Genomic DNA, 53,068 nt, shown 5'->3' on the forward strand with positions numbered 1-53,068 from the left:
GTCAGCTTGTTAATTTGTAATTACTTTTTCAAGTATATACATGAAAATGTGAATGTACAGAAAGACGACTCATCCTTTCCCCTGAGCTTTGAGTCTGTATGTATGAGGTCCCTCTACACAGAACCTGGAATACACAACACGTGACACCTAACCTTGTGATCTCATCTGATACTGCAGACCAACAGCAACAAAAGTATCACCTTCCCGATCCATTCCATCCACACCACTAACTAACAGCCCTTCCTCTCCTCAGTGACGCAAGGGATCGGAACTCCTCCCACCTCCTCGCCTCCTTATTTACAAGTCTTGGCGGCGGCGCACTCTCCTCGCAGATGTACAATGGGGCGTGGCTACGGCACGTGGGAGCGTGCGGCGATTTATTGTCGTCCGTCGTAAGATGCGCCGCCCTCTTCCGCGCTCCGCCCCATTACGGAGTCCATCTCCTGCTCTTGACTGGCAACGTCCCGTAGTCGAGCTGAGCGTGACGCGTCTGCTTGCGCCAATCCGTGGTGACGTATTAGCGAAGGGGGGCGGGGACAGAGAAGGGCTCGCGAGGCAGCTGTGGAGAGCGCGAGAGAGAGAGCGGCGCGTGCACCAGCTGTGTCCCGAGCGCCGAGCCAGCTGAAAGACCGGGGGAGGGGTGCAACGGAGGCCGGAGAGAGGCACGTGGGGCCGGCGGAGGAGGAGCGGAGACACCGCGGGAGAAGCCGAGACAGGCCGAGGCCCAGGCAGCAGCAGCCAGCAGGTGAGAGCAACGCGGCTAGGCCTCACCTCACTACACACGCCGCGCTCCGCCAATCAACGTGCGCTGCGTCACGTGACCCCCCTGCGCTGACAGCACCGCCGCCTGCGCCTCATGTCCTCAGCGTTATATCACTGGGCTGTGTGCCTCATTATCCATCTCTATGGGGCTGTGTCCTGCCTACTTACCATACTTCTCTATGGGGCTGTGTCCTGCCTACTTACCATACTTCTCTATAGTGCTGTGCCTCATTATCCATCTCTATGGGGCTGTGTCCTGCCTACTTACTTACCATACTTCTCTATAGTGCTGTGCCTCATTATAGATCTCTATGGGGCTGTGTCCTGCCTACTTACCATACTTCTCTATAGTGCTGTGCCTCATTATCCATCTCTATGGGGCTGTGTCCTGCCTACTTACTTACCATACTTCTCTATAGTGCTGTGCCTCATTATAGATCTCTATGGGGCTGTGTCCTGCCTACTTACCATACTTCTCTATAGTGCTGTGCCTCATTATCCATCTCTATGGGGCTGTGTCCTGCCTACTTACTTACCATACTTCTCTATAGTGCTGTGCCTCATTATAGATCTCTATGGGGCTGTGTCCTGCCTACTTACCATACTTCTCTATAGTGCTGTGCCTCATTATCCATCTCTATGGGGCTGTGTCCTGCCTACTTACCATACTTCTCTATAGTGCTGTGCCTCATTATCCATCTCTATGGGGCTGTGTCCTGCCTACTTACCATACTTCTCTATAGTGCTGTGCCTCATTATCCATCTCTATGGGGCTGTGTCCTGCCTACTTACTTACCATACTTCTCTATAGTGCTGTGCCTCATTATAGATCTCTATGGGGCTGTGTCTTGCCTACTTACCATACTTCTCTATAGTGCTGTGCCTCATGCCCTTAGTGTTGTGTGCCTCATACATCTCTATGGGGCTGTGTCCTACTTACTTACCATACTTCTCTATAGTGCTGTGCCTCATACATCTCTATAGGGCTGTGTTCTGCCTACTTACCATACTTCTCTATAGTGCTGTGCCTCATACATCTCTTTGGGGCTGTGTCCTGCCTACTTACCGTACTTCTCTATAGTGCTGTGCCTCATGTCCTCAGTGTTAGATCACTGGGCTGTGTACCTCATTATACATCTCTATATGGCTGTGTCCTACCTACTTACTATACCCCTGTATTACACTTCTCTATAGTGTTTCATGACTCAACTCTGACTCCTCAGTTTCTGAAACCACGAGTCCGACTCCAACTCCGGGTACCCAAAATTGCTCAGACTCCAACTCCTCGACTCCGACTCCTTAGTCTAATACTTAACAGGGCTCTGGATTTTGTACAAAAATCATGCGACTCCGACTCCTCAGTTTCTGAAACCACGGCTCCGACTCCTACTCCGGGTGCCCAAAATGTATCCGACTCCACAGCCCTGGTGCTGTGCCTCAGCATTATATCACTCTACGGTGCCTCATTATACTTCTCTATAGGGCGGTGTCCTACCTACTATATCCCTGTATTATAATTCTCTATAGTGCTGTGCCTCATGCCTCAGCATTATCACTCTACTGTGCCTCATTATACTTCTCTATAGGGCTGTGTCCTACCTACTATATCCCTGTATTATACTTTTCAACATTATATTACTGTACTATATGCCTCATACTTCTCTATAGGGCTGTGTCCTACCTACTTACTATACCCCTGCATTATACTGCTCAGCATTATATAACTGTACTATATGACTGTGTCCTACCTACTTACTATGTTCCTGTATTATACTTCACTATAGTGCCTCATGCCTCAGAATTATATCACAGTGCTATGCCTCATTATACTTCTCTATAGGGCTGTCTCCCACATACCTCATGCCTCAGAATTATATCACCCTACTATACCTCATTATATTTCTATATCTTCTATAGTGCTGTGTGCCTCTTACCTACTTTTCTCACACTTACCTGTTATATGCTCTACAGGGCTGTGTGCTTCTTGATTGCCTCACCATCATATCTCTAAAGTGAGTAAGTAAAGTCCCAAAGTGTAACACCTTTCCTGAGGTTTTTGCGTGCTAGGGCCTGGATGGCTTGCCAACACCACCATACCATATGCAGAAATTGTAGAGAGCCAGGTCAGCACACCAGTAAAGTTCCAAAAGCGTCAAGCTTACAAATTTATTGCATCAGCAGTCTACAAAGGTACAGCTGTAAGTCTGTGGACTGCTGATGCAATACATTTCTAAGTTTGACGCTTTTGAAACTTTTTACCGATGTGCTGACCTGGCTCTCTACAACTTTTACACATCTGTAAAGTGCTTTGGGCCTCACTACTATGCCCCATATCTCGCCATTATACCTCTCTACAGCGCTGTGTACCTCCTATCTACTTGCTGTACCTCATGCCTCACCATTATACCTCTCTACAGTGCCGTGTACCTTGTACCTGCTTACTATACCTCCTACCTCACATTCTACCTCTCTACAGTGCTGTGTACCTCCTACCTACTTACTATACCTCATGCCTCTACAGCAGGGGTCCCCAAACCTTTTGGGTCAAGGGCCAGGTCAACATACTTCAGACTGCTGGGGGGCCGGAGTATACATAAAATGATGTAGAAGTCTTTGCGGGCCAGACAGTGAAGCATACCCAGGTGACAACCTATAGTCCAATTTCAGCCCAAATAACTATGTAATTGGACAACAGTGTCACCTGAGGTATAATTTGATTGGAAATCAGCGAATTACTGCTTTCTGGCTTCATTCAATAGGCAGACCACTAATATTTAAAGATGTAGCTGACCGCATCTATAATACATTTTTGTGTGAGTGGCCGGTAAAAAAGCCTCAGGGGGCCACATTCGTCCCGCGGGCCTTAGTTTGAGGACCACTGCTCTAGTGTTGTATGCCTCCTATCTACTTACTGTATCTCATGCCTCACCATTATACCTCTCTACAGTGCTGTGTACCTCCTACCTACTGTACCTCATGCCTCACCATTATACCTCTACAGTGCTGTGTGCCTCCTACCTACTTACTGTACCTCATGCCTCACCAATATACCTCTACAGTGCTGTGTACCTCCTACCTACTTACTGTACCTCATGCCTCACCAATATACCTCTACAGTGCTGTGTACCTCCTATCTACTTACTGTACCTCATGCCTCACCAATATACCTCTCTACAGCACTGTGTGCCTCCTATCTACTTACTGTACCTCATGCCTCACCAATATACCTCTACAGTGCTGTGTGCCTCCTACCTACTTACTGTACCTCATGCCTCACCATTATACCTCTCTACAGTGCTGTGTACCTCCTACCTACTTACTGTATCTCATGCCTCACCATTATACCTCTACAGCGCGGTGTACCTCCTACCTACTTACTGTACCTCATGCCTTACCATTATACCTCTACAGTGCTGTGCCTCCTACCTACTTACTGTATCTCATGCCTCACCATTATACCTCTCTACAGTGCTGTGTACCTCCTACCTACTTGCTGTACCTCATGCCTCACCATTATACCTCTACAGCGCTGTGTACCTCCTACCTACTTACTGTATCTCATGCCTCACCATTATACCTCTACAGTGGCGTGTACCTCCTACTTACTGTACCTCATGCCTCACCAATATACCTCTACAGTGCTGTGTACCTCCTACCTACTGTACCGCATGTCTCACCAATATACCTCTACAGTGCTGTGTACCTCCTACCTACTGTACCGCATGTCTCACCATTATACCTCTACAGTGCTGTGTGCCTCCTATCTACTTACTGTACCTCATGCCTCACCAATATACCTCTACAGTGCTGTGTACCTCCTACCTACTTACTGTACCTCATGCCTCACCATTATGCCTCTACAGCAGGGGTCCCCAAACCTTTTGGGTCGAGGGCCAGGTCAACATACTTCAGACTGCTGGGGGGCCGGAGTATACATAAAATGATGTAGAAGTCTTTGCGGGCCAGACAGTGAAGCATACCCAGGTGACAACCTATAGTCCAATTTCAGCCCAAATAACTATGTAATTGGACAACAGTGTCACCTGAGGTATAATTTGATTGGAAATCAGCGAATTACTGCTTTCTGGCTTCATTCAATAGGCAGACCACTAATATTTAAAGATGTAGCTGACCGCATCTATAATACATTTTTGTGTGAGTGGCCGGTAAAAAAGCCTCAGGGGGCCACATTCGTCCCGCGGGCCTTAGTTTGAGGACCACTGCTCTAGTGTTGTGTGCCTCCTATCTACTTACTGTATCTCATGCCTCACCATTATACCTCTCTACAGTGCTGTGTACCTCCTACCTACTTACTGTACCTCATGCCTCACCATTATACCTCTACAGTGCTGTGCCTCCTACCTACTTACTGTACCTCATGCCTCGGCAATATACCTCTACAGTGCTGTGTACCTCCTACCTACTGTACCTCATGCCTCACCATTATACCTCTACAGCGCTGTGTACCTCCTACCTACTTACTGTACCTCATGCCTCACCATTATACCTCTACAGTGCTGTGTACCTCCTACCTACTTACTGTACCTCATGCCTTACCATTATACCTCTACAGTGCTGTGTGCCTCCTACCTACTTACTGTATCTCATGCCTCACCATTATACCTCTCTACAGTGCTGTGTACCTCCTACCTACTGTACCTCATGCCTTACCATTATACCTCTACAGTGCTGTGTGCCTCCTATCTACTTGCTGTACCTCATGCCTCACCATTATACCTCTACAGCGCGGTGTACCTCCTATCTACTTACTGTACCTCATGCCTCACCAATATACCTCTACAGTGCTGTGTACCTCCTACCTACTTACTGTACCTCATGCCTCACCATTATACCTCTCTACAGTGCCGTGTACCTCCTACCTACTGTACCGCATGCCTCACCATTATACCTCTACAGTGCTGTGTGCCTCCTATCTACTTACTGTACCTCATGCCTCACCATTATACCTCTCTACAGTGCTGTGTACCTCCTACCTACTTGCTGTACCTCATGCCTCACCATTATACCTCTACAGCGCTGTGTACCTCCTACCTACTTACTGTACCTCATGCCTCACCATTATACCTCTACAGTGCCGTGTGCCTCCTACCTACTTACTGTATCTCATGCCTCACCATTATACCTCTCTACAGTGCTGTGTACCTCCTACCTACTTGCTGTACCTCATGCCTCACCATTATACCTCTACAGCGCGGTGTACCTCCTATCTACTTACTGTACCTCATGCCTCACCATTATACCTCTACAGCACTGTGTGCCTCCTACCTACTTACTGTATCTCATGCCTCACCATTATACCTCTACAGCGCTGTGTACCTCCTACCTACTTACTGTATCTCATGCCTCACCATTATACCTCTACAGCGCTGTGTACCTCCTATCTACTTGCTGTACCTCATGCCTCACCATTATACCTCTACAGCGCTGTGTACCTCCTATCTACTTGCTGTACCTCATGCCTCACCAATATACCTCTACAGTGCTGTGTACCTCCTACCTACTGTACCTCATGCCTCACCTTTATACCTCTACAGTGCTGTGTACTTCTTACCTACTTACTGTACCTCATGCCTCGCCAATATACCTCTACAGTGCTGTGTACCTCCTATCTACTTACTGTACCTCATGCCTCACCATTATACCTCTACAGTGCTGTGTACCTCCTACCTACTTACTGTACCTCATGCCTCACTAATATACCTCTACAGCGCTGTGTACCTCCTACCTACTTACTGTACCTCATGCCTCACCATTATACCTCTCTACAGCGCTGTGTGCCTCCTACCTACTTACTGTACCTCATGCCTCACCTTTATACCTCTACAGCGCTGTGTACCGCCTACCTACTTACTGTACCTCATGCCTCACCATTATACCTCTACAGTGCCGTGTGCCTCCTACCAACTTACTGTATCTCATGCCTCACCATTATACCTCTCTACAGTGCTGTGTACCTCCTACCTACTTGCTGTACCTCATGCCTCACCATTATACCTCTACAGCGCGGTGTACCTCCTATCTACTTACTGTACCTCATGCCTCACCATTATACCTCTACAGCACTGTGTGCCTCCTACCTACTTACTGTATCTCATGCCTCACCATTATACCTCTACAGTGCTGTGTGCCTCCTACCTACTTACTGTACCTCAGTACAATAGCTGGACTGCTCTCTCCAATTCCTATAACACAAAATTGCACATAGCGTGACTCTGTTAGATACGTATTCACACCACCCGTGCTTCAGTGATCACAAGTGCAACACATGTGCCCGCACACTCCTTCTTTGAATCTGCTCACCGGATCTTTGCCACCTCAAACAGGTGGATCTAGCGTATGCATAAACTCCACAAGGCACTTTCTTTCTTAAATCTTCATCTTTTCTTTAATGTAAAACATCCTCAATAAAACACATAAAAGTACAATAGTGTAATCCTGTTTAAAATATAGCCACAATGCCCGCGCACCAGAGCGCACTCACATAATTCTTTCTTGAAATATAGCACATCAAAGCCTTAACAGCAAGGTCTGCCCGGCACCTGAATGGATGGCTGAGCGGCGTCCCGACTCCCCGTCCCTCCGCGGCGGGCCAGCTGCTTATACGGCGCTTGGATTTCCCTCTCCGAGCTCTCAATACAGTTCCGGTATGGTGACGTCAGACGCGCTGGACGTGGCTCCGCCCTACGCGTTTCGACCAATCGGTCTCATCAGGGGCTGACGTCACCAGCGCGTCAACGTCCCTTTATAGTGATAAACCCCTCCTCCAGGGTGTGCTTAAAAACTACACCCCTTACACATGGGGGTACATACTTACTGTACCTTATGACTCACCAATATACCTCTACAGTGCTGTGTACCTCCTATCTACTTACTGTACCTCATGCCTCACCAATATACCTCTACAGCGCTGTGTACCTCCTATCTACTTACTGTACCTCATGCCTCGCCAATATACCTCTACAGTGCTGTGCCTCCTATCTACTTACTGTACTTCATACCTCAGCATGCGCTGTTTAACTCCTATCTGCTTATTATACCTCATGCCTCACCATTATACCTCTACAGTGCCGTGTACCTCCTACCTACTTACTATACCTTCTACCTCACCATTATACCTTTCTACAGTGCTGTGTACCTTCTACCTGCTTACTATACCTTACCATTCTACCTCTCTACAGTGCTGCATTCTTTCTACCTACTTGCTATACTTCATACCTCACCATTATATCTCTACAGGTCTCAGCCGGAATTGAGATGGGTATAGAGGCTGCCATATTTATTTCCTTTTAAACCATGCAGATTACCTGGCTGTCCTGCTGATAGTCCACCTCTACTTTTAGCCATAGACCTGCGCCAGGCAAACTATCCGACCCTCGTGCGTTATATATCTGGCCCGCCAAAAAACTTCTTAGCATTTCCCATTTTAAGTGTGGCTATTTTTAAGCTAATCCTGATGTCATTTCCTGCCTTACTCTCCTCTGCCTGATTGTGTATGCATTGCCTGCCCTCCACTATAGAAAGTGCATTGTCTCAGCATGAGACATACTGGCCAATCAGAGAGGAACAGAGGTGTGGGAGGGGAAAACAGGAGGGAAAGAGGCTTCAGCCAATCAGACTGCATTGGTTAAGTTTGAGGGTAAAGTAGAGAAGCAAAAAAGGACAACCCAGCATGCCCTGCAACTTCCTTTTTGCGTACCAAATTTTGTGTGTACCAAATAAGGGTCAGGGAAACCAGGGAATGATCATTTATCAACAAGAAAAGGAATAGTGATTTTTAACTTTTGGATTGCCTGGTTAGGATTCTTATTTGTTTACCAGATAAAATAAATTGATTTTATGCCAAACAAGTACACTTTAAAGGGAATAAATATGGCAGCCTCCGTATCCCTCATTACAGCTGTCCAGAAAGTATTTGTGATTGAATCTCCTCCTTTAGCCCCTTACACACTCCTAGGTGTTCTGGTTCACCAGGAGTTTGCTGGGTAATCTGTAAATTACCATCTCTGTAAAGCCCCATCTACACGATACGATTCTTTGTACGATTCGATTACGATTCTATTTACGATCCGGTTAAATCCGACATGTCCGATCGGAATTCAATTCTATTTGCCATTGTTTTGCGATGGCAAATCGTATTGAATCGAATCCCGATCGGACATGTCAGATTTAATCGTATCATAATCGAATCGTATCGTGTAGATTGGGCTTAAGGACCCGTATGGAAGGCAATCGGTGAGAGTAATTAAACAAGGTCACAGTTCAGAATGTTTCTCCAGCAGCCATCTCTGCTAGCGGTTTGTTTACTACTTGAACTTGTTTGTAGTTGAATTTGAAGTGGTCACGTGTCCAGATCTCATGAATGAAAGCTAATATGTGAGCTCCTGTTATATATTGTTGCCTTCTTTTGAATGCTGCATGGCTGACTTCAGTGTCTTTCTCTGCTGCTCAGATTTTTATTTTTTTATTTGTAAAGTTTCTGCATGATTTGTGTGTTGTACCACAGCGTTGTGACTGAAGTCGTGTCATCCACCTGCCATTTTGGCAGTGGTATAATTCAAATAACAGCACATAATAAAGCACCACATATACAGTATACTCGCTGCATAGTGGCACCTCTGAGACTCCGGAACACTAAGATTCCCGCGCAGGAGCTTTGGCCGCAGTCGGCGCCAGCATAGGCCGTAATAGGAAGTGTGGCTGTAGCAGCGCACAGTGCAACTTCGGCACCATCATTGCTCAAGTGCTTGCGCTTTTTAAAGCGCTAGTGCAATAATACCCTATGGGGTATTACTTGGGCGATTTGCGTTAATTGCCGGCAATTAACGCGAACGTGAAGCATGCACCATTTTCAGGCGATTTGCCGGCAATCACGTTTAGTGTTATAGAAGTGCTAATATCGATTATGGGAAAAATCGATGGTGTCCAGTGATTTTTTTTTTTTTTTTTTTTTCCGCGGTAATTACGGAAAAATCACTCCCGCAAGGTGTGAATGGGGCCTTATTCGGCTTCCAGCAAATTACATCATTCCCCTCTATCCATGGCGACCTGGAGGGGGAATAGTAATTAACACGGCCGGGCCTTGCGCGGCAGCAGAATCGGCCATATACCGTCTGTATCCTGCGCCCAAGTCTCCCGGCGCCAATTCTTCATCTCGTACGCTGAGACTCCAACATGTGTATGGCAGCCCCCGATGCCCCACGACTGCTTGGCTAGCAATCCGCCCGGAGAATCTCAGCGGCCGAGAGACGGGAAAGTACATTGTTCACTCCCCCCCCTATTTGCCCTGCGCACTGTCACTCCCATGCTGCTTGTCCGTAAAATGTAGTGTCACTGTTCCTCAATACAAGCAACCATTTGCAGCCAGTGGTGTGCCATCATTCTTACTTGTGCTGCTTTTCGTTGACTGCTTACATTGCATGTATGAAGCTCTCTAGGGCCACATAAAATGGCAAGAGGGGCTGCATTTGGCCTGTGGACCTGATGCCTGTGCCCTAGGAGTATACAGAACTGCCAACGCTAGATGCTACATGCAACATATCGGAAAACTAGATGCATCACTGTGCAAATGCAATCAATGGTAAATGCTTTGAGACTTCCATTCATCTCAGTGTGGGATGTGGTGGAGTCCAGCTGTAAATGCTGTGCACAGCTGCTGGCAGTTGCCCATCTCAACCAGCCCAAACCCAGTTGTCTACCGGTCAGTCTGTCTGATGCCTCTGCTTGAAAATGTTTCCTAATTCAAGGACTGAATGTAAAGGATCATGATACTAGTGACCTTAGCCCGTTTTAGAAACGGGCTCTAGGTCTGTTTCTTAAAGTGAATGGGAACTGCATTTAAAAAGAGACCCTTACCCAAGGAGAGGGAAGGCTCAGGGTCCTATAGACCCTTCCCGCTCCCCTCCTGGTCCCCTCGTTCCAGTGCTGGCTGCCCGGTAACAGTATTTGACTAATTTAGTCAAATACTGCTTTACCCGGCCGAAGGAGGCTTCAGAAGTCTTCAGGGAGCTAGAGTGCTCCTGAAGAAGGGCAGCCCTGTACTGCACCTGCGCAAGCACGCTCTAGTCTGTGCGGTATGGAGCTGCACGTCTTCGGGAGGACGCGGCTCCTGAAGACTTTCAAATACCCTTTCGGTGGGGGATTGAGAGGGAGGGGGGGAGCCAGCACAGGATAGAAGGCACTTAGGGCTCGTTCCCACTGTTGCGACGCGATTTCAGCCGCATTCCGACGCTTGTAAAAACGCATGCGGATGCGTTTCCGCATGCGTTTTTACCCGCGATTTCGCATGCGATTAACCATGACACTGCCAGGGCTAAATAAAATTGAAAAAGGTGCGAAATCGCACGCGAAATCGCGGGTAAAAACGCATGTAACAAACGCATGCGTTTTTACTATAAATACATTAGCGTCGATTCGCACGGATTCCCGACGCAGGCGAAATCGTTGGCTCTTTTGTGCGTTTTTTTACCGCTGAAAAAAACGCACCTCAACAACGCTACAGTGGAAACAGGCCCATCCACTTGCATTACATGTGCGGATCTGCATGCGTTGGACACATGCAGATTCGCGATAGTGGGAACGAGCCCTAAGAGAGGAGACGGAAGGCTCTATATGACGCAGAGCCTTCCCTCTCCTTAGGTAAGCATTTGCTTAATTTTTTTTTTTAATTTTATAAATGCGGTTCACATTCACGCCGCCTCATGTCAGTGCGCAAGCGCCACTTGTGCCCATGCCCGCTTAGCTAACTGGCTCTGTCCCAACGGCTGTCGGGGCTGTCCGTGCTGCGCACGTGCAGTAGCAAAAAGCACAGAACCAAGGACACAGGGACAGTTAGGTTTTATTACATAGGATAGTCAGTCTCCCTTTGAAAGCTGTAATTGTATGTAGAATGTTGTCAGTGATTGTGGCTGATTGGTGTATATGTGGGGATTTGCCTATGCAGTCTTATGTTTGTCTTGAGTAGCTGCCTGACTTGCAGACGTCTGTTGCTCTGTTATCTGGCTGTGTCATGTGGTGTTTTGCTAGTAGTAGGTTTATCGTTGTTGGTGTACACGTAGATTAGAAGCATGCAGGACGTGTGTAATGTGAACCTGAACACGTGCGTCTGCTGCTAGCTGTGCCAGAAATGTGGTGACAACTCTCGGGCTGGGAGAATGCGGCAGGTCTAGCATGTCGCACTCTTTCTAAGCATGCCATTCACCTCGTGTTTTTCTCATGCCTGTGCGCATGCCATGAGTTCGCTACTTGGGTCACTGCTCATCCTTCCACATGTGGGGTTTCCCTTCCAACAAGCAGTGTGTAACTTGTGAACTTCTGTACACCTGTCTCTGTGGCTGGGCTGAAACTATAGCTTATTATTGCATAGAATTGTTGAAAGAAGATTCTGAAAAGTGCTGCTGACTGGTCCTGTCACAACAAACTGCAACTTTCTTTTAGCCCCTGGAGAGCAGATTAAGAAAACCTTTTTTTTTTTTTTTTTTTTTTTTTTTTTTTTCCATTTTACTAAGATGGAATATGATTTGTTTAAGAGAGTAAAGTTCATCATGAGGGGTTTGGGCTTTTACAGGGGTTGGTCACTCACCATAGAGTGCACACCCCGTGTGTGTGTGTGTGTGTGTGTGTGTGTGTGTGTGTGTGTGTGTGTGTGTGTGTGTGTGTGTAACTTGTGCAGGTGGTGGGCGATTGTGATGTGCATAAAAACCATGTAAATAGTCAATGTGCTTCGCAAGCCCATCCCACCTTTCCCAGTTGTGCTCTTAAGCCCCATACACACGCTCAACCGCCGTCTTACAGTGAGTGAAAATCAAACGTTTTGGGAGAATTGAACGACAGTCATGTGTAGACTTGCGGACGACTGAGTGAGAACGACAGATAAGATGTTGAATCATTCCGGGTGTCGGATTGATTTTGGAAAATATGGTGATAAGACGTCTGCAAACTGTTGTGTACACAAATCTAGTACGATAATGCCATCATGTACTATTATCAACTATGGTGAAGACGTCACTGTGGAGCCATAACTATATGGTAAGCACACACGTCTTCTAAAGACGTTGCCCGTTTTGTAGCGCAGAGTGTATTAATGTGCACGTCAAGGCGTATCTTTTTATCGCTTAAATTTGTTTTATTTGCACAGAGCGTCCTTGGTTGAGGCTTTAGTGTAGGTCATGAAGTTCAACCTTTAGGCTAATGGCACTTTCTGTTGCCAATGTCCCTGTGTAGCATTGTTTAACCACTTAAGGACTGCACTCTTAAAACCACTTAAAGGGACAACTCAAGTCAAGCTAAAAAAATAGTTTTACTCACCTGGGGCTTCCTTCGGCCTCATGCAGCTGTCCGGTGCCCTTGCAGCCTCGCTCCGATCCTCCTGTCCCCACCAGCGGCTACTTCTGGTTTCGGCGACAGGCTGGGAACGTGAGTAAATCTTCGCGTTCCTGGTCACAATAGCACCTTCTATACTGCTATTCAGGGCTGTGGAGTCGGTCCAAAAATCCACCGACTCCGACTCCTCAGTTTAGGATTCCTCCGACTCCTCTAATTTGCATATTACAATTTTGTTGATTAAAAGTATGTAACATGAAATTCGTCTCTTAACTGCCAACGCTTAGGAATTTTACAAGACAACTGAAGTGAGAAGGATATGTAGACTACTATATTTATTCCCTTTAGACTAAAACTAGTCCTTGGTAAGAGTACTTGTAAAAGGTACAAACCGGAACAAAGAACATCTATCAGGCCCTAGGCAATGTAAGTGTGGGTACATGTAAGAATGAGGTGCAGGTACTCTGCAGGGGAATGAGGAGATTCTTCCTCTATTACACATTCTTCATGCACAATCTGAACAAGGATTGGATACTAAAATATCTTTGAGAGGTGCGCTGAAGAAACAATACCCGCTCTGCGTGGCCTTATTTCGTTTTATTTGTATAATTTCCTGATGTTAAAAATATTGTTAAAACATACGCATCCACCAAAAACTGTGTGTAGGAGGAGCAAACCAAGAGCGCTTAGCACATCCACACCACCACACAAAACCACACTGTTAGCGTTTCAATACATCCATACTGCCACACTTAGCGAGCGTGCTGGTTCCCTGTAGTTAAGGGAGATATACTCCTCTTAAAAAACAAAAATAAAAAATAATTAAAATTGTAAAAAATTATATATATTAAAATATATGTATGTGTGTCGAAAATAACAACCACATAAATATGAGGTAAGGATCCCAAGGATAAAGATTGTAGTGTTGGGAAATTTTGAATCAATACCCGGGTTTTCGTTCCAAAAGTCCCAGGCCTTATTATAAATATTCAGCTGGATCAAATGTATGCTGGGTCTCTGTTCCAATAGCACTATATCCCTTCAAAATAGAGGTCTTATAGATACTCCACCGATAACTGGGAAAGCTCTTATTAACGTTCCATTACCTCACCTTCTATGGCGGGTCTTCATTTAATAGTTACAATGTCCCGGTCCCATGTAGGTTGGTAGATGGATCGTCTATTCCAAAAGGTTTATCCGGGTGAACGTCCAAAGGATCAGTAGCGGAGATCCGTCTCTTACCAGTCCTCTCCCACTCCGGTATCAACTTCCGGCTTTCGGCTACTTCGTGATGGCGTCACTTCCTCCAGTGCGTCTCACCACTGCTGCTCAAACCACTTCCCTGCGTTCCACCTCGCCGATATGGGGTTGTTCTACTCTCCTCAGGCTGATGTGCAGGTAGAAGTGGGCTGACTAGTAGATAGAATGGGGCGCCCCTTCACCTCTACTGCAGTATATAGCTGATTGACATGTTTCAGCGGTAACGACCGCCTTCATCAGAATCTTCTGAGCCATTGAACCGGTCGTCTTTTTATACCAGCTGACATCTAGACCACAGACCCTCCCCTTCTTTCTCCATTAAAGGGATACTTCTGCCAAGGTTTTTCACATACTCCAGGGTTCAAGGGGCATGTAGCTATATACATATTAAAGTTTATTTGAGTCCATTTTAACACTGTGTGCCCCCGAGACCTGCATACTGTAGGTACACTTGCTGCTGCCATTATTTTATATTTATTTTTATTTCATTTCTATTGTTGTTTATTTGCTCCAAATGTTCCAAATATTTCAAACACTTCAGATATCTAGAAACATCACAGCCTCATGTATATAATTAATAGTTAATGAGCTGTCTCAGGGAACCAGACTTTTTTCAGGGAACCAGAACGCTTACACATACAACACACTATATCTACTTCATAAATCCAAACAGCTCCATCTCTTCATTCAATCCCCTTGGTGCAAGACTGTCTAGATTAAAAATCCATCTGCTCTCCTGTCTTGACATTTTAGCGATGTAATCCCCACCTCTTAAGTCTCGGTGAACTACCTCTAGTCCAAAATAAATTACATCCCTTACACATCGGTTGTGGTGACTTTCAAAGTGTTTGGAAAGTGGGTGTCCCTGCCACCCCTTCCCAATGTTGTTTAAGTGTTCCCCGATCCTACTGGATAGGGATCTCTTAGTACGTCCCACATATATTTTTCCACACGGACAGGTCAAACAATAAATGACACCCCTGGTGTCACATGTAATCAATTCTCTAATCTTATAGGTCTCCTTCCCTCCCCTAATCTCAGTTATTTTATTATACCCTTGTGTTTTCCTGCAACTAACACATCTCCCACATCTTACAAACCCTCCCCCCATCCCCACCCTCCCCTAAATCTAGGGTTATAATCACTAGCTGCCAGGGCCACTCTTAGACCCACATTTTGGGATTTTCTATAAATAGCTGGGTTAGTTGGTAGAATTCCATTTAATACTTTATCTTCTCTTAGTGTGGGCCAATGCTTAGCAATAATATTCCGTACCACTCGACTGCGTGGACCATATCTCAGACACATCTTCAAGGAATGATCCTGTGGGTCTCCGGTTCTCCTTTTGCATAATAGATCTTTTCTATCAATTCTCTCAACCTCTCTCTTTGCTTCCTCTATAATTTCATTAGTATATCCCTTCTCCCTAAATCTTTCTGCCAGGGTGTCTACTTCTATTTGATATTGAGTATCCTCTGTGCAATTACGTTTCATACGTACAAACTGGCCTTTTGGAATATTATCTAGCCACATGGGTAAATGGCAGCTAGTGGTTAAAATATAGCTATTAACATCTGTGGGTTTTGTGAACGTGCGTGTTTTCAAACAATCATTTTCTATATAGATATTCAAATCTAAAAAACTAATTTCCTTGTCACTGATCTCAGATGTAAATTTCAGGTTGACCGTATTACAGTTCAACCTTCCCACAAATTCCCTTAAGGACCCCTCGGAGCCCCTCCAGACGAGCAGGACGTCGTCAATGAAACGTTTCCAGAGGACCAGGTCCGCGCCAGGACCCTCGGGCCCATATATATGGGTATGTTCCCAATGGGCCATAAAGAGGTTGGCGTACCCCGGGGCGAACCTGGTCCCCATTGCCGTCCCGCTCGTCTGAAGTATTCATCTCCGTATCTAAACCAGTTATGTTTCAGAATAAATTCGATCGACCGTAAAATGAATTTCCTCTGTTCACTTCTCATGATAGGATCCAGCCCCAAATAATAGTCAATGGCTACCAGACCATCTTCATGTTGTATTGCAGTATATAAGGAGGTTACGTCTAAAGTGGCAAGCAACCACCCTTTCTCCCATCCAATCCCTTCTATGATGTTTAAGGCATGTCTGGTATCTTCTAGGAAGGCGGGGGTAGTTCTAACATATTTTTGGAGGAAAGTGTCCACATACCTGGACAGGTTGGATGTCATCGATCCCACCCCTGAGACAATAGGTCTCCCTGGAGGGTCAACCAAGCCCTTATGTATCTTGGGAAGATGGTAAAAGATTGCTGTCCTGGGGTGGGATATACTCACAAATTCAAATTCTTTTTTATTTAGGATGCCTTCCTGATGGGCATCTTTTAATATAAGTTCTAATTCTTTCCCAAACAATTTTCCAGGATCAGTCCGCAGTCGTTTATACGTGTTTGTGTCATTTAGAAGACGGTATGCTTCCCTTTTATAGTCGTCCTCACTCTGGACGACTATACTACCCCCCTTATCTGCAGGTCGTATGACAATGCTTTTATTGTGCTGGAGATCTTTAATTGCTTGTGTTTCCTCTTGGGTTAAGTTATTCAGGGATGTGGGCAGAGGTTTAATTCTCCTAAGATCTTTCTCCACGTTATGTTCAAAAATATACATTTCCTTGCTGGTTTCATTTATAGGATTAAATTTAGAGGGATTTTTTAGGTTGGTATGTTGGAAAATGGTATCTGTGGGTTTGGGAAGCATTGGGTTTTTCTGGAAATATTTCTTCAGACATAATTTTCGCATATACTTCTTAATGTCAATATATGTTTCAAATTTATTTAATTTTGTGGAGGGGGCGAATTTTAAGCCCTTCTCTAGTTCTTCTTAATGTCAATATATGTTTCAAATTTATTTAATTTTGTGGAGGGGGCGAATTTTAAGCCCTTCTCTAGTACCCTCTTGTCCACTTCCCTCAATTCTACCTCACTTAAATTATATATTCCCCTTTCTTTGTCAGTTTTGGGGGTTTGAGGGCTTTTGGTCATCTTAGCTCTCCTACTCTTCTTCCCCCCCCCCTCCCCCCTCTAGCGCCCCTCTGTCGCCCCCCCCTCTTTTCTCTCCGGTGGGCCTGTCCTGAGCTAAAAAATATTCATTAATCGTACTATTTCTTTTCAAATTGCCATACGCATTAGATCTCTTTTTGGTGACCCTCTCTCATTTGTTCATCCTGTGTTTTGATCTTATTAGATGTCTTTTTATTATCAAAAATTATTCGGGGATTCCCCCTATCACCCCTATTATTTTGTGGGCCTCTATTGGTTTTGTGATTCCCATATTCCTCAGACTTGTCTGTTAGTGGGGAATATCTGTTGTGTGTGGAGATGTTGGAATTCTTTGGATTTATGAAGTAGATATAGTGTGTTGTATGTGTAAGCGTTCTGGTTCCCTGAAAAAAGTCTGGTTCCCTGAGACAGCTCATTAACTATTAATTATATACATGAGGCTGTGATGTTTCTAGATATCTGAAGTGTTTGAAATATTTGGAACATTTGGAGCAAATAAATAACAATAGAAATGAAATAAAAATAAAAATAAAATAATGGCAGCAGCAAGTGTACCTACAGTATGCAGGTCTCGGGGGCACACAGTGTTAAAATGGACTCAAATAAACTTTAATATGTATATAGCTACATGCCCCTTGAACCCTGGAGTATGTGAAAAACCTTGGCAGAAGTATCCCTTTAATGGAGAAAGAAGGGGAGGGTCTGTGGTCTAGATGTCAGCTGGTATAAAAAGACGACCGGTTCAATGGCTCAGAAGATTCTGATGAAGGCGGTCGTTACCGCTGAAACATGTCAATCAGCTATATACTGCAGTAGAGGTGAAGGGGCGCCCCATTCTATCTACTAGTCAGCCCACTTCTACCTGCACATCAGCCTGAGGAGAGTAGAACAACCCCATATCGGCGAGGTGGAACGCAGGGAAGTGGTTTGAGCAGCAGTGGTGAGACGCACTGGAGGAAGTGACGCCATCACGAAGTAGCCGAAAGCCGGAAGTTGATACCGGAGTGGGAGAGGACTGGTAAGAGACGGATCTCCGCTACTGATCCTTTGGACGTTCACCCGGATAAACCTTTTGGAATAGACGATCCATCTACCAACCTACATGGGACCGGGACATTGTAACTATTAAATGAAGACCCGCCATAGAAGGTGAGGTAATGGAACGTTAATAAGAGCTTTCCCAGTTATCGGTGGAGTATCTATAAGACCTCTATTTTGAAGGGATATAGTGCTATTGGAACAGAGACCCAGCATACATTTGATCCAGCTGAATATTTATAATAAGGCCTGGGACTTTTGGAACGAAAACCCGGGTATTGATTCAAAATTTCCCAACACTACAATCTTTATCCTTGGGATCCTTACCTCATATTTATGTGGTTGTTATTTTCGACACACATACATATATTTTAATATATATAATTTTTTACATTTTTTACAATTTTAATTATTTTTTATTTTTGTTTTTTAAGAGGAGTATATCTCCCTTAACTACAGGGAACCAGCACGCTAAGTGTGGCAGTATGGATGTATTGAAACGCTAACAGTGTGGTTTTGTGTGGTGGTGTGGATGTGCTAAGCGCTCTTGGTTTGCTCCTCCTACACACAGTTTTTGGTGGATGCGTATGTTTTAACAATATTTTTAACATCAGGAAATTATACAAATAAAACGAAATAAGGCCACGCAGAGCGGGTATTGTTTCTTCAGCGCACCTCTCAAAGATATTTTAGTATCCATTCCTTGTGCATGGTGGGGAACGGGGGTTAACCCCACCCGAGAAGGTCGCAGCAGGAGATAACATTGTACAAATCTGTACAACACAATTATTGTAATTATTCACAATTTAGGCAGCGCCCTCTGATTTTTGTACAATCTGAACAAGGTTTATGGGTGACAGACAACACCTCTGTGTTCAATGTGCACAGCATTCTCAGTGTATTCCTTGCAGCTCTGTGGGGAGTGCATATGTAGAGTATAGTACTACTGTGTAACAAAGTAAACCTGAGACAGATGAAATTAAAGTTTTATACATACCTGGGGCTTCCTCCAGGCGCCTTCAGGATAATCAGTCCCTCGTTGTCCTCCTCCACCACCTGGATGTTCTGCTATGAGTCCAGGTACTTGAGCCAGTCGGGCGTAGTGCGCATGCACACACTCCGCCGCCAGGAACATACTACACCTGTGCAGCACTATTGCGCAGGTGCAGAATGTTCCTGGCTGTGGGAGCGGCATGCGGCCGGACAGCACTGACTGGCTGAATTACCAGGAGTCATAGCAGAAGATCCGGGTGGTGGAGGACAGCGAGGGACTGATTAGGCTGGAGGAAGCCCCAGGTATGTATAAAACTTTACTTTTCATCCGTCTCAGGTACCCTTTAATTTGTAGTCACCAAACCAAATTTTAACATATCAAATTATTTGATTTCATCAGCAAAGGCAGTACATACATTTGCATAAATCAGCACCAGTGCAGAATTATTTCCATCTCATTGACCATCTCTATTAGTGACAAAGCTACACATCAGGCTTTATTCTTACAGCATAGATGTTATTTAGTATATATAAGAGATTCCTGTGTACACATCATATATACAGTCACAATCAGATATGTATATCTGACCTTAAAAATACGGGGACTGCTTTATTGAAGCAGCACAAGTAATTAATTTTGATTGGTTTATTTCATTTTTGTGGACTAAGCACAGCTATTACTGTATATATACTGGATATTTACATTATTTTTAATGACTATTATCTGAGAAATAGAACATTTCATCATATTTTCTATTTTAATTACAGTTACAAATTCATTAGGAGTCGGAGTCGGTGCATTTTTTCCCGACTCCGACTCCAGGCACCCAAAATTGCCCGACTCTACGACTCCGACTCCACAGCCCTGCTGCTATTGCAGCCTTCCTTGCCGCAATAGCAGTATAGAGGGTGCTATTGTGGCCTGGAACGCGAAGAATCACTTGCGTTCCCAGCCTATCGCCGAAACCAGAAGTAGCCGCTGGCGGGGACAGGAGGATCGGAGCGAGGTTGCGAGGGTACCGGACAGCTGCAGGGGGCTGATGGAAGCCCCAGGTGAGTAAAACTCATATATTTTTTTTTGTGTGTGTGACTTAGACAGTGAAGCGAGAATAAATCTCGCTTCAGTGCTTATATTCAGCAGAGGCATGTGTGCCCCTGCTAAAATGCCACTATCCCGCAGATAAACGGGGGTCCCTTACCTCCCAAATCCCCTCCGTTCTTTGCGGGGATCTCTTCCGCATTCAGGCAGGGCTAATGACCGCAGCCCTGCCTCACGCGCGTCTGTCAGTGCGTATCTCCGCCTCTCCCCCGCCCCTCTGTCTTCCTTTGCTGAGAGGGGCGGGGGAGAGGCGGTGATGCGCCGCTGATAGACGGCGCTGAGAGGCAGGGCTGCAGCCGTTAGCCCTGCCTGAAGAGCAGCAAAATCTACGAACAAGTTGGTCGTAGATTTTGCAGGGGCGGGTTGGGGGTGAAGGGACCCCCGTTCAGCCGCGGGATAGCGGAGTTTTAGCAGGGGCACACAGGCGATGTGTGCGCACGTTCCCCCCCCCCCCCCCCCCCCCCCCGAGCCCTGCGCTTCCCGGACCAATGACTTCCAGGCAGCGCTATGGGCTGGATCGGAGGCGTCTGATGTCGGGACGTCGACTGACGTCCATGACGTCATTCCGATCGTCGCCATGGCGACAGAAAGCCAAACTGGGGACGCCTTATACACTCATTCCCCTGTTTGCTATTGATGCCGGCGACGATCGCACTAGAGGGACACATGCGCCCTCTAGTGTTTCATGTAGCTACCACTCTGGTAGCTTTACATGAAACAAAAAAAAAATGTATTTCTGCCTATTCGGCAGAATTAAAGAACCGCCAGGAAGGTTAAATATAGGAAATTTTAGAAAATTATAAAGTCCAATTATTTTTAAACTGAATGTGTTTAGATAATGGCAGCAAGGGATGCCTGGAAATCATGTATTCATGGTAAATGTATATTGTAAACAGTCCCAGGTTATCCGGAACTCAACCAACCAGCGCAAATCGCCGGCAGTACTCAGTGATGAAGGGCAACTTATTAGGCTGTTTGTGGGCTCTTCTGTGCAGACGGGCTTCCATGGCTTTCCCAAGGTTAATATACTTTTAATTACTGTGTTGTTTTTTTTTACATGTAATGCAGAGGGTACGGTATGTATATAAAGTGGGGTATAGCGCTGTATTAGCTGTATTTTTAACATTCTCAAGCAACCAGAAAGCACAATTATCCAGCATTAGCTGATCCCCCGCTGGTGCTGGATAACTGAAATGTGTGTGTGTGTATGTGTGTAGCTGGGGGTACTTGGGATAACGTTGCCAGTACCAGGAGGTGTGTGGTAAGCACAGGCTTTCATAAGGGGTATTATTATTTAGTATTTATATAGTGCCGACATCTTCACCTCGGGCGCCCTTTCCAACCGATCCCCTATCATAGTCATGTGTCTATCGTGTGTAGTGTATGTATCGTAGTCTATGGCCAATTTGTGGGGAAAGATTAACGTATCTGTTTTTGGGGGGGTGGGTGGAAACCGGAGTGCCTGGAGGAAACTCGCACAGCCACAGGGAGAACATACAAACCCCATGCAGATAGTGCCCTGGATGGGATTGGAATCGGACCCAGCGCTGTAAGGCTACTACACCACAGTGCTGCCCACACGGGGTATACACCAATGTTAAAAAACCATTGGCCTAGATTATAACACAGCATTGTCGGGCCCTTTATTCGCACTGATGTCCTCTTATTGCATAACCCTTGTACGTCATGATTTCCATATTAGAGCGTCCTGCATGTGTGAAGTGCTTGTGCTGTTTGTACAGCAGCTGTTTGCGTAGCGCACATTAAACAGGATGGCGGTGTCTCTAGAGAAGCCACTTCCTCAGCTTGTCGGCCTTGCTGGAAGCAGCACAACATCTGTTTGTATGCGACTGTAAATAAGCGAGCCACAGATAGTTATTCACAGTGCAAGCTTCATACAGTGGCTGCTCTGAGTTTCATGCATACAAGCTGTTTTACCAGCTAACAAAACTGGGAAACTACTAGTTAACTGTCCTAAATAGGTGTTGCATTGCAAAGCTTTTACCCTGTTCTGGTGATTCTCCACAGCAAACCTGATGTCACACAGCTACGTGGGTGTCAGGTATTTTTAATCATGTGAAAATCCTGAGGGTAGAATTTTAACCTCCGCATGTGTATCCCCTTTTAGTGGACAGCTGTCCTGAAAACTACATAAAAATCAGATACATCGGGGAGGGGGAAGCCTCTTGATCCTAAATGAGGGGCTGCGCTCTTAGCCCTTGAGTATGAGTTCTGGTCTGTCCCTGTGGCAGCTGCTGCAGATAAGCATGCTTGCAGATCCTAATGTGGCTTCCCCTGTCCTACTCCGGTCCAGCACTGTCAGCCGCCTGCACAGTAGAGTGGATCTGATCGCGCTCCCATTGATTGCTTTGCTCCTGCACAGAACGCTCGTACCCACGCGATCGTGCATGCGCAGTGGCTACCGACCTGGTGTCACACAACTATTCTCAGCCTATTGGTGAGGAGCAGAAATTTGGGACGGGAGATAACGGCTTCCCTCTCCCTGGCAATATACCAGAATAGAACCAGGCTGGCTGAGAAAAGATATTAATTACAGCAGAAACATTTGATTACATTGGAATACTTGCAATGCAGACTGCATGTAGACTACACAGGGTTCTCCCCAGAAAGTAAGAGAAGAGAATGCAGGGCTGTCACTTCTCTGCATAACTCTGCTTACAGCACAGGAGGAGGTGAGCCTATGACAGCCGGGTGCTCACCAAAACTAGCTGGGTGGAGCACCCGGCTAAAACAGCCTGGGGAGAACACTGCTACATAATAAACACAGAGCAGTGTGTAAATGGAATTTGATTTTGTGTCTGATAATCCCGCTTTTAACGTCCCCTTTTGTTGTGTAGCAACGTGTCAGTTTATGCTGGCTTTTTATGTTGTAAGATGCTGCGGATTGTGATTCCTTGTACTGCAGACAGGATGGTTTGCACAGTGAGCTACAGATGTACGTTTTAGTTGTAGTGGTCAGGTTAGACCTTGTTCACATTGGACTAGCAGAGCAAACACTGCGCTGTCCCCTTGTGTTTGTCTTTCATCTGATTCCCAGCCAGCCACTGCAGTCTGTGTGCTTGTCCTTTGCTCAGTGTGTTTGTTTCCTTTTCTAGATACCGCCATGATGAACGGTTCAAATCTTGGGAACTCCACGTCCAATAACAAGTCCACGGACGATCAGGTGGTAAACGGGCACGACGAGAATGAAAACAATCCCTTCGCTGAGTACATGTGGATGGAGAATGAAGAGGATTTCAACAGACAGGTAACGTGTCCCATGGGCGTACCGATGAATACGCCGCCAGGAGACTTGGGTGCAAGAAACAGTTGATATACGGCTTACCATGCTCCTGCACAAGTCCCGGCGGCGTAAATAACTATTCCCCTCCAGGTTGACGTGGCTGGTGGGGAATGGTGTAATTCGGCTTCCAGCTATTGCTGGAGGCCGATTTACAGTGTTTTTTAAAAGTAACTTCAGCTCTGTCTTCTGACGGTGACGAAGTTACTCACTGTGCACTGCTTTGGCCGTAATTCCTATTGCGTCCTATGGTGGCGCCGGCTGTGCCCAAATCTCCTGGGCTGTTTCAACAGCGCTCTGTCCCGTGGCCGTGAGATAAGAATGTTCCGGCAGCCTGGAAGAGACCTGTTATCCTACTACTCACAAGGGATCATCAGTGAGATGCAAATATTTGAGTTTATACAAATTTATGTACATTTTATGCAAATATATGCAGCTTGAAAATGGACCAATCACGTCCCACCCAGGATTAAATTGATTGGTCCATTTTAACCCCTTCAGCCCGCAGGGGTTTTCACCTTCAGGATGGAAGCAATTTTTACCCTTTCAGCGCCTCTCCCATCCATTCGCCAATAACTTTCACTGATCATCACACGTTAATGATCTATAGCTTGTTTGCTTTTCCCCACAAATGAAGCTTTTTGTGAGCGATGCTTGTTTTCAGTAATTAGTTTTTCTATGCATTTTATAGGCAAATAAAAAAAAAAAACTTAAATTCCATTTTAAAATAAGCAATGCTACTATAAATAAAACCCACCCATTTTATTTGCCCGTTAGTCCCGGCTATCACAACATTTAAATTATGTCCGTTGTACAATGTATGGTATACAATGAAGAAAAACTACAATGTATGGTGACAATATTTTTCTTTGTGTCCCATCAATTGTAAGCCGTTATGTACTAAAATAACAGTAATATACCCTCATGACATACATACAAAAACTAAGTCCCAAAGACTATATAGATTTTTTTTTTTATTTTATTTTAAAATTTGTATGCTTGGAAACTGGGGAAGGGGGCTTTGGAAGTGATTTTCGCCACTAGATGGCGATAGAAAAACTCCCTGGATTGCCAGGAAGTGTTTTTCCTGTTCATTCATGTTTATTCTTATAAATGGACATATCCCCTGATTGGGGTCATGGTCATTCATTACAGGCACTGCGATTGGGGAAGAGAAGCGAAGCTTCTTGGAACCAATCTCCAAAACTGAAAACCCTCAGGGTAGGCAGGGCTGCGACCCCGCAGGTGTCACCGCTTGCAAACTGGACGGGAATTCTTGTCCAGTTTGAATTTAGCTGCGCCTATCTGGACGAGAATACTCGTCCAGAAAGGCTTAAGTGGTTAGTTGCCTATATTTGCAGCTCATTGACCATCCCTACTACTCATCTGTACTTGCATGACTCTTTGGGTGCATTCACACTTTGCCCAGTGATTGACCAATCAAAATGGAATGTTACCACCTCCATGTAGTATGAGAGCCAACAGATTTTGAATACTATGAACAGATTGTGTAGATAAGCTCTCGTACAACATGGAGGTTGTAACATTGGCCAATCCAAATTGCAAGTGAGGACCAGACTTCACAAAATTTGACAGCAGAACTAAATAATCCAATTTTAAAGTATCTGATATAGCAAGTCTCAAGACTGCTGGGCGTTAACTAATGGTTGGCGAAAAGAATAAATTTCCGATCAATGAACGGTATCATTTTGTACTGGGCTCAATGAGAAAACCAGCATGTGAACGGACTACAAAGAGGAAGTTTGGCTGTTCCCTGTCAGCTAAACGTTACCACTCCTGACTAGGGATGATCAATGATATGCAATTTTTTCTAAGATTATGCAGATTTTTATGCAAATATATATGCAGCTTGAAAATGGACCAATCACTTTAAACCTAGGTTTAAAGTGATTGGTCCAATTTCAAACTGCATATATTTGCATATCCTATCTTCCCTACACCTGATGCTACTGTGGTGCAAATCTCTGCCTAGCTTCCCAGGGAGAGCAGGGTGCCGCCTTACTGGGGCAGGGGTGGGAGGAGGAACGGTTGGCTTCCTGAGCACAGCTGATTTGAGTGCTTGTTTTACTACAGTGAGCGTCTGGGAAATATGGGCAGTGCTCTTGGATAAAAGCAAAGCCTGGTACACACATCCAATTTTGATCAGTGATTGGCCAATGTTACCACTCCCATGTAGTGTTAGAGCTTACCTGCACAATCCTCTCATAATATTCAGTCTGTTGTCCCTCACACGGTATTAGATGGAGGTGGGAAAATTGGGCCGTGATTGGCCAATCCAAATTGGATGTGTTAAATTAGAAAGAGCTTAGTGCTTAGAAAAGCGTCTGTGATGTGAACCCAACCCTTAAAGTGGACCTGAACTCTTGCACAGGACAGAAGAAAAACAGAAATGCACACTGTATGCATTTAGAGAGTTTAGCCTGTCTAATTCACCCTCATCTGTCACTAATCATAAGTTGTAATTTGTTAATATGCCTGCTCCCATGAAAGCAGGAAGTAGAAACTGCAGACTTTTTTTTTTTTTTGCAGAATTTGTATCAGGTGTTTTTCTTTAAAGGATACCCGAAGTGACACGTGACATGAGATAGACATGTGCATGTACAGTGCCTAGCACACAACTATGCTGTGTTCCTTTTTTTCTTTCTCTGCCTGAAAGGGTTAAATATCAGGTGTGTAAGTGGCTGACTCAGTCCTGACTCAGACAGGAAGTGACTACAGTGTGACCCTCACTGATAAGAAATTCCAACTATGAAACACTTTCCTAGCAGAAAATAGCTTCTGAGAGCAAGAAAGAGATAAAAAGGGGAATGATCAGTGAGGGTCACACTGTAGTCACTTGATGTCTGAGTCAGGACTGAGTCAGCCACTTACATACCTGATATTTAACTCTTTCAGGCAGAGAAAGATAAAAGGAACACAGCATAGTTATTTGTGTACTAGGCACTGTACATGCACATGTCTATCTCATCATGTCACTTCAGGTATCCTTTTAAAGGCTATTATGCTGTTGCTTATCTTTAGAACAGAGAGGAAGTTCTGAGTTCCGGTCTATGAAGACAGCAAAACAGGCATATACTCAGGGACTGGTTCCTATAAAGCAGGGATCAGGAGCCTTTTTGGCTGAGGGCCATAAACCCCACGTAGTTTAAAATGTAGTTTCATGAGATCCATACTGTTTCAAACTAGGACAGTAGGGCTCATGTCCCTGTTGCCATGGTATACAGTTGTTCCGCTAAGCAGCCGAAGGGTCAGACACATCTTCAGCTTCTCTTGAGTTTCAGCAACATCAACAATTTCCCCGAGAGCCAGACAGGAGAAATACCGACTAAGGCCTGGGGCACACCAGAAGAGTTTTTCTGAGCGTTTTGAGTTTTTAACCACCCTGGCGGTATTGACGAGCTCAGCTCGTCCAGGAAAAACTTGCTGAAAGCGGTATTGACGAGCTGAGCTCGTCAATACCGCCAGGGAGATTTCTTGTTTCTCTTCCCCGCCGGCTGCACTTTTCCCTCATCAGAGGGATTCCCCAGGATGGCTGGATGCCTGCCAGCACGCTGTGGGTAGCGATCTGTGCTACCCACAGCATACAGAACTAGCATCCAGCCACCCTGGGAATCCCTGTGCAGCCGGCGGGGCAGAGAATGTGTGGGGCTGTGCAGGGATTCCCCTTCTTTGCCGGCGGGTGGCTGGTGCGGGGATCCTCTCTGTGCGGGGGGCCGGGGATCCCCGTACTGTGCATGCGGGGTGACCCTTTTGTGTGTGCGGGGGGGCGGGTATCCCCTTCTATGGGGCTGGTCTTGGCCGGTCGGGGACACCCCCTTCTGTGGTGGGGGGAAGGTGGGTGTCCCCATCTATGTGGGCTGTGGGTGGCCTCTCCCTCCTCTTCCCCATCCCTCCCTCTCTGTCCCCCGTGCCCCCCCCCCCCCCGATCCCGTGTCTCCCCCCTGTAAGAAGCCCTGATCTACTCACCTGAGGGCTTTCTCCTGCGGCGGCCACGATGGACACCCTCCTCCTCCATCGCCGAAGTCCCGGTCTGTGTAATTGCAGTACGCGGCTTGGTGACGTCACCAAGCTGCGTACTGTAATTACAGAGAACACGAGACTTCGCGATGGAGGAGGAGGGTGTCCATCGTGGCCGCCGCAGGAGAAAGCCCTCAGGTGAGTAGATCAGGGCTTCTTACAGGGGGGAGACACGGGATCGGGGGGGGGGGGGACACGGGGGACAGAGAGGGAGGGATGGGGAAGAGGAGGGAGAGGCCACCCACAGCCCACATAGATGGGGACACCCACCTTCCCCCCACCACAGAAGGGGGTGTCCCCGACCGGCCAAGACCAGCCCCATAGAAGGGGATACCCGCCCCCCCCCGCACACACAAAAGGGTCACCCCGCATGCACAGTACGGGGATCCCCGGCCCCCCGCACAGAGAGGATCCCCGCACCAGCCACCCGCCGGCAAAGAAGGGGAATCCCTGCACAGCCCCACACATTCTCTGCCCCGCCGGCTGCACAGGGATTCCCAGGGTGGCTGGATGCTAGTTCTGTATGCTGTGTGTAGTGGGGGGGACACAGGATCAGGGGTGAGAGGGGGGGCATGGAGGACAGAGAGGGAGGGATGGGGGAAGAGGAGGGAGAGGCCACCCACAGCCCGCATAGATGGGGACCCCCACCTCCCACCCACCACAGAAGGGGGTGTCCCCGACCCACCACGACTAGCCCCCATAGAAGGATGATACCTGCCCCCCCCCCCAATGCACACACAGAAGGGCCACCCACACGCACAGTATGGGGATTCCCCCCCCCCCCCCACAGAGGGGATCCCCGCCGGCCACTACCAGCCAGCACAGAAGGGGAGCCCCCCCCCACAGAAGGGACACCCGGCCACAGTTAGGGGGCATCGGGGGCAATGGGGTTGGGGGGGCAGAGGCACCCGCAAACCTAGCTCCCTATACATATGACTCCCTAGACCTGGCTGCACATCTGTCTCCTATACACCTGGCTGCACATCTGTCTCCTATACACCAGCAAACATCTTGCTCCCTATATACCTGGCAAAACATCTAGCTAACTACACCTGGCTGCACATCTGGCTAATAAATCTGGCTATACATCTGGGTCTTATACTCACCATTGGCATGCTGATCCCTCGCCGCGTACCTCTGATAGCTTCTCCAGTGCCTTCTTCCATGTCCCTTGGCGGATTTTGCTTCTCCCTTGGCGATCACATGTCCCCCGTCGATCGGCGTTGATGGCACCAATGTCACACAGCATCATCAAAATCTCGCAGCAAACACTTTTTTTTTATTGAATTCAATACAATAACCTGTATTGAATTCAATATAAAAAAAATGATTGCAAAAAAAATTGGTTGAAAATTATTGGAAATTAATTGAACCACTTTTTGCACGGAAATCCTGGGGAAATAGACCGCCAGGGTGGTTAAATCTGCTGCTAATGTTATCCTATGTGTCTGTGCACACTGGAGCAATGAGGTTTTGTAAAAAACCCCATAGCATTACATTGGGAAGAGCTTTTAGAGGTTTCAAAAGCTCTTCCCAATGTAATGCAATGGTTTTTTTTTTTACAAAACCTCATTGCTCCAGTGTGCACAGACACATAGGATAACATTAGCAGCAGATTTAAAAACTCAAAACGCTCAGAAAAACTCCTCTGGTGTGCCCCAGGCCTACCAGCTTGTACAAATAGCTAGCTGACTTGGGGGTTGATTCACTTTGTAGGACGAGATCCCTGCACTTTGGCCCAATAGGCTGCCTGTCAAGTAACAGGCAGCCTATTGGGCCAATCAAAGTGCTTGGATCTTGTCCTACAAAGTCACAGGACCTGACTGGGTTCAGAGTGGGACAATTGGAGCAGATTTCCGTTTTGGGGTAGCGTGAGTTAGTAGTGCATGCAACAGCAGTAGCGTGCCTACTTTGAAAATGTTACTTGCGCTGCCACACTAAGCTGTGCTGCTTGGACTGTATAGCTTAGTGAATCAACCCCTACTGATTTGTCTGTGAGCCAGATGTAGCCATCCAAAGAGCCACATCTGGCTCCTGAGCCATAGGTTCCCTACCCCTGCTAATAGAGCCTTCCCTGTCCTCTCTTGCTCCCGTCGTTCCAACACTGTCACCCCCGCTCTGTGTATTTGACCAACTGGGCGAATACACGTCTGTGAGCCCTCGGGAGGCTTCAGAAGCACTTGTGTCGCTGAGAGCTTCCAAAGATGGGCGGCTCCGTACTGTGCATGCGAGTTCGTGCACTCACGTGTGCTGTATGGATTTGGCAAATTTAAATGCGGGTTGATGGTGCTGGAATGTGGGGAGAAAGGGAGGACAGGGGAGGCTCTTTAGGATCCGGAGCTCTCCCTCTCCATAGGCAAGTATCGTAGGGGCAGAAAGCTTAGAGAGGCTCTTTTGCATAGATTACTGAAGTTACTTAACGATTCTTGTCCTAGAAACAATGAGACTTGTCTGTTACTGTTCTACTACTAAACTGTACTACACATACGATGCATTATTTCATACGTCTTTCACTTCAGATTCCCTTTAACCTCCTTAGCGGTAACCCCGTGCTGGACACGGGGTAAGCCGCCGGAGGGTGCCGCTCAGGCCCTGCTGGGCCGATTTACATAATTTTTTTTTTTTTTTGCTGGACGCAGCTAGCACTTTGCTAGCTGCGCCAGCACACTGATCGCCGCCGGCCAGCGCCCGATCGCCGCTATCTGTTGCGGCGACGGGGGAAGCCCTCCAGGAAATCCCGTTCTTTGAAGCGGGGGGATGCCGCTGAGCAGCGGCTACTCGCTACATGATAAAAAAAAAATAAAAAAAACTGCTGCGCTGCCCCCTGGCGGAATTTTTCATACCGCCAGGGGGGTTAAAGAGGAACTATTAGCTAAAAAATGCCCCCCGCCCAAAACACATATGTAAGTACATAAATACTTGCTCTACTTACATAATAGATGTATTGTATTGTCCACGTTTTTGATTACTGTGATTTGTTTATTGGTAAATTAGATGACTCCTGTTGCTGGCAGGGGCCATCTTGTGTGCTCTGGCTGGATTCCCCCCCCCCCCCCCCTCCCTCCTTTCCTGCACTGTTTCTGTGCACAGTGGGGAGGAATAAATGCAGCAACAGGCTCTCCTAATAATGGATCCAAGCGCTGCCGTTCCCATGTATTCTCTGGACTACCACCGGAGGCAGTGCAGAGAATATAGGATACTGCAGTGCCTGAAACCATTATTCAGGGGCTCTGTGTGCGCTGCCTTTATCCTTCCCCGATGTTTAGTGCGGGGAAGGAGAGAGAATCTGGCGACAGTGGGTGGCAGAAGGGCTGAGGGTGGGGCGCAGACATGCTACTGGAGGAGGGGGGCAGAGGACAGTGACAGTATATAGGCTTTGGCCCCCCTCCCTGCACTCTTACAACGGCAGGACCACCGGAGAGAAGGGGAGACCAAGGCGGCCAATCAAAGAGCAGAGAAGTGAGTGACTGAGGCATCAGGCTGATTCAGCATGCCTGTCCCTTCTCTTCTGCGGCCGTGCGTACGCTCTTAGAGCCCCCCAGGCATGAGGAGAGAAACTGCACATGGAAAAAGGATGATTTTAAACTTGTCAATTGCCTGATAGCATCCTTTCTACTTATATATCAGCCTGCAATGTAGAACGAATTGTGTATTTTATGCCTATCAGTTACTCTTTAAGCAATGTTTCCGCAAAACAAACTCTTATACACTGTGCACAAGCGTTGGCTTTATGTAATGTGTGTTTCTCATGGCTGCTCAGGTGGAGGAGGAGCTGCAGGAGCAGGATTTTCTAGACCGCTGCTTCCAGGAAATGCTGGACGAGGAGGATCAAGACTGGTTCATTCCTTCCCGTGATTTGCCACAAGGGGTCGGGCAGTTGCAGCAGCAGTTAAATGGTCTCACAGTAAATGACACTCACAGTACAGAGGACATCTTGGTGAGTTCCATCTACCGCTCAGTGCTGTGATTGAACGGGGCGTGTTTTCAGAGCATGAATGTCTATTGCTTTCTGATGAACAGGGTTCCTTTCCATATCATTTTTTGATAGATGCAGTGTGACTGCTCCACCTTTGGTATTTGGAGGGCCCTTCTCCATTGCACCTCACTGTCGTCATATCCTAACTGTGGATAGAGCACATTATCCTTCTTAAAGAGAACCTGAAGTGAGGTATATGGAGGCTGCCAAATGTATTTCCATTTAAGCAATGCCAGTTGCCTGGCTATCCTGCTGATTCTCTGCCTCTATTACTTTAGCCACTGACCCTGAACAAGCATGCAGCAGATCGGGTTTTTTTACATTGTCTGATCTGACAAGATTAGCTGCATGCTTGTTTCTGGTGGTATTCAGACACTGCTACATCCAAATAGATCCGCAAGACTGCCAGGTAACTGGCATTGTTTAAAAGGAAATGCATTTGGCAGCCTCCATATACTTCTTGCTTCAGGTTCCCTTTAAAGGAATCTGAGCACCTGGGCGCTCCTAAGTTAAATATTTATAATCCTCCACCTAAGCGACATTCATTAATTCTGTGGGCTTTTGGGGTGTTAAGTGTGCATTTACTTTTATGTATTACCCTCATCTTTGAAGGCCTCCATCTTCTCCAACCCCAAAAGAAGATCCAATTGTGTTTTGACAGGTTTGTTCTACTCAAAATTAGTTGGGTTATTAAAGAGAAGCTGTCAGCCATACTATCTCAGAAAAAAAAACACATACAGTGGCTTGCAAAAGTACTCAGCCCCCTTGAAGTTTTCCACATTTTGTCACATTATTGCCACAAACCTGAATAAATGAATCAAACCAACAGAAAGTGGTGTACACGTGAGAAGTGGAACGAAAATCATACATGATTCCAAATTTTTTTTACAAATAACTGCAAAGTGGGGTGTGCGTAATTATTCAGCCCCCTGAGTCAATACTTTGTAGAACCACCGTTTGCTGCAATTACAGCTGTCAGTCTTTTAGGGTATGTCTCTACCAGCTTTGCACATCTAGAAACTGAAATCCTTGCCCATTCTTCTTTGCAAAACTGCTCCAGCTCAGTCAGATTAGATGGCAGCGTTTGAGAACAGCAGTTTTCAGATCTTGCCACAGATTCTCAATTAGATTTAGATCTGGACTTTGACTGGGCCATTCTAACACATGGATATGTTTTGTTTTAAACCATTCCATTGTTGCCCTGGCTTTATGTTTAGGGTCGTTTTCCTGCGGGAAGGTGAACCTCCGCCCCAGTTTCAAGTCTTTTGCAGACTCCAAGAGGTTTTCTTCCAAGTTTGCCCTGTATTTGGCTCCATCCATCTTCCCATCAACTCTGACCAGCTTCCCTGTCCCTGCTCAAGAGAAGCACCCCAAGAGCATGATGCTGCCTACACTATATTTGAAAGTGGGGATGGTGTGTTCAGAGTGATGTGCAGTGTTAGTTTTCCGCCACACATAGCGTTTTGCATTTTGGCCAAAAGTTCCATTTTGGTCTCATCCGACCAGAGCACCTTCTTCCACATGTTTGCTGTGTCCCCCACATGGCTTGTGACAAACTGCAAACGGGACTTATGCTTTTTTGTTAACAATTGCTTTCTTCTTGCCACTCTTCCATAAAGGCCAACTTTGTGCAGTGCACAACTAATAGGTGTCCTATGGACATATTCCCCCACCTGAGCTGTAGATCTCTTCAGCTCGTCAAGTCACCATGGGCCTCTTTACTGCATTTGTGATCAGCGCTCTCCTTGTTCGGTCTGTGAGTTTAGGTGGACCACCTTGTCTTGGTAGGTTTACCGTTGTGCCATACTCCTTCCATTTCTGAATGATCGCTTAAACAGTGCTCTGTGGGATGTTCAAGGCTTTGGAAATCTTTTTGTAGCCTAAGCCTGCTTTACATTTCTCAATAACCTTATCCCTGACCTGTCTGGTGTGTTCTTTAGACTTCATGGTGTTGTTGCTCCCAATATTCTCTTAGACGACCTCTGAGGCCGTCACAGAGCAGCTGTATTTGTACTGACATTAGATTACACACAGGTGCACTCTATTTAGTCTTTAGCACTCATCAGGCAATGTCTATGGGCAACTGACTGCACTCAGATCAAAGGGGGACGAATAATTATGCACACCCCACTTTTCAGTTATTAATTTGTAAAAAATGTTTGGAATCGTGTATGATTTTCGTTCCACTTCTCATGTGTACACCACTTTGTATTGGTCTTTCGCGTGGAATTCAAATAAAATTGATTCATGTTTGTGGCAGTAATGTGACAAAATGTGGAAAACTTTAAGGGGGTGGCGAATACTTTTGCAAGCCACTGTATACAAGTAGATAAATACTTGCTCTATTTGCATAACATACGTATTGCACTGTCCATGTTTTTGCTTTTAGTGATTTTTCTACAGTAAAAAAAATATCCTTAGCATTTCCAATTTTAACTGTGGCTATTTTGAAGCCAATCCTGATGTAATTTCCTCCCTTACTGTCCTCTGTCTGATTGTGTATGCATTACCCACCCTCCACAATTGAAAGTGCATTGCCTCAGCATGGAAAATATTGGCCAATCAGAGAGGAACAGAGGTGTGGGAGGGAAAGAGCCTTCAGCCAATCAGGCTGCATTAGTTAAGTCTGAGGGGGAAGTAGAGAAGTAAAATGACAACCCAGCATGCCCTGCAACTTCCTTTTTGCGTACTAAATTTTGTGTGTACCAAATAAGTCGGGTAAACTGGAGAATGATGATTTATCCACAAGAAAAGTAATAGTGATCTTTACCTTTAGGATTGCCTGGTTAGCATCATTGTTTACTACCGTCTTTCCCCTAAAGTAAGACCTACCCCGAAAGTAAGGCCTCCCTTATATTTCAAGCATGCTTGAAATATAAGGCCTACCCCGAAAATAAGGCCTAGCTGGGGGCGGGGCGCTGTGTGTATGGGGAGGTGCGTGGTCTCTTACCGCACCTCCCTTGTGGCTGCGTCCCCCTCCGTTCCTGGTAATTCCTCCGGTGGCGGCGGCATAGTAATCCATCTGTGAGGGCGCCCTGTGACCCTCACGCAGTACGCTAGGCCGGCTCTGCGCTGGCGCCCTCTTCCTGTCATCATGTGCGCCCGGCAGATGCGTCCCAGGCGCACATTGATTAATCAGTGTGCGCCTGGGACGCATCTGCCGGGCGCACATGATGACAGGAAGAGAGCGCCAGCGCAGAGCCGGCCTAGCGTACTGCGTGAGGGTCACAGGGCGCCCTCACAGATGGATTACTATGCCGCCGCCACCGGAGGAATTACCAGGAACGGAGGGGGACGCAGCCACAAGGGAGGTGCGGTAAGAGACCACGCACCTGCCCATACACACAGCGTCTAGCCCCTCCCACCCCCGAAAATAAGCCCTAGCAGACATTTCCTCCCCAAAAAGAATATAAGACAGTGTCTTATATTCGGGGAAAGACGGTAGTTACAAATAAAGAATTGATTTTATGCCCAACAGTTACACTTTAAAGTGCAATCCAATGTGCTGGAGTAGCCTCTACCAGGCTTCACACACCTGGTCCGCCAAAGCACAATGGCTCACCAATGCACCATGAGTTTCCAATGAAGATGTGAAGGAGGAACTCTACATCAAACTTTTGTTTTTGTCAGATTGCAAAACACGTTTCGGGCTTTCCCATTCTTTAGCTGGTGTTCGCCTGAAGAAGGGGGAAGTCCTGAAACGTGTGCAATCTGACAAATGCAGGTTTGATGCCATTGGAGTGCCTCCCTCACGTCTTTGTTGGATATTTAAGTGACCCTTTAAGTTGACAAAGTGTTAGGTACTTGCCCACATAGAGGGATGGTCAAGACAGATGTTTCTCCTTTCTTGACCCCACCGCTGCTAGCTGGGTCTCTCTGCTTGTTCATGAACACACTCCTCTAAGTGAACTTACATAGTTTGCACTGTCCAACTGCGAATAAAGCCGTGCCTGTGCAGTACCATGAAGCTTTGGCTCACTGCACAGCAGATCCTGTCATGGGTACATTTCTGACAAGCCCTTGTCAGATATGTTCGGTAGGACTATGCACAGCAGCATTGGGCTTCAAGATGGATTGGGAAGTCTCTGGATCATCCAGAGTCTTCTCTAAGTGGGTAAACCTCTGTTTTTTGGGTTTTTTTTCTCAAAGGGAAGGTCCAAGCAAAATAAAAGTTTCACTTACCTGGGGCTTCTACCAGCCCTATGCAGCCATCCTGTGCCCTCGTAGTCACTCACTGCTGCTCCAGTCCCCCACTGGCAGCTTGCCGACCTCGGAGGTCGGCGGGCCGCATTGCGTACATTTTTACGCATTCCCGCTAGTCCAGGAACAGTAACACATACATTTTTACGCGTTACTGGTTCAATGCCTACATTTTTACGCATTGAACCAGTAATGCGTAAAAATGTATTTGTTAATGTTCCTGCACTAGCGGGAATGCGTAAAAATGTACGCAATGCGTCCCGCCGACCTCCGAGGTCAGCAAGCTGCCAGCGGGGGACTGGAGCAGCAGTGAGTGACTACGAGGGCACAGGATGGCTGCATGGGGCTGATAGAAGCCCCAGGTAAGTGAAACTCATTTTTTTATTTTGCTTGGACCTTCCCTTTAACCATTGCGTACCAGCAGTCTCTGGCCCCTTAAAGTGGATCCGAGAAACTCTTACTCATTGCATAGTTGTGTTCCCTTCCTTTCATATAGTTTATAGGACATTCCTCAAGCCAAATACACTTTTTTTTTTTTTTTTTTTTTTATACTCCAATTCCATATAAACTAAACAAGTCTCGCCCACAGCTCCTTTTGTGCCCTGACACTCTTAGAGCAATGTAGCAAGGGTTTATGGGAGATCAGTCTGGGCAGGAGGAGGTGTTACTAGCCTTAGATTTCAGAGGCAGTGGGGAGGAGGAGAGGGGATTGAGCTGAGGGCTGGAGATGCTATCAGCTTGCCTGTGTAATGTGACAAGCAGAACATGGCCGCTCTCATTGTATCACAGGAATAAATAATCATATGCAGTTGAAGCTGTTTGCAGCTAGAATTGCTGTACAAACTATCTAAATTTTAGATAAGGTATATAGATAAGTTACTTGTTATAGTTGGTTTTTCACAGGGCTGTGGAGTCGGGCAATTTTGGGTGCCTGGAGTCGGGAAAAAATGCACCGACTCCTAATGAATTTTTAACTGTAATTAAAATAGAAAATATGATAAAATGTTCTATTTCTCAGATAATAGTCATTAAAAATAATGTATATCAATAAAGCAGTCCCTGTATTTTTAAAGTCAGATATACACATCTGATTTTGACTGTATATATATGATGTGTACACAGGAATCTCTTATATATACTAAATAACATCTATGCTGTAAGAATAAAGCCTGATGTGTAGCCGTGTCACTAATAGAGATGGTCAATGAGATGGAAATAATTCTGCATTGATGCTGATTTATGCAAATGTACGCACTCTCTTTGCTGATGAAATCAAATAATTTGATATGTTGTTAAAATTTGGTTTGGTGACTACAAATTAAAGGGTACCTGAGACGGATGAAAAGTAGTTTTATACATACCTGGGGCTTCCTCCAGCCCCCTTCAAGCTAATCAGTCCCTTGCTGTCCTCCACCACCCGGATCTTCTGCTATGAGTCCTGGTAATTCAGCCAGTCAGCGTTGTCCGGCCGCATGTCGCTCCCACAGCCAGGAACATTCTGCACCTGGGCAATAGTGCTGCACAGGTGTAGTATGCTCCTGGCGGCGGAGTGTGTGCATGCGCACTACGCCCGACTGGCTCAAGTACCTGGACTCATAGCAGAAGATCCAGGTGGTGGAGGAGGACAACGAGGGACTGATTATCCTGAAGGCGGCTGGAGGAAGCCCCAGGTATGTATAAAACTTTAATTTAGACTGTCTCAGGTTTACTTTGTTACGCAGTAGTACTATACTCAACATATGCACTCCCCATAGAGCTGCAGGGAATCCACTGAGAATGTTGAACACAGAGGTGTTGTCTGTCACCCATAAACCTGGTTCAGATTGTGCATGAAGAATGTGTAATAGAGGAAGAATCTCCTTATTCCCCTGCAGAGTACCTGCACATCATTCTTACATGTACCCACAGTTACATTGCCTAGGGCCTGATAGATGTTCTTTGTTCCGGTTTGTACCTTTTACAAGTACTCTTACCAAGGACTAGTTTTAGTCTAAAGGGAATAAATATAGTAGTCTACATATCCTTCTCACTTCAGTTGTCTTGTAAAATTTCTAAGCATTAGCAGTTAAGAGATGAATTTCACGTTACATACTGTTAATTAACAAAATTGTAATATGCAAATTAGAGGAGTCGGTGGAATCCTAAACTGAGGAGTCGGAGTCGGTGGATTTTTGGACCGACTCCACAGCCCTGGTTTTTCACCTCGGATCCGCTTTAAGGACCAGAGATGGCTCATGCCAAAAAATAGGGCTCCCCACACAGACCCGCTGGTCACCTCACTCTCCCATCGCCGCAGGCCCTTGATCTGCTGTCTCTATGATGGCAGAGCTCTGTGAGCCTGTCGGGGCTGATTTCATTGGCTCCTTACCCTGTCATCAATGGGATTGGCTCACATTGATCACGGCATCGGGAGGCAATGAAACCTTCTCACGACCGGCTCTGCAGCAAGAGGGAGAGCTGCAAGTCCGTGCAGCGTGATAATTGAAATCTACGCCCTGGCAGGAATAAGCAGCAACAGACGGGGCGTAGATTTCAATTACTGTGGATTGGAAGCGGTTAAACTTTACAGGTTTCTTTTTATTCTTTACTACTCATATCATTCTATTTTAACACAGGAGAGTACAAGACCACCCTTCTGACTTCCTACTTTTTGTTCTCATTTTAGAGCAAAAGCACCCTGAATCCTGACGCCAAGGAGTTTGTCCCAGGAGTGAAGTATTGAACGTTACAGGCATCTTTTTAAAAACAGAAGAAAAAAAAACACAAAAAGACTGTTTCCTTATATCTTCAGGACAAAGCTGCACAAAAGGAAGGGGATTATTTGGGGGAGGTGGTTAATAGCGATGCTTTAACTCGACACTGTGACTCGAGTACCTTAAATGTGGGATTTTTTTTTTCTTTTCTTTCTTCAGGCGTTAAAGCCGCTCCCTTCCAATTGCCGCATATATTTTGGAGGTATGCTTATTGGACTTATTTTTTTTCTTTTCTCTTTAAAAATAAATTAGAGGGGTTAAGCTTTCATCAGAAGCGACATGCTTTCGTATTTAAATCGGATCAGTATGGAAGAGCCCTAAATAAAATCATAGGCTTTTATGTCCTCTCCCCCGGGCCACTGCCCCTCGTCATTGGCCGTTATTTTTTTTTTCAGGAAGATATGATTGTAGCATGAAGATGGTTTCCTGAATTTCCAGCATTTGTGTGATTTGTAGGGGACATGTGACGTTTGTTCTCATTTCAGTGCCATTCAGAGAGCAGATATGAGTTTATTTTTTTTTTCCTTTTTCCTGTCTGGACTTTGTCTGCGTTTAGCTTTACTCAGGAGAGCAAACCCAGCTGATTGGTTCTCCCGGTAATGGGGACCCATTCATTTTTTTCAGTGTTCAGCTTAAAACCGCCATCTTGTTTTTTTCACCGGACATACAGATGCTTCACCCACCGGAAAGTGCGTACTTGGGACATTAGAATTTCCTCCAGACACCATCGTCCAGTCTGTCTACGCGTTGTTAATATGCTGCAGTTTGAATTATCGGCCTTCTCATATTAGCGTGGTTTAGTAAGACATACGACACAATGCTACACGTCATGGCTGGTGGTAAGTGATGTTACAGGGGCCGTGCTGTGTCCCCCCCCAACCCCCCTCCTTTTAAGACGCCATGGCTGCGCCATGTTCGAAATCCGTAGAAGACTTTTGTATGGTCTTACTGTCGGCCATCCCTGACTCGGGTTGGTCCAATATTGAAAACACCATAGAATAGGGTTATGCGTTGAATCGTGAGACGTGCAGTTCCTTAAGAACTGCTGATCAGCTCCGCAAACACGCCAGGCTCCATGGTCCATCGTCACTTGTAAAAGCATGGCGGACCGGAGGGGACCCCGTTCTCCGAGCCGGGCCCCCGGCTGCCTACAGGGCATGCACCTCCATCTGCATCGAGTCATAGAAAGAGGAACAAATAAGCTACACTTTAAATCCTCCTCTACAGTTGTATTGTTTTTATGAAGTGATATGGCAAGCCACACACAAAAATATAAAATACAAAAATAAAGCAGCCTGATCATTGTACACGCCTGAGTGGTTGATTGTTAATGCCTTGTCTGAAGTTTATTGGTGAAAGGGGGGTATGTAATGGGATTGATTTACTGAGGTGGGATAATGGGGTAACCATAAGCAATCTGGAAGATGTACACGAGCGTCATCCGGAAAGTAACAGCCATATTTCCCAATGATGTTGATCCAGGGATTTTATCTGATTGCCATCTGGAGTCGGGAAGGAATTTTTTTCCCTTTTGGGGCTAATTGGACCACGCCTTGTAAGGGTTTCTCCTTCCTCTGGATCAACAGGGATATGTGAGGGAGCAGGCTGGTGTTGTACTTTGTTCTCTGGTTGAACTCGATGGACGTGTCTTTTTCCACCCAAGTAACTATGTAATTTAAAGGACCACTACATGAAAATTGTAAAATGCATGTCAACACATGCAAATAAGTACTTTTCTTCCAGAGTAAAATGAGCCATACATTACTTCTCTCCTATTCTGCTGTCACTTACCGTAGGTAGTAGAAATCTGAGAGAACTGACAGGTTTTGGACTAGCCCATCTCCTCATAGGGGAATATCAGGGTTTTCTTTATTTTCAGAAGCACTTGTTAAAACTTAGTGTGAAGCGAGCAGGGAGGCCGGCCAGCATCTTAGGGTAAATACTTTTCAGGAAGTGTCTTTATAAAGAATAAAGGCCATGCTGAGAAATCCCCTATGAAGTGATTGACTAGGGCCTCAATCACACTTAGTGCGCTTCTGTCCGCTTTTTATCGGCACATCAGTGTTACAGATTGATACATAGTGCTGCAAAGCTGACGGAAGCACACAAGTGTGAATGAGGCCTAGCCCAAAACCTGTCGGTTCAGTCAGATTTCTACTACCTACTGTAAACGCCAGCAACATACCATAAAAGTAATTTATAGCTCATTTTACTCTGGAAGAAATGTACTTCTGATTTGTATGTTTACATGTATTTTTAATTTGATGTTTTTTTCACGATAGTGGTCCTTTAACTACTTGCCGACCACGTCATGCCGATGGGCATAGGTGCAGCGACAGCCCCAGGACCGCCTAACGCTGTTTGGCATAAGGTCCTGCGAGCCGGTTTTGCAGGAGATTGCGCGTGCATCTCCGCTTGGTAGGCAGAGTTCCGCCCCGCCTCCAATTTCCCATCGGCAATCGCCGCTCGGAGACTGTTAGACGGCGAAACCACCGCCTGCGATCTAATGCAACGCTGTACTGGGGACAGCCGTGTGGCTGTCCCCAGATTGGCTGTAATCTGCTTCAGACAGCCGATCACGCTGATTTGTAAAAAATATTAGAAAATAAAACAAATATTGATAAAAAACAAACTGTGGGAGCTCTGTTGGTGGGGAGAAAAGGGGGGGGGGGGAGGAATCACTTATGTGCTGAGTTGGATGGCCCTGCAGTGAGGCCTCAAAGCTGAAGTGGCCTATTTGTTAAAAAATGGCCTGGTCTTTAGGGGGGTTTAACACTGTGGTCCTCAAGTGGTTAATTGAGGGAACTGTTAATTTTCGACACAATGGGCTCTATTCACAAAATTTCTCATTAATGACTTATTTATCAGATAATTGATAAAAATAACCTTTCAGCACACTTAATGTGGCCACTAACAGTCCATTTTCTAGCAAAATCATTCGAGCGAGCAGTGTTTATAATCGTTCATTATTAATTGTGCCCATCAACTGAGATTATTTACAACCAATCCGATCAGAATTTCTGATCGTTCGAATGATTTTTCGCCAGAATTTGGACTGTTAGTGGCCAGCTTTACAAGCAAAATGATCACTCAAAGTAAATTGTTCCTGATTAACTTCAAGGAATACTATAGATTCACATATTTTTTTCAATTGACACAGGAATTGTTTGGGAAGTGCTGCTAAGTATTGGTGTATACATTTTAGCAGCAACTTCTTTGTTTACTGTTCTCAAAATACTTTAAACTTTACTGATGCCAAAACTGACGGCAGACTGAGCCATGAGGAGAGGGGAAATTCCCCTCACACTTGATCAGTTAACTCTGTGTAGCTCTGTGTGACAGAGGCCTGGTGCACACCAAAAACCGCTAGCAGATCTGCAAACTGCTAGCAGATTTTGAAACGCTTTTTCTTTTTCTGTAGTTTTAGCTAGCATTTTGCGGTTTTGGGAAGCGTTTTTTGTGTAGTAGATTTCATATATTGTTACAGTAAAGCTGTTACTGAACAGCTACTGTAACAAAAAACTCCTGGCAAACCGCTCTGAAGTGCCGTTTTTCAGAGCGGTTTGCGTTTTCCTATAGTTAACATTGAGGCAGAAACGCATCCAAAATCTGCAGCAGCCCGGGAGTATGAGTTTCTGCAAAACGCCTCCCGCTCTGGTGTGCACCAGCCCATTGAAATACATTACCCTAGCGGATCGCAAACCGCAGCCGAACAGCTCTGGTGTGCACTAGGCCAGAGAGAGCTCCCAACAGCTGCAGCTCCTGTGTCCTGTGTTTCTGACTGACGTGTCTGAAGAGTGCAGAGGAAATGTAACTAATTGTCCCAGCTTTTCATACTGTTTTTGCTTTCAGAGTTTGATATGTTTGATATTTGCTTTCTGTAGTCTGATATGCAACTCTGGCTGTGCATTGAAGCAGACACCCCTTCTGCAATTGATTTGTCCCAATAAAGCTAAATCCTACCCTCAATAAATTAAAGCTTTTGCCTCTGATATTTAACATGAAAAGTAGGAAAATGTTTACACAGCTACTTATACATTATTTGTACATCGTTATTTTAGAACACTTGGGTATCGATAGTATTCCTTTAATTTCAATATTGCTTTTCTTACCTTAATTACATTATATTTTTCCCAGGACAGCAACCCTGAGACTTGTCTCCCTCCACTTAAATTGGACAGGAAGCTAGAATTAAACAATTGAATATGCATAAGGCAGGCAGGATATATAACCACACACATGTACCACCTCTGTTGTTTTCCAGTCCACGGGACGCTAGGATCAGGGGAGAGGGCCAAAGCCAACCATGCCAGTGAGCAGGAGCTGTGGAATGTGTGGTTCCCTATAGTATGCTGACCAGAGGGGATCAGTGAGTGTTTGCGCTGCCGCCCTTAGGTCTTCCCTGCAGGTTTGTATGGAGCGCGGACTCTCTGCGCGTTCGGGAAGTTTTGCACCACCTCTCTTCCGGTCAGCTGAGCGGATCTGATGTCACCGCACAGGAAGTGTGGATGGTGTCCTCCGGAGCGAACAGGACGCATGTTCTCCTATACCGGACTGCAGCGGTGATTGCCTCATACAGCTGACTACTCCTTCGGTCCACCTACAGGTATTACTTTCAGGGGGGGGGGCAGAAAAGAGGGAGGGGTGCGCCAAGTATCTTATATTTAAGTCCACATGGTCAGTTGTAAGGCGATTACTGACCATGGAGGCGGATTCTTCCTCCTGCAATGCTGCGGAGCCTGCGGGAGTGGTATGTATATTGCTGAAAGGTGTTGCTCAGCCATATTTATGATTTTGATTTGTGGAGGCTTATGGCTGTTTCTACATTGTGTTTTTCAGCCAAAGTCTTCAATAGTTCTTGAGGTCGGACAAGTGTTCTGAAAAATCAGCTAAAACTGATAAGACAGAAAAGACTGGATCCAAGGCTACTCAGAAATCGGATCATAGGAAATGTGCCATGTTCAACCCCGCCCCCTTCCTGCTCCACAAAGCAAGTATGTCAATCCTGTACGGAAAAGATTGTGAAAGATGAATTGACTGTCTTTTTCAAAGATTTAATGGAGAAAGTGCAATCTGATGTCTGCAGCTATTAAAGACAATGCTATGACTCCTGTGGTGGCTTCTCCCTCTGAGGTGACAGAACAAGGACCATCTGGCATTAATACAGCTGAATTAGATTTATTACCTTCTGATCAATCCTTGATGTCTAAATGCAAGCGGCCGGATAACTCAGATGAATCTGATTTATCAGGAGGAGAAGTAGATGTCTTCCCTTGAAGAAATTCCGCCCTCTAAGTCGAAAACAAAGGGAGATAAAACACAGATTTGCTTTTTCCTCTGACCTTATTAAGGAGTTGCTGCATGATATGCATTAATCTATGGGTATTAAAGTAGAGACTAAGACTTTATCCCCACTGGATCAAATGTATGAAAGTTTTGTCTGAGCCTTCTTACTCTTTTATTCTCATGCATGACGGTCTTAACCACTTGAGGACTGCAGGGCTAAACCCCCCTAGTGACCAGGCCATTTTTAGCAAAATTGGCCACTGCAGCTTTAAGGCCAAGCTGCAGGGCCGCACAACTCCGCACACAAGTGATAACCCCCCCCCTTTTCTCCCCACCAACAGAGCTCTCTGTTGGTGGGGTCTGATCGCTCCCCCCATGTTTATTTATTTTTTTATAAATATTTGTGTTGTCACTTTTTTAAAAAAAACCCTCTTCCTTTAAATCCCTTCCCTCCCTCCCTCGCTCCCTCCCTCCCCACAGCCGGCCAATTACGGCGATCGGCTGTCATAGGCTTCTGCCTATGAGAGCCGATCGCTCTCTTGTCCCCCATGGGGACAGCCGTGTCACACGGCTGTCCCCAGTGCAGCGCTGCTGCTCATCGCAGCGCTGCACCTAGTAAATAGACGGCGTGATCGCCGTCTAACAGTCTCCCGAGCGGCAATAGCCGCTCGGAGACTAAAGGCGGGGCGGAGCTCCGCCCTCCGAGCATGAGATGCGCGCACACCATGTGCGCGATCTCATGCAAAACAGAGACCCAGGACTTTACGCCAATTGGCGTTAGGCGGTCCTAGGGCTGCCGCAGCGGCCCCTCCTACTGGCGTGACGCGGGCGGCAGAAGGTTAAGGGTATGATAAAAAAAGGAATAGGATCTTCCGGAAAGAAGAGCTTTCTGGCCGAAATCTTTAAACAAGCGATATCCATTTAAACCAGAGGATCAAAAGTTTTGGGGTATTTCTCCGAAGTTGGATCCGGCTATTTCTAAAGTTTCCAGGAGATCAGATTTGCAATTTGGGTTTTTTGGAAATCTTAAAGACCCTTCAGATAAAAAAAAAATGGATAACCTCCCTCCTTAGGGCATGGGAATCTTCCTCTTTGAACTTTAAGCCGGCAGTAGCTTCTACAGCCGTTTCAGGTCATTAAAGCTCTGGTTGACTGAGGTCCAGTCTAAGATTGTATCAGGAGTACCTAGAGAAGAGATTTTGAAATACTTTCCCAAAATGTTCCATGCCTCTAATTTCCTTTCTGATGCAGCAGATTCCTCTTCGTCTGCCAGCTAGAACTGCTCTAGTGAACACAGCTAGGAGGGGTATCTGGGTGAAAACCTGGCAGGGAGATACCGCTTCTAAGGCAAAGCTTTGTGGTGTCCCTTGTGAGGATGAGTTTCTGTTCAGGTCTAAACTTACTGAGACTTTAGAACGTTCCTCGGATAACAAAAAGAACTTTCCAGTGAAAAAGAGGTCCTTTAGCTATCCCTTTCGTGAGACCGGTAAAGCCGAGCCGGATTCAAAAGTTAACCAAAAAAGCAATGGGTTCCCAACCGTCAGCAGAAAGCAAAGCCCAACTTTCAGTTTTGAGGAGCAAATCTGTCATCCAAGCAATGACGCAAGGTTACCAGTGGGAGGGAGACTGTCCCATTTTTTTTTTTTTTTTTGTTCGTTCAAAAACTGGCAGGGCATCTTTCAAAACAGGTGGTTGTTAAAAATTATCCCCCCCCCCCTCAAAAAAAAGCTCCAGTACAGGTTCTGGCCCTGGAACAGGTCTCTTCAAAAGAAAGTAATAAGTCAAGTGCCGAAATGTCAAATGTATCTGGGACATTACTCTCCAGTGTTTGTGGTAAAAAAGCCTCAGGGGGATTACAGATTCATTCTCAACCTGAAAAGACTAAACAGATCGGTAAAATATCGAAAGTTCACAATGGACAACATTTCCACAGTGGTCAATCTGTTAGAAAAGGACTATCATCTAGCATCGTTAGACCTAAAAGATGCCTACTTACATCTTCTGATCGACCTGGACTCAACAGTATCTGAGGTTCGCTGTTCATATTCAAGGGGAGAAAGCAAAGACTGTCCCTAAGAGATGCTATGCAACTGCTAGGAATTCTCACTTCAGCATTTCCAGCTATTCAGTGGGGACAATTTCACTCAAGGATTCTACAAAATTGGATACTGAAAAGCTGGGACAGACACTAATCCCCTCTAGACAAAAAAATGTTAATACCAAGGAGCAGAAAACAATCTCTAGATTGGTGGTTAATCGAAAGGCATCTGCTAAAAGGTTGTTTGTGGTATTATCCACCTCAAAAGATAACGACAGACACAAGCTCTTGGGGATGGGGAGCACATCGAGACAAAGTTCCAGGACAGGGTCAATGGTCCAGGCAAATGAGTCTAAAATCATCAAACAGCAGAGAATTACAGGCAGTTTGGGAAGCTCTACAATACTTAGCTCCTCAGATTGCTCATTGCAATGTTCTCATCCGCACGGACAACAGTACAGTGGTGGCCTATTTGAACAAGAAGTGCATCACTATGGGCTCAATCAGCCAACCAAGATCTGGAACCGTTTCACTGATTGGAGTTTGAGTAATTCCTGTGACACTCATTGTTTTCGTTCAGTGCTGGAGTTTCTTCAGAGTGGTCTTCAGAAAGGACTCAGTACAAGTACTCTTAAAGTTCATACTTCAGCTCTGATAAAATCTTCCTCAGCTAACCTTTTTTCAAGAAACACACAGATTCTTCAGAGCCCTGAAAAGACTTAAACCTGTAGTTCGATCAAAAATTCCAGCCTGGGATCTAAATACAGTACTACAGGCATTATGTGAAGCCCCATTTGAGCCTATACAGGACATTTGATAAGCTGCTATGCTTGAAAAATGCTTTTTTTTTTATTTATTTTTTTTTTTATTAGTGATTACCTCAGCCAGGTGCGTTTGTGAGCTTCAGGCTTTTTCATGTAAGGAGCCGTATTGCATAATTAGTGATGACAGCGTTGCTCTTAAAATGGACATCTCGTTTCTTCCTAAGGGTAGTATCTGACTTCCACAGATCACAGGAAATAGTTTTACCTTTCTGAAATAATCCAAACAATGAGTCTCAGCTTCATTGTCTTGATGTTAGAAGATGTTTGTTACAATATCTAGATCGCTCTAAAGACTGGAGAAAATCTGAGGCCTAGTTCTTTTTTCAGGAGCGAATAAAGGAAAACAAGCCTCCAAAGCAACTCTAGCAAGGTGGATTAGACAGGCCATAGCTCTGGCTTATTTACATCAGGGTAAACAGGTGTCCGCTCCCATTAGGGCTCATTCCACCAGAGCAAATTTCTACTTCCTGGGCAGAAAGAGCTGGGGCATCCATAGAACAAATATGCAAAGCCGCTATTTGGTCTAATCATAATACATTTGTCAAGCAATACAGTTTAGATGTTCTCGCCAGTTCAGATTTAGTGTTTGGTAGAAAAGTTTTGCAGGCAGTAATCCCTTCTCTAAGGCCTGGTTCACATTGGCGTTCGCCATCAGGATTTTCCGGACCGTATACTGTACAAGCGGAACAGACGTTCGGCGATCCAATGTAACTATGGATCCGTACACACTCGTCCGTTCCTCACTGACCGGATCCGGACTCTGGGGTACGATCCGGATTTTTCCAACCTGCTCTATTTTTGCCTTACGCTTCATCCGGCCACTGCACCCGGACCGGATCCTGACTACACCATCCGCACAGCAGAAACCAATGAGAAACTGAAATGACATAACACACTGGCTATAAAATCCGGACTATGTACCCCACTTCCGTAGCGTTTTCTATGGTGATAGCGGCCATTTTGGATGGTGGTACATGGGCCCAGCATTTGAGGAGTGGAGCAGCAGTGAGTTCTTGCTGGAGCTATTTGGGAACATGTCACAAGAGGTCAGGACTTTCACACCTGAGGACCTGATTCTACAGGTGCAGCAGCTACCTGCCCGGTGGGACAAGGGGCACCAAGACCACATCACAGAGTGTGCAAAAGACTGTGGGAGCATAAGAGTAGGTAAAAATTAAAAAGGAGACAATTCCCAGGTAAAATGAGTAAAAAAACACTGGATCCATGGTCCAAACTGCAGTCTCTCTATCCAAGGATGGTCTCCACACGTCAGGCTGTCTCCAACAATGACTCCAGGGCTTCTGCAGACCTCCCAGACCCCAGGAATTTATATAGGCTGTTATCTCTTTAAAAAACTGATCCGGATAGGAACTGGATCCCTAACTGTTGAAAATCCGGATGCAAATGTACCGGATCCGGACGGAACGGATCCGGACATCTGGTCCATTTTGGTAAACCGGGTAAAAATGTGAACCGGGTCTTAATGTTGTATTTTGTTTATCGTCTCAGGGTTGCTGTCCTGGGAAAGACCAAAATTACTTACGGTAATGTCTTTTCCAGGAGTCGGAAGGACAGCACCCTATTATACCCACCCTTGTATATTAATAAAATTTGTGGAGCATTACTTGGTGTGGACTAATCTATATTTTTTTTTTTTATAACGGAGGTATGTGTGTGATTATATATCCTGCATGCCTTATGCATATTCAATAGTTTAATTCTAGCTTCCTGTCCAATTTAAATGGAGGGAGACAAGTCTCAGGGTTGCTGTCCTTCCGACTCCTGGAAAAGACATTACCGTAAGTAATTTTGGTCTTTGGTAGCTTAAAAATGTAACATGATTACCATAGGAGAAAATGGGTGAAAAAGCTTTGAACCATGCCCAATGGCCCATATGCAATTCGCTTTTTCTCCCACGTTTTCTCCTAGACGATGATTTTTCATCTTTAGAATCAATTTTCAGTGCTTCCCAATAAGAAAAAGTTCAAAAAAGTAGGTGAAAAAGTTTTCAAAATTTTGAGCATTTTATTTACTTGCTGGTGATTTAGAATGCATTTTTTTGGGCAAGTTTGAAAATCTCACTTAGGAGAAAAGTCAAGAGAAAAAGTTAATTGCATATTGGCCACTGGCTCAAATGCAATATGCCTTTTCTCCTAAGTGATAAGTCTTCATCTCTATAATGTAACTTTTTCAGCTTTTCAAAATTGAGAAATTACAAAAAGTACTAGTAGGAATAAGTACTATCAAAATGTTGTGTATATATACTGGCATTCTGGGGTTTCAAACAGCATTTTATTGATAATGCTTAGGAGGCAGTGGTGGACTTACCTCCTGCAAGCAGACACAAGGGCGTCAATTCACCAGAGGTTACCAACCTATTTATCTCTTGGGAGGTAATTTACCTCCTATGATATCTCCAAATAGCAATTCTCCAGAAGTATAGGGGAAAATATCGACAGAGAGAAATGCAAGAGATAAATGTGAGATAAGTATTTATAAATAAGTGATAGTTAGTAGTTAGTTTTTCTCCAAATCACAATTCACCAGGGAAGAAAGGGGGTGTGGCCATTCGTTTTTTTCATCTCTTTATCCCCTGAATGAACCTGGAGATATCGTGGTTTTCACACAGCAGCTGCTGCTGTGGAAGATGGAGTCTTTTGAGCTTACTCTTAGGCCTGGTGCACACCAAAAACCGCTAGCAGATCCGCAAAATGCTAGCAGATTTTGAAACGCTTTTCTTATTTTTCTGTAGCGTTTCAGCTAGCATTTTGCAGTTTTGTGAAGCGTTTTTGATGTAGTAGATTTCATGTATTGTTACAGTAAAGCTGTTACTGAACAGCTACTGTAACAAAAACCGCCTGGCAAACCGCTCTGAGGTGCCGTTTTTTCAGAGCGGTTTGCGTTTTTCCTATACTTAACATTGAGGCAGAAACGCCTCCGCAATCCAAAATCTGCAGCAGCCCGGGAGTATGCGTTTCTGCAAAACTCCTCCCACTCTGGTGTGCACCAGCCCATTGAAATACATTACCCAGGCGTATCCGCAGCCGCAAGCGGATCGCAAAACGCAGCCGAACCGCTCTGGTGTGCACTAGGCCTTAGAGCTTGCTTCTATTATGAGGAGACGAAGGCGCAGGAGGAGGGTCTGTTTAATCGCCCCTCGTATTTTTCGTGAGAGAACAGTTCTTGATAATTTTACTGAGACAGAGGTGGTGAAAAAGTTCAGACTCACTCGCGATATGATTTATGATGTGATCCGGCAGTAAAAGGCGGGAATACTCTGGTCACGTAGTGGTAAAACTCCGCCTCCTACCCACAATGCTTCACTTTCAAGCTTACAGAGAGGAAAAGTATCCCATGTAAATCATTAATACCGATTACCTAACTCTCTGCTTTCTCACACTTTCCTCATGTATATCTCTCCCATGCTATCGAACACTTTTCTCTCTGTCCTCTCACACTGGTGAATTGACTCCAGAGTGTTAAAATACCTCATGAGATAAACTACCTACCTTTATTCTCTTAGTAAATCCTCTCTGGTAAATTGACGCCAAGCTGTGTATTCAAGACGGGGTATGTTTATTGGTACACTCCAGCGGTTAATCGCAATGTGTTTCACAGGCCTAAACCCGCTTCATCAGGCAATAAAGGATAGGAGTACACGACAGCAGTATGTCCGGGTAACACCTGGCGCCTCAGTGTTACCCGGACATACGTGTTACCCGGACATACTGCCTTTGTCTTGAAAAAAACGATTTAAGTAGCACGAGTACAGATGAAGTTATTGGTGATTAAACAGGGACACCGCTAAAGCGTCAAAACTGCTCTGGTCAATAAGGGGAAAACAAGGTCTGGATGCGAAGTGGTTAAATAAAAAAAAAAAAAGTCCAGCTAACACAGCTCAAAATGCTCTAGACTAAATTTGATTGTATGTGATAAATAGCGCCAGGTACTTACAGGAGGTAAGATTGGTAATTAACGATAAACAATGTTCTCTTTTCATTCTTTTACAGTGCGATTCCAATTTGCGATTTTCACTGGATGTTAGTAACACATGCAGGACTTTTCTTTTTAATCGCATCAAAAATTGGATTTGCATGTAAAATCGCATCAAAATCTGAATCGCCTGTTGTGGGAGGGCTGAGGAATTCCATTTTGTGCAGTATGCACCTCCTAAAATCATTTTTTTTTTTTTTAAATTTTCAACATGGTACTGCGCGTTTACTGCACTTTTTCTGTAAATGGTAAGTTCGGGTGGAAAATTGTGATTTTTAACAGTTATTTGCCGACATTTTGTTTTTGAAATTGAGAATGGAGGCCAATGTGTAGGTAAGCTCTCATACTACATGGGGTTGGTAAAATTGCCCAATGATATTTGGAAATATTGGATGTGTATGCACACCACTCATCTCCACTCTGCCTGAGTAATACATTGTGGCTGTTCACAAAAATGGCCTGGAGCTGCTAATTTGGCAGCTGAAGGGTTAACGTATACCCAAAGTGACATGATGAGATAGGCACTACATACACATGTCTAGCACACAAATGCTGTGTACCTCTATTCTTTCTGCCTGAAAGAGTTAAATATCAGGTATGTAAGTGGCTGACTCAGTCCTGACTCAGACAGGAAGTGACTACAGTGTGACCCTCACTGATAAGAAATTCCCCTTTTTATCGCTTTCCTGCCCTCCGAAGCCATTTTCTGCTAGGAAAGTGTTTTATAGTTGGAATTGAGTGAGTGAGGGTCACACTTTAGTCACTTCCTGTGAGTTAGGACTGAGTCAGACACTTACATACCTGATACTTAACTCTTTCTGGCAGAGAAAGAAAAAAAGGAATGCAGCATAGTTAGTTGTGAGCTAGGCCCTGTACATACACGTTTATCTCATCATGTCACATGTCGCTTCGGGTATCCTTAAAATGGAATTATTGCAGACTGCATTTCAGGCTGATTAAAGCTTCATGCACAGTGAACTACAATCACAGGAAACAACCGAGGAACGTCTCCTCTTTCAGGTAGTTTTTTTTTATTTTTAACATCCAGTTTAATAGATCACTTTGGCAGATGATCTATCATCACAAGTGTGTACAGAGCTTGATTCCTCGAATTTTTCCCATGTTAAAAAATACACGATAGGACCTCACAGAAACCTTGTTTAACAATCACATCAATTTGTAGTTGTTTGGCATTCGGTTGTAGTCTTCTGCTGTCGTTTCACATCGCTTAAAATCTTCTGTACTTGATCATGGAAGAGTCTTTCATTGGTAGTTTCAAGTGCTAACTTTCTTCCAGTGTGCACAAGGCTAAACTAAAGTTTTAACACCCCTTGGCGTTATAATTTTTTCTGGATTTTATGGTCTAAAAGTGGTGCAATTTATTTTTGCACCCTTTCAGACCCTAAAACTTGGGGGGGGGGGGGGGGGGGGGGGGGGGAGGAGGAGAGAGAGAAATCATGTTGCCAGGGAGATCTGCAGCAGTTTTTCAATCACTCACCTCCCTGGCTCCAGCGCTGCAGTTATGCCTCCATCCTCCAGGTGGTGCTGCAACTCTAAAGTGAAATTGGCGGCTGTCGTGACAGCCTGGCGATCTCAACAGCAGAAAGTAGAGCCTTGGAGGAGAGGAAGAATGGGTGCTGATATTGGAATCCCTGGGAGGTATGTAAAATCGCTCGCTGCGAGCTATACTTTGCACACAGCCTCCGGCAGCTGCCCCGACCCTAGCTCGGCATTATCGCCAAGGAGATTAGACACTGAAGCGAAACATTTTTTTTATATGATTTGTATGTGTAGTACAGCTAAGCAATAAAGCATTAGGAGCAGAGACATGTCTAATATTTCCAATACAGGAAGAGAAGAAACTCCAATCTATGCAAATTGCTATTGAGCTCCACAACTTTTAAAGTTGCAGAGAGCTCTGTGTTCTGAAGGTTAACTGTATTGTTTTTTCAGAGAACAGTTCAGGACAGGTCTAAAGTTCACTTGCCTGCTCTGTAAAATCATTTAGAATGCTGAGTAATGTGTAAATTGCAAATATTAGAGAATGATGCAATGTTATAAAAAAAAAACTGTATAACTGACAATAAAAATTAGAATATTCTTTTGCTACTAATGGTTTAGTAATTATCCATAC

The 53,068-nt window shown here is 45.4% G+C and overlaps 1 protein-coding gene across 1 annotated transcript; it reads left to right on the forward strand.

Annotated features, from left to right (window-relative positions):
* The first annotated feature begins 464 nt into the window (after nucleotides 1-464).
* Nucleotides 465-40,100, forward strand: PAIP2B (poly(A) binding protein interacting protein 2B). Its single transcript, XM_068274398.1, has 4 exons — nucleotides 465-745; nucleotides 23,642-23,793; nucleotides 31,625-31,801; nucleotides 38,706-40,100. Exons 2-4 carry the CDS (start codon nucleotides 23,650-23,652, stop codon nucleotides 38,760-38,762), a joined length of 378 nt encoding a protein of 125 aa, XP_068130499.1. The 5' UTR covers nucleotides 465-745; nucleotides 23,642-23,649; the 3' UTR covers nucleotides 38,763-40,100.
* The last annotated feature ends 12,968 nt before the right edge of the window (nucleotides 40,101-53,068 follow it).

The sequence above is a fragment of the Hyperolius riggenbachi genome, chromosome 1 (genome assembly GCF_040937935.1).
Source record: "Hyperolius riggenbachi isolate aHypRig1 chromosome 1, aHypRig1.pri, whole genome shotgun sequence".
Classification (NCBI taxonomy): Eukaryota; Metazoa; Chordata; class Amphibia; order Anura; family Hyperoliidae; genus Hyperolius; species Hyperolius riggenbachi.

Excerpts from the sequence above, each read along its gene's own strand:
- PAIP2B (XM_068274398.1), top strand. The coding sequence starts at position 23,650 with ATGATGAACGGTTCAAATCTTGGGAACTCCACGTCCAATAACAAGTCC. Across the intron at positions 23,794-31,624 it reads AAGAGGATTTCAACAGACAG|GTGGAGGAGGAGCTGCAGGA; the intron begins GTAACGTGTCCC and ends ATGGCTGCTCAG. Across the intron at positions 31,802-38,705 it reads ACAGTACAGAGGACATCTTG|AGCAAAAGCACCCTGAATCC; the intron begins GTGAGTTCCATC and ends TTCTCATTTTAG.